Source organism: Malania oleifera, chromosome 8 (assembly GCF_029873635.1).
Source record: "Malania oleifera isolate guangnan ecotype guangnan chromosome 8, ASM2987363v1, whole genome shotgun sequence".
In the NCBI taxonomy this organism is placed as follows: Eukaryota; Viridiplantae; Streptophyta; class Magnoliopsida; order Santalales; family Ximeniaceae; genus Malania; species Malania oleifera.
The window spans coordinates 9,679,293-9,751,381 of NC_080424.1; the positions used below are offsets into that span (position 1 = coordinate 9,679,293).

Consider the following 72,089-nt stretch of genomic DNA (forward strand, 5'->3'; position numbering starts at 1 on the left):
CCTTTCAGCCGTGGTCGGCATCTTTTCAGCCGTGATTGGTTAGCTTCGGCATCCTTTCAACCGTGGTCGACATCTTTTCAATCGTGATTGGTTAGCTTCGGCATCCTTTCAGCCGTGGTCGACATCTTTTCAGTCGTGATTATTTCCATAATTGTATTAACACTCACATGCAACATATTTCATATATCATTTTCATACTCATTTCATTTTATGTATATCTTGTATCTCGTATATATAACATAATTCTACAAAAAATTCTATTTTACTCATGCCACACAATTTAGTAGTAAAATTCATACACATATATTTCTTATTAAATAAGCCAACCTACATTTAACATTTATATTCTGAAAATATATCTTTCATTTTTTACATAATTATCCTGAAAATATTTTTTCACTTTCATCAGTTCATTTTCACATATACGTGTCTAATAAATAGCAACTCGAAAAAACATAATTTAAACTGTTGGCATTTTAAACCCATACCGAAATATATACACGTACATATAACACAATTTATTTTTCATTAAATTTATAAAAATTCTTATTTAATATATATTTTTCCCCTTACATAGTTTCTTGAACTACGCCAACAAGGACCCCAAAAAGATGCCTGCAGCGCTCACCTGGGCCTTGAAATTAAAAATTCTAATTCCATGTAATTAATCCTAAATAAAATATTATTTTAATATTTTTTAGGCCCATAAATTCTAAATAAATAAATATACCCTTAAATATAGCCAAATTACCAAATTTCCCAAATCCCACTCTCGTTTTGGAGTAGGGTTTAGAAAATCCCAATTGAAAAATTACCTACGCCAAAATTACGACGATCACAACTAGGACCCCATGGTGGTGCCTGATTGTCGATTTAATAGAAAATTTAACAAAAAATTGAGAAATTATGGAAAAACTGCCTTACCCCAGGAATAGTGCATACGCTGCTCCCACGACAAATACACTATAGTAGAAATGTAGGTGGCGGAGTTAGGAATCCAACGGTACCTTCCGTTTCTTGATCAACGTTCGTTAGGCTGACGAAATTGAGAGAGAGAGAGTGGAGAGAGACGAAGACGGAGCAAGCTGGACGACCAGAAGAATTTCAAGGGGGGGGGGGGAGAGGCGGTTCTGTTTTGAAGATTAGATTTCAATCTGGATGAATCATCCAGATTGATTTTATGACATATAATATAATATAATACATATATATCTTATTTCAATTAGTTTTTTTTCCTTCATATTATTTCTCTTTATTTATTTATTTAATTCATCAATTTAATAATATTTAACTAATAAAATGATTAATAATTTTAATTAATTAATTAATTATATTTATTATTTTATTTATTTTTTCTAATTATTTTAAATATTTTATTTTTTTCGGGTCTTTACATTCTCTCCTGCTTAAGAAATTTTGTCCTCGAAATTTGTCACCCGATCTTTCATTTCCATAATTTTACAATTTACTATATCTCATATCATAATCTCAACAACAATTATATACTTTAAATCCAATACACATCCATGTTCTCCATATAAGGACCAGTCTCACGACTAAGAAACATCACCATCTATGGATTTACCGTTGTTTTTTAAGACCGTCGATTGAATCAGAAAATCATAGAAGTCTGCCAAGGGATTTCTGCCTCCAAGTTATAAGACAAAATCCTATACTTCCCTACACCATATCTATTTCTCAACGCCTAATCTAACCTATCCATCTAACATCCTTATACTAACTGTTTCCTATACTCTGGTATAAATCATCACTAACCTAATACTCTAACATTTCCATATCCAAGTGATGTGAAATTAATCACACTTCCGGTTGGACACTGCTCTAATACCATAATGTAACGCCCTGAACCCTTAAACCTGGGTCTGACGCGTTATACCTGATAAAATCCATAATCAACATATATGCAACAAAAAACATAAATATAATATCCATATAATATAAAAACCATAATCACTAATACCAGAGTTTACTACCCCTCTATAACATCCATATTATCCATCCAACACCTGCATTACCATAAATACATACCTCTCCAAACATTTCAGTATTTTCACAATCATTCTTTTCATAACTGACTAAAAACGTAAGGACATAAAACATAAATTTTATACAACCCAAAATTAACATTGAAATAAACCCTTTTGTTTATATCTCCCAAAAAATGTTATAAAATCTCGAGCTCTCAAAGTTAGATCCCGAGGAAATTCTGAAAAAGATGAATTCATATTCGGGTGAGACACATCTCAGTAAGGAAAGAAACAATATATTAAAACAGTGTGTGACCAATATGAGTTTTTATATGACATATTATTTAACATTTGAAAATCATTAACATAATTTCTGAAATCATTCCCTGAACCTAATCAAACACATGCAAATGTTTAACCCACGAGATTACCCGAGGATAGGGGTGATTACCCGCCCATACAAGTAGCACCCCTCTGCTTTGATATTTAGGCAACCCAAAGGTCGCAACTAAAACATACCAGGGCACTCACCTTACTCAGTAAGTCCTCAAGTGGTAAATTGATCTCGTACTCACACAGTTCATACAAAAGTTTATTGGCGAAGGCCCTAAGGATAGGAAAATCTATCCGCCCATACAAGTAGGTTCCCTTTGCCCTAGTACGTTATGCGGCTACTGCCACATCTGTAGCCACTAGTGCACTCGCCTTACTTAGCAAGCCCTCAGAAGAAAGGTACCCTCGCCCAATCGTAACATGTTCTACGTACATACATACATCTAATATCATAACACATCATTCTTCCTATCATTATTCAATCATACACATCTGTTCATATTCATGGTTTAACATTGCATTGCATTTCACTTTAAGTGACTCTTTCCTATTTTACATTGTTCACATTTCACATTTCATTCATTTCCCTTTTCATTTCATTTCATTTCATACTCAATTTTATTTTAATTCATAAAAACTCGGTATCTTTTCAGCAGTGGTTGGTTAGCTCGACATCCTTTCAGCCGTGGTTGGCATCTTTTCAGTCGTGATTGGTTAGCTTCGGCATCCTTTCAATCGTGGTTGGTATCTTTTTATCCATGATTGGTTAGCTTCGGCATCCTTTCAGCCGTGGTCGGCATCTTTTCAGCCGTGATTGGTTAGTTTCGGCATCCTTTCAGCCATGGTCGACATCTTTTCTGCCGTGACTGTTTCCATGATTGTATTAACACTCACATGCAGCATATTTCATATATCATTTTCATACTTATTTGATTTTCTATATATCTTGCATCTCGTATATATAACATAATTCCACACAAAATTCTATTTTACTCATGCCACACAATTTAGCAGTAAAATTCATATACATATATTTCTTATTAAATAAGCCAACCTACATTTAACATTTATATTCTGAAAATATACCTTTCATTTCTTACATAACTATCCTGAAAATATTTTTCCACTTTCATCAGTTCATTTTCACATATACGTATCTAATAAACAGCCATAAACTCGAAAAAGTATAATTTAAACTGTTGGCATTTTAAACCCATACCGAAACATATACACGTACGTATAGCACCATTTATTTTTCATTAAATTTATAAAAATTCTTATTTAATATATATTTTCCCCCTTACCTGGTTTCTTGAATTACGCCAACAGGGACCTCAAAAAGATGCCAGCGGCGCTCACCCGGACTCTGAAATTAAAAATTCTAATTCCATGTAATTAATCCTGAATAAAATATTATTTTAATATTTTCTAGGCCCATAAATTCTAAATAAATAAATATATCCTTAAATATAGCCAAATTACCAAATTTCCCAAATCCCACTCTTACTTTGGAGTAGGGCTTAGAAACCCCAATTGAAAAATTACCTACACCAAAATGACGACGATCATGACTAGGACTCCATGGTGGTGCCTGATCGTCGATTTAACAGGAAATTTAACAAGAAATTGATAAATTATGGAAAAAACTGCCTTACCCTAGGAATGGTGCCTACGCTGCTCCCACGACAAATCCACTCCAGTAGAAATGTCGGTGGTGGAGTTAGGAATCCAATAGTACCTTCTGTTTTTCGATCAGCGCTCATTAAACCGACGAAATTGAGAGAGAGAGAGAGAGAGAGAGAGAGAGAGAGAGAGAGAGAGAGAGAGAGAGAGACGGAGATGGAGCAAGCTGGATGGCCAGAAGAATTTCAAGGGGGGGGGGGGAGGCGGTTCTGTTTTGAAGATTAGATTTCAATCTGGATGAATCATCCAGATTGATTTTATGACATATAATGTAATATATTATATTATAACATTATAATATTATATCTTTTCTTTATAAACATATATATAATAATAATAATAATAATAATAATAACTTACATGTATATATACATATATATCTTATTTCAATTAGTTTTTTTTTTCATTCATATTATTTCTCTTTATTTATTTATTTAATTTATCAATATAATAATATTTAACTAATTAATTGATTAATAATTTTAATTAATTAATTAATTATATTTATTATTTTATTTATTTATTTTTAATTATTTTAATTTTTTCAGGTCTTTACATGGTGTACTAATATCCATAATTTTCAGACTGACATCCTCGGTTCACTTTACGATTTTGGAAAAGTTTTCAGGAGGCTATGGGTACATAGTTAGCATTTTACACAACTTTTCACCCCCAGATAGATGGTCAGATTGAGAGAACGATCCATACATTAGAAGATATGCTTCGTGTATGTGTGCTAGATTTTGGGGGTAGCTGGACTCAGTTTATGTCGTTGGTTTAATTTGCTTATAATAATAGCTATCCGACTAGTACAGCATGACACCATACGAGGCATTATATGGTAGGAGATGTCGTTCTCCTCTTTTCTGGGATGAAGTAGGCGAGAGGTGAGTTTTGGGTCCTGAGATTGTACAACAGGCATATGAAAAGGTCTGATTAATTAAAGAAAGAATCAGCGCAACTCAAAGTCGGCAGAAAAGATACGCAGACACTCGCCGTCGGGAGTTGATGTGGGAGATTGAGTATTCCTAAAAGTAGCTCATTTGAGAGGGGTTATGAGGTTTGGAAAGAAGGGCAAGTTGAACCCTAGGTATATTGGCCCTTTTGAGACACTAGAAAGAGTAGGGTCAATTGCCTACAAGCTAACTTTACTACTAGTTTTATCCAGAATACACGACGTATTCCATATAGCCATGCTAAGAAAATACGTCCTAGATCCATCCCACATAATCAGTGATGTAGAAATAGAGTTTAAGGATTCATTAGCTTATGAAGAAGTACCAGTACAGATCTTGGACAGAAAGACATAGGCAGTGCGCACTAAAGAAATTCAGCTAGTAAAAGTTTTGTGGAGTAATCATGCTATAGAGGAAGCTTCTTGGGAGCTCGAGGAGCAAATAAGACAGAGATACCCCCAATTGTTCCAAGAGGTTTAGTGGTAATCAAGTGAAGTATAATAGTTTGATAGTGTTTCTTTTGCACGTACATGTAATGATTTAGTTAGTAAGTAGTCTTTTAGTTTTATATGTGTAATCTCCTAGAACTTAGAATGTAACCACGGTATTCATCTGCCATAAGTGAGAATAAGTAATAAAATAAGCAGACTGTTTGCCTCTATAAGATGGTAGATTGTATGGATGATGTTCAACATAGATGGTAAATTTCGAGGATGAAATTTTATAAGGAAGGGAGAATGTAATAACCCAAGAAATCAATCAGGGTCTCATCAACAAACATAGGGGATTCGGCGTCCAAAATACATGAGGGTCTCGTCGACGAGGAAACGTTTCATCGATGAGAGGATACCGAGAGGGGGGATTTGACAGTCTGAAAATCGTCGACGAGGGGTTCAAGCTTGTCGATGAACTTCTTCAGGAACTCTTCGACGAGATGACGTGTCTTGTCGATGAATTTGGGGTTATAAATAGCTGAAACCTGGATTTTTGGCGTAATTCTAGCGCAGGAAAACCGTTATCTCTCTCTAAAATGTTCCCCTCCCCTTCTCTCTTCGATCCCAACTCCATTTCTCACCGGATCAACGATCTGAGGCCACCATGACGCTTCTACGAAAGTTCTCTACAAGTTTGCCAGAGCGGATCATTGGTGGGAGTGATTCGAATTTCATCCCAATCTCAGGGTGAGACATTTTATTTAGCATTTACCTTTACCACAGTTATAAGAAATGTGGTATACGAAGAAATGCTAATAATTTGTTCTAAGAGATGTTGTTTTTTAGGGTGTTGAGTGGGGAACCCTGCGGTTGTAGGGTCAAACATAGAAGAGGCTTTTCAGAAACTAGGTAAGGGAAATATGCTATGCTAGGGTATTTTTAGAATGATTATCAATAGATTATGTATATATATATATTTACAAGCATGATGATTAGTTTATTTTCCAAAATATTATGAGTATTATTATTTCAGTGAAATTACAAGATATGAAGCATGAGATTTTAATTACACACTTGTGTGGCCTGAGTTTACTATAGTAAATATGTTGATTATGAAACGTTACAAATATCCAGTTATACAAGTACATTAGCAGAAAGTAAGATTTATAGCATTTTCAGAGTATCATGATTTCTAAATTATAACACTCAGATAGATATCTAAGATATTATAGACAGATATTACAGATATCTTAGACAGATATCACAGATATTACAGATATCTTAGACAGATATCACAGATATTATAGATATTACAGATAAATATTACAGATATCACAAATAGATAATACAGATATTACAGACAGATATTACAAATATTATAGATAGATATTATAAGTATTTCAATCAGATATTTCAGATATTATAGTTCAGATTATAGTGTTATGGTTGTTTTGAAATCATGTTAAAAGCAGCAAGATAAATATATATTTAGATATGTATACAGTATTACACGATATCAGATCCCTATGAAAATTATAGACAGATATATATACAGCAGAGCACGGTACCGTTGCTATTATAGATAGAGTGCAACCACATTAGTCAACTAGTATGTGGATTCTGTCTAACCGTGTCAGGAGAGATTGCAGTCTCCCCAGCGAGTTGGGTTGAGGTGGCTGGTTAGATGATGTTAGATTTGGAGATTGCCCAGAGAGATTGCAGTGGGCTAGATTGGCGGATGTTATAGATATAGATTGACTTGCCTGGTAGGCCAACCAAGGTAAGTCTAGCCTACCAGCCACACAACCCTATCATGAGTAGTTATATTATGATATATAGATCCCAGGGTATAGCAGAAGTTCCTATGTACAGATATATCACACAACAACAGTTTATATTGTTATATTAGCAGTATGTACAGATAGTAAGTTCAGATACACAGTTATATTTTCAACTACATTACATGTGTTTTATATAGTATATCAATTTATTCATTTTACAGTATCAGTATTATCTCAGTATGTTAAATGTGTAACTCAGCCACCACACACTAGTAATAACATATTTTCTTTTTCTTAGCGTTGTCTCATCTCAGTGACTTACTATTTTTCAGGAGATCCAGTTAGGCGAGCAGATCAGGCTCGCGGGTAGAGATTATCTTGCACTTCCTATACTGGAAGGGTAGGTGTTTTTGTTATGATACTAGTGGTTTGGGGTAGATTCTAGGTGTGGAGATGTCACTGGGTATTTTGTAATATTTTCATGCCCTATGAGATTTATAGTTTTCTAGTGTTGTATATGTCAGTTTACAGTATTACAGTTACCGTTGCTTAGATATGTATGATGTAGAGAGTTTCCTTAGTGCTCCTTTGAGTCTGGGATGTTATCAGTAGTATTTCAGAGAGATGATAATTATTTTATATATGTATAGATGGAAAAAAAATGTTATATAAGTAGCAGGTCATTACAAACTACCCCCAAAGTCCAGCACGCATGCTCGAAGTATATCTTCTAATATTTGAATCGTCTTCTCAATTTGCCCATATGACTGAGGATGGAATGCCATGCTAAAAGAAAACTGAGACCGCAGAGCTTCCTACAAACTCCTCCAAAATCGTGACATGAAACATGGGTCCTTATCTGACACTATAGACACCGACACACCGTGAGAACGGACTATCTCCTGAATATAAATCTCTACCAGCCTGTTGATGGAGTAGCTGATCTTAATGGGAAGGAAATGGGAAGTCTTAGTCAAACGATCTACAATCACCCAAATGACATTCTAGTCATGCAATGCGAACGGTAGCCCTGAAACAAAATCTATAGATATATGATCCCATTCCCATTCTGGGATAAAAAGTGGCTACAACTAACCTGCTGGCATCTGGTGCTCAGCCTTTACCTGCTAGCATGTCAAACACTATGCTACATACTCGACATTCTCCTTCTTCATACCACTCCATCAATAATACTCTCCCTATGCATTTTCGTGATGTCGGGATGGACTGTGTACAAAGATTTGTAAGCCTCTTCTAGGATGGTCTTTCTGATATCAGCATCAGTAGGAATACACAATCGAAAAAGGAACCGCAGAGCCCGTCATCTGTAATACAAAATTCCTCTCCCTAACCACTCTATACTCTGACCATTACCTTCTCTAATTTCGGATCCTCCTTTTGAGCAGCTTTAATCCTTTCCTGCAGAGTAGGCTGCACCACTAAACTGAAAATACATATCTAAGGATCACTCTCAACTAACTTTATGCCGAGTCTCTCTAAATCCATCATGATCGGATACTAAATCTCCATAGTTGCCAACGCTAGTCCCACATACTTCCTGCTCAGTGCATCAACTACCACATTGGCTTTTCCTGGGTGATAACTGATTGTACAATCAAAATCTTTGATAAGCTCCAACCACCTTCTCTGCCTTATGTTCAGTTCATTCTAAGTGAAAAAGTACTTTAAACTCTTATGGTCGGAGAAAATTTCGCATCGCTCGCCATACAGGTAATGCCTCCAAATCTTCAATGCATGTACTACTGCAGCCAATTCAAGATTATGGGTAGGGTAGTTCTTTTCATACTCTTTCAACTGCCTAGAAGCATACGTTACCACCCTATAATGCTGCATCAATATACAGCTTAGTCCCTTCAAGGACGCATCACTATAGATAACATAACCCTCACCCCTTGACGGGATGATCAACACTGGTGCCGTGACAAGCTTTTGCTTCAATTCTTGAAAGCTCTGCTCACAACTGTCGTCCCATTCAAACCTGACGTTCTTCCTAGTTAGTCATGTCAAAGGCTCTATTAACGCTGAGAATCCCTTAACAAAACAACGGTAATATTCAACTAGCCCCAAGAAACCCCTAATCAGCTGGACGACGTTCCTTGGTCTAACCCAATTCATTACCACATTAATTTTACTAGGATCCACAGAAATTTCATCCCCTGAGATGACATGTCTAAAAAACACAACCTTCTCGAGATAGAATTCACATTTGCTGAACTTGGTATACAACTTCTTTTCTTTGACCATCTGTAAAACCTGCCTCAAATGCATCCCATGCTCCTCATAGCTTCTCGAATATACCAGTTTATCATCAATAAAAACAACAACAAACTGGTCTAAATATTGGTGGAAGATTGTATTCATCAAATTCATGAATATTGCAGAAGCATTCATCAAACCAAAAGGTATAACATGAAACTCATAATACCCATATATGATCTTGAAGGCCGTCTTCGAAACATCCTCTGCCTTTACCTTTACTTGATGATAACCTGATCTAAGATCAATCTTAGAATACACCCGTGTACCTTGGAGCTGGTCAAATAAATCATCTATATGGGGTAGAGGATGCTTATTCTTGATTGTCACCTTATTAATTTCCCTATAATCTATACACATTCTCATGGACCTGTCTTTCTTCTTCACAAATAACACTGGAGCTCCCTATGGAGATACATTGGGCCGGCTAAATCCCTTATCAAGAAAATCTTGCTACTGATTCTTTAATTTTGCCAATTCTGTTGGTGCCATTCGGTAAGGTGCTTTAGAGATTGGCACTGTACCTGCGAGTAGATCAATAGGAAAATCTACCTCCCGATCAGGTGGCAAGCTCGGTAACTCATCTGGAAAGACATTTGTAGACTCTTTTACTATTGGCGTACTAGTGAGTTTCAATTCATTTCCTGCCACTTCCTTCACAAATTCCACGAATACCTGACAACCACTCAGGAGTAGTCTCCTCACCTGAATAGATGAAACTAATTGAGGCAGTGATTGCACTCGTGACCCTATAAACCTAAATTCTAGTCTTCCCAGAGGTCTAAATATTACTTCTTTCAAACGAAAGTCTATGCTGGCATAATTGGTTGCCAACTAGTCCATACCAAAAATTACATTGAACCCATGCATGTCTAATACTATCAAATCAGCTGGCAAAATTTTTCCCTGAATATCAACTAGACAGTCTAGGAGCACTCTACTACACCTCACTACTGACTCTGTCGGTGTAGTTACTAACAGTTCAGTGTCTAACAACTGTGTTTCTGATCCATGTAATCTAATACACTCCAGAGACACGAACGAATGTGTGGCTCCTGAATCAAACAATACAATAACTCTAAATGAAAACATGTTAATCATACCTGTTACCACATTGCCGGTTGTCTCAGCATCCCCAGGCGTAAAAGCATAGACCCTCGCTGGAGTTACATTCCTCTGTTGGCCAGCACGAGGCGCTTAATAGCCTCCTCGGTACGGTATGGGAGTAAGAGCGATATCTGGTGCTGTAGGGCAATCTCGTACCAAATGTCCCTATCTACCGCAGCGATAACAGACAGCTCTCCCCACTTGACATTCTCCCCAGTGTCTCTTCCCACAAGTTTGAAAGACAGGAAAATTTTGCACCGCCTGAACCTCACGACCTCCAGTCTTCTGCCTCTGTCCTCTGCCATAGTTTCCTCTCCTCCACTAATCCTGCCTAGATCCTTGCTGGAAACCTGAAGGCATAGATCTCTTCTTCTGTCCCTACTCCTTTGCGTCCATATGCTCACTAACCTCGGCCAAGGATGCTCTGTCGACTAACTCAACAAAGTCTTGTATCTTCAGTACTACGACTTGCTTGTATATGCCTTCCCTCAAACCTCTTTCAAACTGTCTCGCCTTCTTTACTTTATCAAGAATAATATATGGAGTAAAGCGGGAAAGCTCTATAAACTGCACCGCATACTGCTGGACCGACTATTGTCCCTGCTTTAGATTCAGGAACTTTTCTACCTTAGTTTCCCTGACAGTGGCTGGGAAATATCTGTCAAGGAATAATTCTTTAAGTCGGTCCCGTGTCATAATTATCAGTGTCGTCCTCTACTGCTCCAAAAGTCTCACAGCAGTCCACCACCTCTCGGCCTCTCCTGTTAGTTTATAAGTGGTTAAGAGGACCCTCTGTTCCTCCGTACATTGTAATACGGTCAAGACTTTCTTGATCTCCTGCATCCAATTCTTGGCGGCTGTATGATCAGCTCCTTCTGAAAATGTCGGAGGATTCATCTTGGTAAATTTCTTTATCGTGCAACCATGACCTGCACACAGGCCTCCTTGCTCTCTGAAGCTCCTAGCGATCTTAGCCATAACCTGCTAAACCAAACTGCATAATAACACATCAGAATTAGTCCCGCCTACACTCAAGGGCCCTGCACCATCACCTCCGTTCCCATGGCCATTACCTCCTCTCGGGTCCATCATGAAAAACAATAAATGTGATTTAGAGACCCTATCCTTATAGTTTACTCACCTAATATAGTCCCCTATCTTAACATCCTCATTTTATTTTTTAGATCCAATCCTACATTCTAGGAACACAACCCGACAATAGTTCACTATGATTTTCCTGAAATCGTCACCCCAGGAAAAACATAGAAACCACCACGGAAGTCCTGCCTGTAGACTATAGAACAAAACCTTAAATCATTTTCCTATACTCTGGTATCGTTTCTGCTGCACTCTAAAGTCTACAAAAGCTAGCAACCTAGGCTCTGATACCAAACTATAATGACCTGCTTATTTTACCATATTTCTTTTCATAATAATATCTAATATAATAATGCTAGCAAATCATAATCAACCTGGACCCATAAGTACTAGGGAAATACCTGAAACACAACACATATTCCTAAGTAGTAGGAAACATAAAATCATATACATATCAAATTGTCCAACCAGCACAATACCAGAGTCTTACTATAATTGTCATATACATACACATATCCCAAAACATCCAAAAGTGGCCTAAGGTTACCACCTAAAAATCTGTTAGACTCTAGCAACAAGACTTACCCTTTAGACTGGGTAAAACAACTGAACTCTAACACTGTGGAGTTTTATCCGCTCTTCTATCTGGGGCTCTTGAAATGTTTAGATAACTGGGGTGAAACACATTTCAGTAAGGGAAATAAACTAATATCAGTGTGTGACAAAATGAGTAATTCCGTGATATACATATAACAGTATAAAAATCATACTTAGTAAATCTACCTGTATCATATATGTGGAAAACATATTTTATTGTATCATGATATAACATACTGGATTTCTATACATATAAATTATCTCATATAACTGTACATAGAAAACACCCTAGATGGATAGCTAGCTGGTGTCATGTCTTATCCCCACATGATTGAGTTGTGCGGCTCAAAGGCGGGACCTAGTAATGGCTAGCCGACCACGCTAGATTAAACAAAAGTTTGTAAGTACGATGGGTCTGCCCCTCTTGGTCCGGACACTAGAGGGATGCCTGCGCTATAATAAACCACATCAACTGCCGATCTCCCACTGTCCCGTACGACAAGCGGTAGCACTAACATAATCATTATCGTGATCTTATAACTATGGTACCATGCTTCGTGAAAGCCTAAATCAAGCTAACCAGGTTCTGATAACATATAATATATTTCCAAATAATGATACATGACTATTTCATAATAATAATTGGCAAGTTAATGTCTTCATATAATTTTGCATAATAAAAATATTCGGCTCTTATGCCGGTATTTCATATAAAATCCTCAGTCTGTACGCCGCCATATCATATAAAAACCTCGACCCGTATGTCGACATATCATATAAAAACCTTGGCCCATACGCCGACATATCATATAAAAACCTCGGCCTGTACGCCGACATATAATATAAAACCTCAGTTTGAAAAATCCCTGTATCATTTCACATTTTCTTAGTAGCAGTACAAACATACTTATTTTGTAAATATAATATTCTATCATCATAATTTTCCATGGTAAATTCTACTAATGCCACACAAATTAGGTATTAATCATATTGCTGATCAACAACATTATTTCCAACATAATTCTACAACATACATATTTATCTGAAATTAAATGCTGTAAAATAATAAATAAATTTTCATGAAATCTTGACTTAGTTTATCCCCTTACCTAACTTCTGGAAAGCCCCTAAAATAACCAGTCCTGCACCCGCAAGATTCCCCGTTCAACACCCTGTAAACAACATCGCCCCAAACAAAATTTCAATATTTCTTCGAGTACTACTTATTCTATAATTATAGGAAAGCCAAATACTAAATAAAAAGCCTTACCCTGAACTTGGAATGGAGTCCAAGTTAGCGCCACCAACGATCCACTCCAGCAAACTTGAAGAGAACTTCCTTAGGAGTGTCGTGGCGGCTTCGGATTGTCGATTCGGTGAAGAATGGACCCAGAATCTTAGAGAGAAGGGAGAGGGGACGAACAAGAGAGAGAGAGAGAGAGAGAGAGAGAGAGAGAGAGAGAGAGAGAGAGAGAGAGAGAGAGAGAGAGAGAGAAACTCCACATGAAAATTCTACGCTGAAAACCGAGTTTGAACTATTTATACACCTGCACTCGTTGACGAGGCCACGAAGGAAGTTCATCGTCGAATGCTTATTCCTCGTCGACGAAATTCAGTATTGAAAATAGTCTCTCGGTAACTTCTCGTCAATGAGACATGTGTCCCCGTCGATGATCACTAAGATGAATATTTAATTGGTTCAATTTCTTATTACCGATTTTGATTTGCTTGGAATATGATATGCCTTGTGGTTTGATATCATATATAGGATTGTTCATTAATATAGTCGTTTGCTGATTAGAATTTTGTGTTGATTTAAGTATTTAGAGTACATGGTAAATACGTTTCAAAATTAAACAAGCTTCCTCGTGTTAAAATTTTAAAATACTAAATTCACCCCCCTCTTGGGACTACACCATCACTTTCATCAAGATCAATAAAAATATGCTTAGCCACAAGATGGTTTATGCTATGACTTGAATAAGGGATAAACTAATACAGTAAAATTCCCAGATGATGAAATCAATGTCAGTGTGCTTAAAAATATGACAAAGATAAGATTTCAATAATTAATCCAACTATGTAATAACAATAGAAATATTCACAAAATTCACAACATATAAAAATCAAAATAAATATGCTTAGAGAATTGAAAGAGTTTAGGGAAGAGAATGGCACCAGGTTTTTTACAAGGTTTGGCTAGCGTGCGTATGTTCTTGCCTCAAGTAACCCACTATAAGGATTTCACTATCCTTCCTTCAATAGGAGGAGAAGCCTCAATCCTTTAGTAGGCAGAGAAGCCTCTCAAGGGAAAAACCTCTTTTGTTTTTTCAACGGTTTAATCCCAAAACCATTAGTTTACAATAAGAAATCAAGAACAAATTTGTATAATGATAAGCTTCTAACCAGAGTAGATTCGTACACAATAAGCACTCTAAAACACTCTCAAAAGATATTTTCTACAAAGCTCAAAGAGTTAGGCTAGCTTTTTAGGGTTTTGAAAGCCATGCACTTGAAAGAACAACTCAGAAAAGGTTTTCAGCAAGAACGGTTTAAGACACCATTGATCAGTGTAAAATTGTTATGTTTAGTGTTTGAAATACGATTAGAGTTAGCTATTTTTATGTAGGTTTGAATTATAGCTGTTTGTGCATGTTTTGGTAACATTATATTTGAGAATCGAAAAGATTTTCTGCCATTTGCGAAACTTATCGCAGTACTTTGGTCGATTGAGCTAACAGTTCAGTCGCTCGAACCAATTAATATTGGAATTTCAAAAATTACAGTAACCATTCGATCGAAAAAACTCTAAATTCGATTGCTCGAATCAACTCTGTTTGGAACTTTAACAATGGCAGTAGTCATTCAGTTGATTAAACCTATGGTTCAGTCACCCGAACTCTCTGATGCTAGACCAGTTGTTCAGAACTATGCATTCGGTCGACTAAGCACTTGCCTCGGGTGCCCGAACAACTTGAAATTCAAATTCCTTTATATTTTTTATTCCAAAAATGATTTTAATCTTTTGAAATAGCATTTGGACTTTGTAAAAAATATTTTCCAAAAATTGAAAAGGTTTCTTGGTCCAAGTAATTAACCTAAGAGTTTTGTAAAAAAAATCAACATGAGATGTACTTACATGAATTCCTATTGTATAATACACATAACAATCTATCTAGGTCTTTATGTCCTTAAACTAGCCTTCATCCAAAATTTTCTTCAACAACCAACTTTCATTTACTTGTGCACTTCATGGAATTCCAATTTAAATCTTTCATTGTGCTTGTATACTGTAATACTTGTATACACACTTAATGACATAATTAGATGCCTTGTTTTGTCATTATAAAACAAAATTAAGCCTTGTTAGGCCAACATTGAGGTCACTGGATGTGATCCTCTGAGAGATATATTGCACACAAACAATACTTGATTTTATTGGAATTAATCAATCTAAAAAAAAAAAACAACAATGGAAGTTTTTCTTCCTTTACAATCTCTCTTACTCTCTCTAGATTTCTTATTCTTCACTCCATAATTTCATTACTAACTTACAACCTATTTATAGGCTTACAAAGATGGTAGGTGGCACACATATTTTGACATAACACAAAGAAAAAATAAAATTTCCATTGTTGAAAAATCCAAGCTTTAGACCACATGGGCTGCTGGTTGAATATCTAGAAGCACACCTAAATTGATTTTGTCAAGTTTATCTTTTCAACAGCCTCATGTTCTTTTTCCCCATTTGACAACATTATCTCAAAGTGTTAGAAGGATCATCTGGAACTAACCTACCACCATAGAGGAATCCCGTTTGAATGTCCTTCAATGATAATATAATGTGTTATACCATTTCTACTAGGTGCAAGTTATACCATCTGTTAGCATTTTTTTTTTCAATACTATTCAATATAGTTTATTGACAATAAAACATCTCATTTTTTTTTTTTTTTTTATGTATAAGCTTGAATGTAAGCCATTCCAATAGAAAATTTAAAAATTCCTACTATTTCTCATGTGCATTTTGCATCAATTATTAGAGCTTTAGGGATGCTTGGACATGGGTCCCCTCCAAACTTTTGATTAGCGAGAGGAATAGTGCATCTCTTTTTTCCCTTGCAATCCTGGAAAATTATAAACAAAAAATAATTTAATTCAATATTAAACAAAAATAAACTTGGGCTAACTATATTTAAAAAGAAGGAAAATTAACATTTGATCATTGTCACCATGACACTTCTTTTGCTGCACTTTAGGGTAGGGGGTTAGGTGTGGGATGTGGGGTGCAAGTGTGGTTGTTATAGCTGGAAGCTATTTAAACTAGGAATAATTGTGAGGGCGGGTCTTGGATCAACGGAAAGGTTGCTCCTTTGTGATCGATCAATTGGTCATAAGTTTGAATCCAAGAAAATAGCCACTTTAAATAAAAAGGTAGGGGTTAGGTTGAGTACACTGGGACAACCCTCCCCTGCCATCGCAAAATGGGAAGCCCTGTGGCCTAGGGATGCTCCCTCCCTTATAGGAGAGAATAATTGTGTGATCATTTTGCTTTTAGCCATGTAAATATTCAAGTTGTGGATTACTAAATATTTACAGTGGCATATCATGGTTTCATTGATTTTTATTTAATATCTTCATGAGAGTTGTCCCTTGAAATTATATTTCCTCTTCAATGAAAAAGTTCATTCATGTGAAGACTTGTCTTTGGATTTGTCAAATTGATAGCCACAGTACTATATTTATTTTCTTATAAGATAAGTTATATCTTACCTTAGGCGTCAAATAATGACAAGTTTTCTTGTTTGGTCTTGGGTCTTCTATTGTTTTTATTGTTTCCTCCCTTTACCAATGGTCGTCTTGACGCACCTTATGAGAATATGTTCTTTTGAATTTCTAGTGGGATTTATAGAGATAATTATTTTATTTTATTCTCTCAATTTTTTTTTTTTTGAGTTATGACTCATACCCAAAGGGATTATCCACTTGAAGTCTATTACAAGTGGGAGGTTTCACGTGTAGGGTGAGGACCTTGCAGGGCTTTTAAGCCTTCCATTCGCGTAACCTCCCTGTTTGTTGGGCTTTTTGTGGAGCCTTGTTGCGTTCGATCTAGATGATGACCTGACTTTTCTTTAATGAGAGATTTCTATCCTAAGACTTAGTCTATGGAGTGAAAGATTGGGCCTAAGTTGTAGTTGTGGGGGTCCAGGGGCAACAGCCCTGGGAAAATTTTTTGGGCCCTTTTTGTTGCCCATTCAGAACCCTGTGCACAATATATAAAACGATTGTTTTTTGGGTGATTAGGTTAAGTCGTCACACTTTGCGAGAGAGAGAGAGAGAGAGAGAGAGAGAGAGAGAGAGAGAGAGAGAGAGAGAGAGAGAGTATTGTACTGTCGCACTCTTTATATTTTCTTCCTGGTAATAGTAAAATACCTGCAACTTCGTGAACGTAGGAAAAATTACCGAACCACGTAAATACTGTCTCGTGCGTGTGATTTATTTTTATTTGGCACGTATTCTTTCTCTATTTTGTTTGTCACAAGTTTCAGGAATTTTTTGTTAATTCCCAAGAACTGGTATCAGAGCCTAGGGTTAGGTTCGAGTGGGAACAATGGCAGAGGAAGCAGGAAAGGCATCTAGAATAGAAACGTTTGATGTCACGGACTTTGGACTTCGGAGAATGTAGATCGAGGATTATCTTTATGGGAAGAAGTTGCATCTGCCACTTCTAGGAGAAAAACCTGCTACTATGAAGGACGAGGAATGGACTCTCCTTGACAGACAGGTACTGGGAGTTATTAGATTAACTCTGTCTAGGTCTATTGCATACAACGTTGTGAAGGAGAAGACTACAATAGATCTGATGAAGGTTTTGTCTGATATGTATGAAAAAAACATTAGCAAATAATAAGGTACATCTGATGATGAAATTGTTTAATTTGAAGATGGTAGAGAATGCATTAGCAGCACAACATTTGAATGAGTTAACACTATCACAAATCAATTTTCATCTGTAGAAATTGATTTGATGATGAGATTCATGCACTGATCGTTTTGGCTTCATTGCCAAACAGTAGGGAGGCAATGAGGATGGCAGTAAGCAACTCTATTGGAAAAGAAAAAATGAAGTACAATGATATACGCAATTTAATTCTGGCTGAGGAGGTTCACAAAAGAGATGCGGGTGAAACCTCAAGATCTGGTTTTGTCCTATACCTTGAGACAAAAGGCAGAGGTAATGACCGAAATTCAGATCGGGGTAGATCAAAATCTAGAAATTATAATCGGAACAGAAGTAAATCTAGATCTGGCCAAAAAGGACAATGTTAGAACTGTGGGAAAATATGTCACTTTAGGAGACAATGCAACAATCTTAAGAAGAAGAATGAGGATGATTCTACTAATGCTGTAACAAAAGAGGTACATGATGTATTACTTCTTGCAGTAGATAGTCCACTTGATGATTGGGTTTTGGACTTAGGAGCTTCGTTTCATACCACTTCACACCATGAAATCATACAGAACTATGTAGCAGGAGATTTTGGTAAGGTGCATTTGGTTGATGGTACAACCTTGGATGTTGTGGGTATGGGAAATGTCCGGATGTCATTGCCCAATGGGTCTGTTTGGTTACTAGAGAAGGTAGGACATATTCCTGACCTGAGAAGGAATCTTAATCCTGTCGGACAACTTGATGATGAAGGGCATGCAATGTTGCTTGCTGGTGGCACTTGAAAGGTTACAAAGGGAGCCAAAGTATTGGCTCATGAAAAGAAATCTGGTACTCTATACATGACCTCAAGTCCAAGAGACATAATTGTAATTGTTGAAGCAAGTATTGATAGAAGCTTATGACACTGCAGACTTGGTCATATGAGTGAGAAAGGGACGAAGATGCTGTTGTCAAAAGGGAAACTACCAGAATTGAAGTTTGTTAATTTTGACTTGTGTGAAAGCTACATCTTAGGAAAGAAAAAAAGAGTGAGTTTCTTGAAAACTAGTAGGACACTGAAGGTTGGAAAATTGGAGTTAGTGCACACAGATTTGTGGGGGCCTTCTCCCGTTGCATCCCTTGGAGGTTCAAGGTACTAAGTTACTTTCATTGATGATTCAACCAGAAAGGTATGAGTTTATTTTCTGAAAAATAAATTTGATGTATTTGAAACTTTTAAGAAGTGGAAGACTATGGTTGAGACAGAGACAGGTTTGACAGTAAAGTGTTTGAGGTCTGACAATGGAGGAAAGTACATAGATGGAGGGTTCAGAGAGTATTGTGCTGCACATGAAATCAGAATAGAAAAGACCATTCCTAGGACACCACAGCAAAATGGTGTGGTTGAGCGCATGAACAGAACTCTCAATGAGCGTGCTAGGAGTGGTTGCGTGCTGGACTACCAAAAACTTTATGGGCTGATGCTGTTTGTACTATAGTTTACCTGATAAATTGAGGACCTTCAGTTCCCATAGAGTTCAAACTTCCTGAAGAGGTTTGGAGCGATAAATAGGTAAAGTTCTTTCACTTAAAAGTTTTTGGTTGTGTTTCTTATGTTCATATTGATTCTGATGCTCATAATAAACTTGATGCAAGGTATAAAATATGTTATTTCATTGGCTATGGTGATGAGAAATTTGGATATCGGTTTTGGGATGAACAAAATAGGAAAATCATCAGAAGTATAAATTTGATATTTAATGAACATGATATGTACAAGGACAGGTCAACTATAGTGTCGGATGTCACAGAGATAGATAAGAAGAAATCTGAGTTTGTTAACTTAGATGAGTTGACTGAAAGTACTATCTAGGAAATGGGTGAAGAGGATAAGGAGAATGTAGAATCACAGGTAAATAAGAGTACACCTGTAGTTGCGGTTCGTAGATCTTCCAGGACCATTAGACCTCCACAGCGTTATTCACCTGCTCTAAATTATCTCCTGTGAACTGATGGTGGTGAGACAGAGTGTTATGATGAAGCTTTGCAGGATGAAAATTCAAGCAAGTAAGAGTTAGCTATGAAGGATGAGATGGATTCCTTGTTGGGAAATCAGACATGGGAACTGATTGAATTGCCAGTAGGGAAGAAGGCTTTGCACAACAAGTTGATATACAGAATAAAGAATGAACATGATGGCAATAAGCATTACAAAGCCGGATTAGTTGTCAAAGGGTTCCAGCAGAAGAAGGGCATTGACTTCATAGAAATATTTTCTCCAATTATGAAGATGTCGACAATTAGACTAGTACTGGGGATGGTGGCTGCAGAAAATCTATATCTTGAGCAGCTAGATGTGAAAACGACATTCCTTCATGGTGACTTGGAGGAAGACATTTACATGGTTTAGCTAGAAGGGTTCATTGTCCACAAGAGAATTTAGTTTGAAAACTGAGAAAGAGCTTGTATGGTCTAAACAAGATCCAAGACAGTGGTATAAGAAATTTAATAGTTTTATGCATAAAATTGGGTTCAAGAGATGTGAAGCTGATCATTGTTGTTATGTTAAGTTTTTTCATAATTCTTACATCATTTTACTGTTATATGTAGATGATATGCTCATTGCAGGGTTTAGCATTGAGGAGATTAATAATCCGAAAAAGCAATTGTCAAAAGAGTTTGCAATGAAGGATTTGGGAGCTGCAAAGCAAATCCTTGGAATGAGAATCATTAGAGACAAGGCTAATGGTACATTGAAGCTTTCATAGTCAGAGTATGTGAAGAAAATTCTCAACAGGTTCAACATGAATGAAGCTAAACCAGTGAGCACACTCTTTGGTAGTCATTTCAAACTAAGCAAAGAACTGTCACCAAAGACAGAAGAAGAAAGGGACCATGTGAGCAAGGTGCCCTATGCCTCAGCTATTGGCAGCTTGATGTATGCTATGGTGTGTACAAGGCTAGACATTGCACATGCAATGAGAGTTGTGAGTAGATTCATGAGTAGATCAGGAAAGCAACATTGGTATGCAGTCAAGTGGATTCTGAGATATCTGAGGGGTTCCTTAGATACATGTATTTACTTCATAGGTGCAAGTTTGAAACTGCAGGGTTATGTAGACGTTGATTTTGTTGGGGATAATGATAGTAGAAAGAGTATTACTGAGTTTGTATTTACTTTGGGTGGTACAACTATATCTTGAGCTTCAAATCTGTAAAAAATTGTTACTTTGTTTACTACAGAAGCTGATTATGTTGTAGCAACTGAAGTTAGAAAGAAGATGATTTGGCTACATGGACGAATTGGGTAAGAAGCAGAAGATGGGCATTCTATACAGTGACAGTTAGAGTGCAATTTTTCTTGCTAAAAATTTGGCTTTTCATTCAAAGTGGAAGCATATACAGACAAAATACCACTTTATCCATTACCTTGTTGAAGATAAGCTGGTAATACTTGAGAAGATCTATGGATTTAAGAACCCGATAGATATGTTGACTAAGGGTGTCACTATTGAAAAGTTGAAGCTTTGGGTAGCTTCAGTTGGCCTTCTAGCTTGAGGACAAGAGGATGAGTTGCAAGGATGAGGGATTGTTCATTTGGAGGATTGCGGTTAATATTGGTGATTGAACTAGTTTCCAAGTGGGAGATTTGTTGGGCTTTGTGGAGTCTAGTTGCATTCGATCTGGATGATGACCCAACTTTTCTTTAATGAGAGATTTCCATCCTAAGGCTTAGTCCATGGAGCAAAGGATTGGGCCCAAGCCGTACTCATGGCCCTTGGGAAAGTTTTTTGGGCCCATTTTGTAGCCCATTCGGAACCCTATGCGCAACATATAAAATGATTATTTTTTGGGTGATTAGGTTAAGCCGTCACACTTCGCGAGAGAGAGAGAGAGAGAGAGAGAGAGAGAGAGAGAGAGAGAGAGTATTGTACCGCTGCACTCTTTATATTTTCTTTTTGATAATAGTGAAATCCCTGCGACTCCGTGGATGTAGGTAAAATTTCCGAACTTGCGTGTGATTGATTTTTTTTTTTGGCGTGTATTCTTTCTCTATTTTGTTTCTCATAGGTTTTGGAAATTTATTGTTAATTCCCAACACTATCTACTTAAGCCAAACCTAACGGGGATTTGAGCCAGGACGTAGTGTAATTGTATTGTAATATAAAGATATTTTGAGATTTCACACGGAGCTATATATACCTATTGAAGGCGAGGATTGAAACATGAAGCAGTTTTTGTTTGATGATATAATGAAAATTGCATAGGGACTCCAAGGATAGGGGCATAGTGCCTAACCATGTAAATTTGTTGTTATTTTAGTTTCCCTTTTCATGTTATTATATGTGCATATTCTTAAGGCACAATTTAACAATAATTGGTAGTAGATTACTAGGTTCATGCTATATTTTATAGGGTTTGCATCTTGATCACATTAAGGATGAGTAAAGTGACGACTAGGTTTGAAAAGTTTGATGCTAAAGGGAACTTAAACTTGTGGCAGACACAGGTAATTGATTTGTTGATCCAATTGAAGGCTTATAGGGCTTTATAAGAGAGAAATCAAAGAATATGGACAAATATGATTAGATGGAACTAGAACAGATTGCTTTTAGTACTATTTGATCTCGTTTGATAAATTTGGTTGTATTTGATATGATGGAGGAGAAATATGCCAAGAGTTTATGAACAAAATTGGAGAGCCTATATATGTCAAAGAGCAATACTAACAATTTTTTTTTTTTGAAGAAGTCATATTAATGTTTCTTTGAATGCTTTAGGATAAGGATCTAAATCAACATAGGAATAAGTTCAATTAGATTTTTAGTGATTTGCTCAAAGTGGATGTGAGGATTGAAGATGAAGATAAAGTGTTGATGTTGTTATTTTTCATTTGAACACTTGGATACAACATCATTCTATAGGAAATCCACTTTATGCTATGGAGAGGTTTCTGGGGTTCTTAGGTGAAACAAGACTAAAAGGAGACTTAACAAAGGGGACCATGAACTAGAGGGCTTTTTTGCCAAGGTCGAGTAGAGGAAAGTGAGATCTAAAGAGAAGCATAAGCAAAGAGGCATATTGAAGTATAGATTAAGGGCCAAAAACTTTGAGTGCTTCAAGTGCAAATGAAAGGGGCATTATAAATGAGATTGCCTTCTTTGGAAGAAAGAGGGAGACAAGAAAGACCAATCATCAAGCTCTACAAGTGTGGTGGTAGATAATGATGAAGAGCTCTTGTTGATTGCTTTAGGTAATAGTTCTTTTTAAGATACTTGGACTATGGATTCTGGTTTCTCTTTTTACTATTGTTCATATAGGGACTGGTTTGATACTTTCAGGGAATGTGATGGTGGGTCAGTAGTTCTAGGAATGATTGTTGTTGTCCTATAATTTGCATTGGTACATTAAAAGTTAAAATAATTGATGACATTGTTAGAACATTACAAAATGGTAAACATGTTCCATAATTAAAGAAAAAACTTTCTTTCTCTAGGTTACTTATAAAATACTTTGCATGGACTCTCGACAAATCCTGAAAGTAAAATCCTAAAGGTGTCAAAAGAGTCTATGATTGTTGTGAAGGGCAAACGAGTTGTTAATAGTCTATAATGACTAATAGATAGTACAATCATGGGTAGTGCAACAGTTGCTTCATAGATTCCGACATAGTTGACATTATGCTCTAGCATATATGCCTGGGACATATGAGTGAGTAGGGTATGATGGAACTCTAAGAGGAAATTGTTGAAACAATTCAAAAAGTGTAGAGTTGATTTTTGTAGGTATTATGTTTTAGGTAAATAATGTAGTATGAAATTCAAGTTGCCTTCCTAAAAGGGTAAAATCATTCTAGATTATGTTCATGGTGATGTTTGGGGGCTTGAAAAGATACTCGCTAAGAATGAAGCTTGGTATTTTGTCTGCTTCATTGATGATTACCCTAGGAAGTTTTGGGTTTACTTAATAAAGCAAAACTTAGAGGTATTCTCCGAATTTTCAAGTAGTGGAAGGCACAGGTTGAAAAACAAATTGGAAAGTTAGTGAAGTGTCTTAAGAAGAAAGATGATATTTTAAAAAGATATGGTAAACAATTCAAGGCTAGACTAGTGGTAAAAGGGTACTTTAAAGGGAAGGGATAGACTATGATAAGGTATTCTCTATGGTTGTTGAACATTCCTCGATTTAGGTTTTATTAGCTATGGCAACTTAATTTGATTTGGAGTCAGAAAAGTTGGATGTTTAAACAACATTTCTTCATGGCGACTTAGAGGAGAAAATTTATACATAATAGTAAAGGTTTCAAGGAACTTGGGGAGGAGAATTACATTTGTATGCTGAGGAAATCGTTGTATGATCTGAAACAATTGCCAAGGCAGTGGTACAAAAGCTTTGATTCATACATGATGAGTATATGATATACCTATTGTGAGCATGATTGTTGTGTTTAGAAGTCTATCTGGTGGTTTATTTAGCTTTTTTCTATTATATGCTAATGATATGTTGGAGATGAAGGATTTGGGTGCTACGAAGAAGATACTTAGGAGAGATAAGAAAAATTAAAAACTTTGGGTCTCTTAAAAGGCTTACATAGAGAAGGAGTTGGAGAGATTTAGTATGAGCAATGCTAGTGTTTACTATATTGGAAAAATTGGAAAATAATTTCAATTGATCTTCAACACAATGTCCATAATTAGAGGAGGATGTGGAGGAGATGTCAAGTGCATCATATGCCAATGCATGGATTTCCTGATGTAAGCCATGATTTGAACTCGTCCAGATCTTGCATATGCAGACAGTATGGTGAGTAAGTTTATGGAAAATCTAAGCAAAGAGCATTGGAGTTCTTTGAAGTGGGTCCTTAGGTATTTGAAAGGCATTGAAGGTTTTGGTATGAAGTTTGGTATAAAGACAGGATTTAGCTTTAGTAGATTCATTGATACGAATTACATAGGAGATTTGGATAACAAAAGGTTTACCATAAATTATATATGCACTATGGCAAGTGGACCTATTTGTTACAAATCCATGTTATAGTGAATTCTTGCATTATCCACCACTGAGGCAACATGAATGATAGTGACAGGGGTTGAAAAGGAGGCTATGTGGTTGAAATGATTGGTAACTGAACATGACATGGAGTAGCAAACCACATATTTGCATTTTGAGAGTTAGAGTGCCACTGACTTTGTAATGAATCAATTTTATCATGTCATAACAAAATACATTGCAGTTAGATATCACAAGATATGAGAGTTGATTGGTACTGATGAGATTCAGTTGCTTAAGTTGGCTACACAAGAAATGCAGTTGGCATAATGACAAATATTGTTACTAAGGAGAAGTTCTTGCATTATTTGAACTTACTCCATATTGCTACTTGCTAAATCAACGATGTGCAACTTTGGGTGGATGCACATGTCTAAGAGTTCAAAGGGGTGAATATTTACCAAGGTGGAGATCGTTAAGTCATAGCTTATATTCTGAGGGGTTATTCACTTGAAGTCTGTTACAAGTGGGAGGTTTTGCATGGAGGGGCAAGGGGACCCATAGGGCCCTTGAGGTCTCCATATGTGTGAAATCTCTGTATTTATTTAAACCAAGCCCAATGGGGGTTTGAGTTAGGACGTAGTGTAATTGTATTGTCATATTGATGGTATTTTGGGGTTTACATATTAAGCTATATGTACATTATTATAGCTAGGGTTGAAATCCTAAGGAGAGTTTTCATTTAATGATATAAGTGAAAATTGCATAGGGCGTGAACATAAGCACAATGCCAAACCACATAAATTCGTTGTGTTCTTGTTACTCTCTTTTGATTTCTCTTTTTGTATTGCTGTGTGTGCATAATCTAGCTCAAGGCCCTATTTCACAATATGGTTTCTATTTCATCTTAGAAGGATTTATTATTCTCCTTATATTCTTCCTCCTTAAACAAAATTTTATCCTTTTGTTTTAAAAAACAAAACCTTCCCATCCTAACTCGCAATCTTGAGCAATTCTAGCCTTCTAGTTTTCTTATATTTTCCTTCGTAAACAGCAAAACACAGTCATAAAAAAATAAAGACGAAAGCTCACCTTCTCCACAATGGCCTTGGTATTAGATGAGTGACAGCTTCCGAGTGCATAACTTTGGCAGTTGCCAGAAGGGGTTCCAAAGCTTGCAAACAAAATACTAGAAATGTTCCTTTTTGAAGGACATTGAAGCTTGACTTGGGGTCTCTTCCCATACTTCTCTAGTGGTGGCATATGAGAATCAGACACTTGCCCACATACTTTTGTAATTGAAATGGTGTCTATGGAGACCCCAAGAGGGGATGCATTCTTCTCTTCTTCCAGTAAAACTAGTACATTCTTTGTAGGCTTTAGGAAAGACCTTGGGATATGGTACCTAAAGAGAAAAACGGTAAACCATAAGAATTACAATGTTTAACGTATATTTTGTTCTATTGAGTTAATAAAACATTGCATATTGTGTTTTTGTTCTAGAATTATTTGAGCTCACTTAAGGCATTCTGTATTCATTTTAAAAATTATTTCTTCTGAAAATTATTAATAAGCATGGTAATTTGCTTCATCATCAGTTGGTAGAAAGTTGCATGCTCGTTATTACTAAATGCTTGGCTTTAATTAGTATCTGATGTATAAGTCGCATACCATCTTTGTGAAGGATTTCCCTTGGGGGTAAGAAAGGAGACCCAATACCGACCAATGCTCTGTCCATTAACCCAAGCTTCTCCTTTTCCCATGGAACCAAGGTTTATTGCAACAGGGGCAGTTCCAGCTGGTGCATCAAATGATGTCTGCTTAGCAGGCAACAATTTAGTACAAAATCATTTGCCGAAATGCTATGTAAAACACAATGAAACAAGTTTAGAGAGCATGGTTCCTAAGCAGACTAGGGAATACAAATGCAATTTTGTTCATTTTTAATACTTCATACCTTATACCACGTTAATGGTTGAGGAGGAGAGCTCTGAAACGGACTCCATGGAACTTTATTTGATCCACGGTTAGTGTAAATTTGTAGATTCTCCCCCAACAAGCCAATCTTCATCAAATTATTTGGCAGACTTTGTTAATAATTATTATACGGATCTCATTTTTATGTTGTTGGGAAGAAAAAGTGTATAAAAAAATTCCACAAAATTCTGACTTAGTCTAGAAAATTGTGGATGATCGGCAATGAAATTTAAAAGGAAAGAAAAATGGCGAGTGAACTAGCAGCTTAAACAAAACCAAGAATCTCAAGAGTAATAACAAAATAAGTTTTTTGAAAGCATGATTAAAAGCTCTATTACAGAATGTTCAGTTTTGGTAAAGGACTAAAAACCTGATAACCCCATTGGTTCTTTCCGAAATCTTGAGATCCACTTTGGTCTTGAATCTGCACCTGACGTATCCCGACAGCCCTATGCTCAAGATATGCTCCTGAGTCCTATTTATGGATAAGTAAATTTACGAGCATTATATCAAAAGTTGGGGAAATGTTCTCTATCTAAATGCCTGTATGCATTACATGTTCTGAGTTTATTCAGAGAAGCAATTATTTCATTGTTGAAATTGTTCATGTAGTTTATCAATGTAACAAAAGGTCATCAAAAATCAGTTGTGGCTAGCTAGAAATTGTTCCTGCTTGAAGTTGTTTCCCTTAATAATGCTTTGAAATCAGTAAAATAATGGGAGAATCAAGATCGACTTGTACCGGAAATCCGACCATTACACTGAGTAAGGAGACTTGGTTTGTCCCGTTTTTCAAAGTAATTGAGCTCCGCAGTTTGGACCCTTGGTCCTTGTGGCTTCCATGTGCTGATCCTAATGACCAAAATTGACAAGGTAAAGAGACCAAAATAGTACTCATTGTGAGTTCTCGTTGAGGAGAAAAGAAATTTTGTGAGGTATGCATCATTTTCTTTCAACTATCAAAAATCCAACAATAGATTAAGCATAAAAAAAGGCAGTTGATCCTATGGAAACACTCTTAATAATGTTTTATCCCATGTTAGAAAAATTGAGTGGATGATGGGTGCTTATATACATGGTTAGGCCCAAGACCTAATAGGCTTAAGCTTTTGGGTTAAGTTGGTGTTTACTTATGTGTATTAAGTCCACCCATTGGCTCCTTGGATGATAACAAGTGGTATCAGAGAGGCAATGAGAAGCTGAAATGATATTATGAAAACACACTCTTCCAAGGCTAAATCTGATTAACAAGTTTGCTAAATAATAACAGTTTGAAAATTTATGTGACTTTTTCACTCTTTAGAAAATTTTGTGAGTGCATACTTATTTGATCAGGTGGTGTCAAATCATATGCTAATTTTTAATACTTCTCATTTTGATCACTCTAAACACTCTGTAGATTATGTATTGCTTACCTGCTAATACTTTGTTGACAAATGCATGCACAACATGTGCAAGTGATTGCACGCTTAGTTGTGAACTGGAGGGAGCGTGCTGAAACCTACAATTACATATAGAAAACATTTTTAATATACAAGAGTCATGTGAACAACACATCAGCATTTAGTATGGTTCAGAAAAATTAAGCAGCTTTGGGCCAAGTTGAGGTTTGGTACATAATAACTATAGTTTACCTGAAAGTGTACCAGAGGTAATCAGATGAATCTTTTGTCGTGCTCATTTGCTCCAACAATGTGTTTGCCCTCAGTGAAGTATTGTCAAAGTCTGGAATAGCTTCTGTATATTTTTGCCATTGTTGAGCTGAACCCAACTTCTGCGCTGGTTTGGCTGATCTTGTACTGTATTGCGCGCTCACCTTTTTCAAATGAGCAGAATATATGTCAAATTCTGAGATATATGACTTACTTCTGGTTTTAATGCATAAAGGATGAAGTGCTTTGCTTGAAAACAAAATACATAGAAATTTCAAACTTACTAAAAATTCAATTGATAACAAAAGCTTTGTACTCGAATGGGAAAAAAAAAAAAAAAAAAAAAATCAGAAAACGAAGGTTGTATGGATTTGAAAGTTGCCTTTTGAGTGTTGAAGGCTACATTCTTGCAGTCTGGTAGGATAGTAAAAGACTTTGGAGCTAAATTATAGGCAATGTTTTGAAATAGCACGGTGACAGATTTTCTAACATCATTGTTAAGAAGAAAGGCAGCACATTTTCCTGAGCTTGCATTGAAGACATAGGCCTGCAATTAAGCAAAGTTGCAAGTGTTATTACTTTTTCATGACATCCTGCTAGAAAAAAAATTGGAAGAAGAAATATTAAGAATGAAAATAACTAGGAGCTACTCTCTGAGCTCTTACAGTTTGGAATAGTCCCAATGAGATTGTCGTATTTGTTCCAGAAAGTAAAGCCTCTGCACATTGTTTTATTGCAGCATGCAATTCCTTAAGATGGCCCCATAGTGGTTGGTTAGTCTGGCCTGAAGTCGGGAGAAAGTTAGGCTTCTATTTAGGAATTTGCAATGATATGTGATGAGGGAAAAATGAGTAGAGCATACCATACTCATCAAGAGGAGCTTCGTTATAATAACTTGTCATTATGTACGAAGATGCTGTTCTTCCAAAATTGGTTCCTCCATGATACTAGGTGAAAATAATTTCATTAGTTATAAATCTAATTTTTGCGTGTTTTATACTAAATATTTGATACTCCCCACCCTATGGAAAATAAATAAATAAAAATCTCTGCTGTGTATAGAATTTTAAGGGCCTACTTGTCATTCTTTTTTTTTGTGCATCAAATTTTCACTTGAAATGCATGTGAAAAGATATGCTATTAAGTTAAAATAGAAAGAAAAAAAAAAATGATTTGAACTTTGTATACAGAAAACAAGATATTCTTAGTAGAGTTCTCATACCATATAATAATCTATGTAGCATCCCTTCATCTGAATGATGAACAATACAACATGAAATGCAATATCTTGTGGAGATCTGGGTTTTGGTTCTTCACCATATGCTTGATAGCTTCAAGAGAATAAAAAAAATATAATGCAATATACTGATATATATAAGGCTACTTGGATGTGTCGTTAAAAAATAATTGTCTTTGTTCAAACGCCAGCCATGTACTAGTTATAATCACATTACTCTAGCTTATAGAAAAAGACACCTGGAATGTTTGAATATCAATAAGAACGTACGTAAGTGTCCAGTTTTCTGTCCATATCGCTGGCTTAGTTGGTGAGTTTGGTCCGCTCCATGTAATCCCGCACCGCAGCCCGTTGCATGTATTGATCTGAAAATTGTAAAATTTAATTTAGAATTTCAATAGAACTAAACTTTAATCATAGGACATGACAAAATGTATATTTGTTCCAAAAAATGTTTACAGTAGATTAGGTTAAACACGGATGTCTTTTAAGTATTTCAAACAAGATGAGTATCGGAGTTGTATGCGAGTTCTTGGTCACTAAGAAATTTGCCTTATCACGGAAGAGGTGACAGACTCTGACCCCCACACAAACCCTCTTTAAATCAACATATGAAGGGGATCATAAGGAATTAGTCATACCAGTTTTTCACGAATATGTGTTTAGGAGCATGAATCTCTAAACTTGAATTTGGATTAATTTTGTGAATTTAAATGAACCTTGATACAATTTTGTATTGCAAATGGTCAAAATACATAATAATCCAAATCCAAGGTCTAAATTCCAATCTTCCAAGTTATGGGGTTAGAAATTTCCATTGAGGTTCTTAAATACACATGAATCCACACTTCCCCGCAGGGTAGTCAAAACCTGATACCTGCTTTGGATGGGAGTAGGAAATAAGCCACTCAACCACTAGTCCATGCTCCTCCGTTTTTTAAGGATTAAGCAAGTTATAATCAAACTTAGATGGAGCAGAAGGAACTAATTATTACTACTCAATGCTCTCAGAAATTTCCATTCTGGCGCTGGTTAGTGCCGTGCACACAAAAATGCACAGATAATAATATTATTATTATAATAATAATAATAATAATATTTGTTGGAGGAGGAGGAGTACTAACAATTGGGCCAGGGGCATCGTCTTGCTTGCACATCACCCACGGTACACCAGTTTGAAGACCAACAGCCATTGCTGCTGCCCAAGTAACATAAGATTGCCCTTTTTCGTGGAAAGCTGCTTCTACTAATCCATACTCATTCTCTATCTGCAAGTGTTACAATTGTTAGAAGTAGAGGGCAAGAATATTCTGCACTTTTTTTTTTTTGGTTAAGGACTTAACCTGTGATAGTATGATTGGACCTCCTTGCGAAGCAAACAAATTTGCTGACTTCATCATGTTTACTATTTTAGTAGTGAAATTTTGCATGTAGAACTGCCAAAACGAAATGAGAAAAGCATTAGTTGCATGCAGTTACTGAGCAATCTTCTGTTTTATCCATGAATCACAGCATGACTTGTTTGCTACTTTTCATTGAATTTTGCTTCATGTACTAAATCACTACATGAGCTCTTTTTTCGGGAACAATTTTTTGCAGGGACAATCTGCTGCCCATAAAATAATATCTGTAGCAGCCATATATATATTTGACTGGGTTTGCTGAACTCTTCTAAGCCGTTCATGCAATGCCTGCATTATTATTTCATTTTCCACCAAAAAAAAAAAAAAAAAAGCCTGCATTGTTTTCTGTAATGGTTTAACCGAAGAGGATTCACTCAGATGGTGTGAACTAGATCCAAGTTGGTACCTTGAATGGTTCGTTATCAGATCGGAAAATAATGTTGGGGATGTCATGCAACCAAAACGGTAATCCTCTGCAAATTATGCACTGTAAATTATGAAATGCATCAAGACCTTAATGCTATGTTGCAATGCCCTAAACTTCTCATGTGATGAATAACTATTGCAGTTAAGAGTGGTTTTACCCATAAGACCATTCACTCTCAATGAAAGGCCCAATCCTAAGGCATGCATATAGGCCTTGTGCTTGGATTAGCCGCATGAACTTCACTATGTCTCTGTTCCCACCAAAGTTATACTACAAAACACAAATAACATTAAGGGTATGTGTGGTTTGGGAAATAAGACCTTTCATTATGAAAAGAGAGAGAGAGAGAGAGAGAGAGAGAGAGAGAGAGAGAGAGAGAGAGAGAGAGAGAGAGAGTAGAATGTTACCATCCCAGGATTTGGCTCATGAATGTTCCAAAACACGTAGGTTTGGATCACGTCTATTCCTCCTGCTTTGGCTAGTGAGATCAAAGACGGCCACATCTGCTCCCATACACCAAGACAATTTTATTGATTAGTGTTATAAAATGTCTATCTAAAGCAAAACAATTTTAGAAGATTGATTGAGCTAATTGTTATAATTTATTTTTCATAAATAAAAAATTTTTTAAAAAAATGTGGAAAAGTGGGAGACAAACTGAAGAATTTAGTCAGAGAAGCACATGCACTATAGGCGAAAGTTTTTATGTTTGAAAGCTATATAGGAGACCAACCATGTTGGAAACGCACCAAACACTTAAACCAACCAAATGAATGTAAAGTAAGTAACGGCTAATATCCTCTCATATATATGTGTGTGTGTGTATATATATATATATATTATATATATATATATATATATATTCACAAATATTATATATGAGATTTTCAAGTTCTATGAGGCCCTGTTTGGAGTTAAAAAAAAATTAGCGAAAAAAAAAAAAAAATTAAAGAATCCACATTTTCATATTTGCTTACGAAGGAAAGTAAGAAAAAAATAAAAAATATATCAAATGTGTAATAAGAGTTACATGTATAATAATAAGATTTCTTTAGGATTGAATTTTTTGTATTATATTATAAGTTTGATGTGATTACGATAAAGTTAATGAATTTTTGACCATGAGTGCAATTTATTGATTAAAACCATGTCTCTCCTATCTTGAAATTAATAACATGAATTTGAGAAGATCATTCAAAAATATTAAAAAATGGCACATTTTTTTTTTTTTTTTCTGAACCTTCTCTTGTGTTGATTCCCATAAAATGTTAGGCTAAAGCACAACGGGTTTAGAAGATTGATTGCGTTAATTATTATAATTCATTTTTTATAAAATAAAAATTGAAAAATGAGGGAAAACAACAGTTAGAAGGAAGCAAATTGAGAGAACATAAAGCGAAAATTACCTAGTGAGTTAATTGTCGAAGGGATTGTTATGGATGCAAGAAAAGATATGTACTTATTGAAATGATTTATTTTTTTTTTTGACCAATATTGATCGATATGGAAAATGGAAATTGATTGAGAGAAGTTAATTCAACATTTGTTTTTGTTTTACCAAACTAAAAGAGAGATTATTATATATTTAAAGTACGCCTGTATGTAATACATTTTTCAAATTAAGCTATATAAACCCAACAAAAATAGAATACTATTTCAAATGGAGACTACTTAAAAGTAATAACAATTGCACGTGTTTTTCTCTTTCTTAGCAAAAAAAAAAAAAAAAACAAATACATGTGTTTGAAATTAATTAATAGTAAATTTTCTTTCAAATCTAACCCTCTTGTATTGATATGAAAATGTCTACTTAAAGTGCAGCAATTTTAGAAGATTGACTGGGTTAATTGTCTTAATTTTTTTTATAAATAAAAAAAATTGAAAAAGGAAGAAAAATGGCAGTCAAAAGGAAACAAATTGTGAAGATACAAATGCAAAAATCACTTGTAAATTTCTTTTCAAAAGGGATTGTTATGGGAGCAAAATACATAATCTCATTGAGGTGATTTAGGCTAATTAGTTTAGTCCCTTTATAAATTTTAAAAAGGAACTTATGAAAATGAGTTGATTGAAATTGTTTGGTCGTCTGTAAAAAAAGAAAAAAAAAAAAAAAAGAGATAGAAAGAAAAAGTTGAATTTGAATGCTTGGTAAAAAAAAAAAAAAATTAGAATGCATGTAAAAGTATTTTAAATTACTTGAATCGATATGTATTTTAAGAAAATGTAATTAATGCTTTGATAATTTTTTAATTTTTTTAAAAAAACAAGGATAGCAATGAAGTTAGATATTTTATTGGGAAAAAAGTTAAATTTTAGTTTTTTAAAGTTTCAATTTCAAGACTCTCCCAAACAAAAAGTTGACTTCTAAAAGTTGAAAAAAAATTATTACCTAATACATTAAACCCAATTTTTATTTTTTTAAAAGACAAGTTGAGGCAAAATAGATTGGAGAGGGGCGGCGGCTCACCATTAGTATTAGCTTGGCGAATATATATTGATGAGCATAGAATAGGGAAATTGAAGAAGTTGATTTAATCTTTTGTTTCGGAGATTGTTTAAAAGTAAAAGCACTCATGTGCATGTCTTTGTGTATTGAGTATTTTGTAAATCAAGATAAACAGATTGCAAATTATAATTAATTGAGTTAGATTGCTTACAACTTCGCATTTTTGTTCTAGGCCCGTTTAGTCTTGTTTCTTAGTTAGCATTGTTTGAATTTGGCGTATTGGTTTGGTTGGTTGTTTGTGTTATTTTTGGAGAGGGTTTTATTTCTTTATCTGCTTTCTCCTTTTTGCTTATCTTGTAACCACGGTTTTTCTCTACCAAAAGTAAGGGCATATCAATAAATTAATGGAGGTGCCGCCCTCCTTTAATAAAAAAAAAATCGCATTTTAGTATTTTTTTTTTTTGTTAATTTTGAAAAGTTTAAGATAAATCGATATACCATTAATTGAAAATCATTTAAAACCTAAAGATATGATTGACCATCTAAAACATGATATACTTAACGAGGAGCCAAACTTAATAATTTCTAATTAACAATATATACCTAAAATAGTAAAAGAAAAAAGGATCTCTTAAGGACTTTTTAGAATTCATAAAAAACATTAAGGAAACATGGAAAACATAAAAATTTTCTATTCGGATCGATCGACCTTTAACTTTTAAAAGCCTTAAATCTCTGGCTTTAACGGACTAATAAGCATCACCAATTGACTTTTAAAAGACTCAAAATTTTCAGTATGAAAAAAGTTTTACATCAACGGCAGTGGGGGTGTATCCAATCCTTAAGAGAATACACATTTAATTCCATTTGGGGCAAAAATTAAATTCCGTAAGCACTGTTAAGTTTTTTCTTCTTCTTCTTTTATGAAAAATTCAAGCTAGCTTTTGTATGCGAAAAAATCAAAAGCAGCTTATATTAATTCAATCAATTATATATAGTGTGAAAGATGGAATTACCCAGCGGATGCAATACAGAAAGACATAAATGCATCTATAAAATCTTGCTATATATATATATATATATATATATATAAATATATATATTTATATATATATATATATATATCAGATAGAGAGACAAAGAATATACATCGAGAGTGCTGCGCGGATAGTGAATAGAACCGGAGAAGAGAAGTTTTCGTTGGCCGTGGATGATGAGCGATCTACCGTCGTAGGTAACTCCTCCACCACTGCTGTTAACACCGGGAGCAGCTGCACAACCGCCGCTGCCGCCGGCCACCGCACTCACCACCATAAGTATTCCTGTAACTGCGAAAAGCCAACTGTACGAAACCCCCTGCATGCACATCGCCATTTCTCTCTCTCACTCTCTCTCTCTCTCTCTCTCTTTCCCCACCTTGTTGATAATATGACCATATACCAGTGTTTATATGCGTTGGTCTATATATATATATATATATATATATAAAGCTCATGCAACACCTGTAGCTCTCTTTTATATATGAATTACACACGTGCGTGTATCTGTTCATATATAATTTCTTATTATGCCATCTCTGTTTTCTCTTTTCCTGGCTGTGTAGCAGCTTTGGGGTTTAATTATCTCTGCATGCGTGTGCGTGCCAAGTAAATGTGATGTTTGAAATTTAATTGGACCATTGTTTTATGCGACGATCTATGTTTTGATTAAAATTGATGAAAAAAAATTGTAAAATATTCATTATAGTAACAGGTATTATTTTAAAAGGGCAGTCCCTCTCCACATTTTTTTAAAATTTATAATTTATAATTTATAATTTTTAAAAGACATGATAGGGTTAGAAGAACAAAGAACAAGTATGTTGTGCTGCGTATTGTCCTATTTAGTTACCCCAAATAAAAGAAAAACTTAATTTGCCTAGCTAGCTAGCAAGTAAAATGTTATATTATTTTAATTATAAGGTGAACTGAATTTTATATATATATATATATATATATATATATATATATATATATTGTTGTAGTATGTGGCTCTTATGATTAAGTGGAAGGCATGTCTAAAGAGAAAACACGGAAAAAATAGGAATGCTGACTTGCTGGAGGAAATCATCGACAATTTCCCTGTAATCTTCGATGGTTTGGGTCAGATTCAGTGAAACAGTAGATTGTTTGCTCTCGATATCTAACCATCGACCATATCTCTACAAAGCATCGACGATTTGACTTGAGAACTCGATGTTTGTTTTCAAATTTTGAATTGGAACATTTGAGAGGTTGGGTTTTGGAGGGAACGCCTTTAGGAACTTTATATATATGTTGTATATGTTGTAACTATGATGTAGTTGGTGTCTTTGGACACAAGATAGTGAAAATCACATTACTGGTTGCTCTCGTGGATGCAGGCATTGCTGAATAACGTAATTCCTTGTGTCATTATTATTGCTTTCATTATAATCTATATGATTGTTGTTCTATATATTTCATCGTTAAGTGCTACGTTGTATGATAGTTTTGTTCCATTGTATATTTGTTTTTTACAACAAATTACTATCAGAGCATTGTTGTAATGGCTTCTGAAACTTTTTATGCAACGTTCGGTGTCGTTAAATTCGATGGAATAAAAACTTCGGTTTATGGCAAATAATGGTTGAGGATCTGTTAGTGCAATAAGGTATGGTGAAGGCTTTATACGGAGTTCAATGGGAAGGCATATATAATATCCCAAGAAAAGTAATTAGGTCATCGTCGACGAACACAAGAGATTCGTCAACGAGGGTACAAGAGGGTCTCGTCGATGAGGACATGTTTCATCGACGAGAAGAAACCGAGGGGCTGTGTTTCAAGTTCTGAATTTCGTCGACGAGGAGATGATGTTCATCGATGAACCTTCTTCTTTGCCTCGTCGACGAGATGACGTGACTCGTCGACGATGCCCATAGTCAAGTTCCTTTTCAACTACCTGGGCGCTTGAACGATCATATTCAAAATGGGCTCAGGAAATCGAATTGGCTGGTTTAGTTAACCGAACTTGGAACCGGGCACTCAAACCTACGAACAAAATGCTACTGACTTTGGTTCAGCCAAACGGTCCTCAATTCGGGCACCCGAACCATTAAATAATGGTTTTGTGACAAAGTTTGTTTGGGCACCCGAACCTTAGGTCGGGCACCCAAACCTCTCTGGTTAAAACACTTTTACTGATTTTTTAAAAGGGGTAAAATGGTTTAATTTCATTAAACTTGTTTTAAATTTTTCTAATTATCCCCATTGAGTCCCCAACGGTCAAAAAATCCTCCTTCCCTATAAATACCTATTCATTTGTCACAGTTAGCAAGGATTAGCAAAATCATTGAGGCCAAATTCTCTCAAAATTTCAAAATCTTATTTTAACCTATACTACTCCCAAACACTCATACACTCCATTTTCCTTGATCCTTCAAGTGTTGTGAGTATTTCTAAAGTACGTGTGTCTAATCTAGCCTGCTCATACTCTCATTAGATTATATTGATTATTTGATTTTATTGAGAGTAGAAGCATCAAGTTCTTCCACTGATTTAACTTGATAAATCTTGTGTGGGAAGGCTTGAAAGGTTGTGGTTCTTGCATTGTTATTGCAAGACACCTAAGCCTACATTTTTGTGTGCAAAATTATTTTCAAAATTTGCGTTCAAACACTCTTTGTGCTTAGTACATTGAGAATATCTTTTTGAGTTTGTTTGAATCAACTAGTTTGTGATATTCACATACTGTGTTTCAAATCTTACTTTGATATACACTCTTGATCTAGATCGATTATCTATACCTATTTGAGTGTTTAGCACACATTAGAGTACTGAACATATTTACATATCATACATGCTTGCAATATTGCTTGAGCTATACTGGTGTACATATTTGCTTGTGAAGAAGCGTATTTTCATGTAAAAAAATTTCAAATAATTTGTTGTATTCCAGACATGGGCCTGAAGAGGGAGACTAGCCTTGTTGAATAGTCTTGGACTAGTTTAGACTCGGTTAGGAAAGTTAGGTGTGCCATCCAAGTAAGGCGTGTTGGTTGAGGTCTGCCTCTTAAATTGACCTGATTGTAACCAGTGCTGCTCCACTTGTTAAGTGAGCATTAGTGGAATCCTTGTGCAGGTGTAGCCAAGGTGGGGACGTAGGAAGTATTGGTCGAACCCTGATAACATATCGTGTGTGCACCGTTTATCTTTCTGCAATTTACATTCTTACACGTGTATGTTATAGTTGGTGAATGATGCACATGATTTTAAATTTCGCACGTTATATTTATCTGCACATTCAGAACTGCATAGGCAGACCCTAGGTTGTGAATGTACTACTACTATTTAGGTCAAACCTAGGAAAAAGTTTTTAAATTCCAATTCACCCCCCCTCTTGAGAATGCACCAAAGTTAACAATTTGTATGCCCTAATGAGTTTAGTCGACTGTACCATTGACTTTGACCTGTTTGGTCGACCATTGAGTTTATACTCAACGTATTCGGTCGACCAAACCCACTTCGATTTACCAACAGCCGACCATATCCAAAATCGAATGTCACTCAATCGACCATCCACTTGAAGAACAAAATTATTTAGTCGACCAAACCATGGGAACTGAAACGTAACATCAAGTTTTGGTCACCCATTCTATGCCATGGCTGACCGACTAGAAACAATCAGTACTGGATTTATTGCGTTTCAGTTGACCGAACCCTCTTTGGGTCAATCCAACCTCATGAGTTTATATATGCTCTTTGCGCTGATAGTTCGTTTTCACTTCCAAACTGAGAGCCTTCATATGTTTTTCCTCTATTTTCCATCTTTCCCCATAAACCCACCTTCCTGCCTACTAAAATCCTTTCCATCTTCCTTCATGGCTAGGCCAAATGAACGCATTGATGCCTAGGAAGTCAGATATGCGCAAGACAGTTGGTTCATCTCAGAGCAAGCAAGGATGAGATACGTAAGGGACTTCCGTCCCCAGGATGTCATTGTAGGTAAGATCCTTGATATGAATTTTATGGAAGAACATTTTAGAAATATCTTGGATATGTTTAGGCATCAGGGCTGGGACTTGGTCATGTCCTACCAGCCCAGAGGGCATTATCCTACCCTTGTTAGACTATTCTATACCAATTTGGGTAATGATGAGGATGGGTGTTACTCTAGAGTTTTGGATACTGAAATTAAATTTGAAGATGAGTACCTGTGTGATACCCTTAATATTGGGTGGGGGGATTTTGAATGTCCTGATGCAGTATCTTCCTGGATAAATGAATAGGAGTTTTCTGTTGAAAGGTTTGCAAACCTTGTTATCACTGTCCCAGATACAAACCCCAATTATCCTCCAAACTATAGGTTTTTCAATTTAGAGGCTAAAGTATTTCATCATTTGATCACATATAATATTCTACCTAATGCCGAGTCCATGGTACATGTGTCCTATCTGGGTTACTTTGTCATGTGGTGTCTTTTCACTAGAAAGAAACTAGACCTACCGAGCTTGATGATGAAATGGGTGCTTGCAAAGACCACTGGCCGTAGGATTTTTTTTTTAACTAAAGGAGGGCGACACCTCCAATTATTTATTGATATACCTTCACTTTTGGCAGAGGAATACCGTGCTTACAAGACAAGCATTGGGAGATTACAAACAAAAACCTTAAAGGCCTCCCAAAAACAACACCAACAACTTACCAAAATAGGACTACAAATTCAAACAAAGCTAAATAAGAAACAAATTTAAGCAGGTCTATCAAAGCAAAAATAAAAAAAATAAACTAAAATCTGAACCACCAAACAAAAACCGAGAGGATGAACTAATGACGAAAGGAAGTGAGACCCAACCTGTTGACTCTACGAGTCCAATCCGGTTTTGATAATTACAAATCACTTGGTATTTGATCTATGAATTGAGTTGGTGAATAGGAACTATATTAAGCATACACAAAAGGATCACGAGTCATGGAAGTCACAAAGTAAAGCTAACAAAATTGGCAAGATCCATGGAACTCAAAGAGTACAAGAATCAAGATGCAAGCGGCAAAGTTCAAGAACATCTTGGGAATGGGTATTTAGAACTCATGTACTTATATTTTTGTATGATTTAATTTAAGGCTCAACATAACTTAGAATGATTTTAGGACTCATGCATTTCATGTACATCATTAGGGAACTTCCATGGACTTAGAAATGTTTTTAAAATCATGGAAAATTTGTTTTATAAAAGACCCAAGAAAAGGAGTAAAGTAGAATTTTAAACCAAAAAAGAAAAATTGAGAAAAAGGGGACTTCGATAGCCTGAACTCCACCTCAGTCACCTGAAAAATTTCTTCAGGAGCTTGAAGATTAAGTTCGGTAGCCTGAAGAATTAATAAGAAACACAGCAAGTTGGTCGAGGCACTTCGGTTGCCTGACCTTGGGACCTCAGGCGTCTGAACTCACCACTTCAGGAACTTGACCCTATCTTTAGGTGCCTGACCCTGCATCCTAAGTTAAATTTTCAAAGGGTTATGGAACTTCGGTCGCCTGTGCCTTCGACCTCAGGCGCTTGAACCTTCGGGAAACTTAAAATTGTGAATTTTATTAAACGAACTCGCGAGCTATTTCTTTGATCCAACGATTGAGATCAATCCTATGGGTAAGACACTATATATACTGAATATCTAAACCCTAGAACGAAGCTAAGACACACAAAAAGAGAAGAACATATCTCATTGCAAGAATATAGAGAAACTTGTGTTGATTGTTATACAATTGCCTACTCTTCATTCTTCATTCATCTTCTTTGGGCAAATCTACTTCAGAAATCAAAGGGCATTCATTCACTCAATTGATTTTCAGTCTAGTACTGAGGTTTGATCTTTCAAGTCATTATTTTTCAATAACTTCTCATCTCATTCCTTGTTCTTGATTATCATTAGAAAATTTTTGATCTTGAGTGTGCACATACGTATAAAAATTGGTTTTTGAAAAGATCATTACTTGAGAAAGTTTGTTAGCGTTTGGTTGATTGGTTTTTGATTCAAGTATATATATATTGTGCATAGAGCTTATTATTGAAAAATCTATTTTGATTAAAAGGTTGATCTTGAAAGTGCACATACATATACATATTTATTTTAAACAAAATCATTACTAGATTAAAGGTTGTGTTGTGATTGAATACTTGAGAGAAAACTTTGTATTGTTGATTGACTTAATATTCAATACCAAGTTTTTAATAATAAGTTCACATCAAATATATTTGTGTATTTTTGCAAAGTGAACTAAGAACGCTAATATACTCCAAAGTGTTTCAAATATATCTTTACTTGGGAGTTTTTTATTAAAGAGGGATTTGTGTGTTGAAGCATATCATACATAAACGATTGCATCGTTTCATACATTCAAAGCTTCAAGTTATATCATATGTTAATGTATTAGGAATTTAATTTATACTCATACGCTTTTGTTAGAAGCATTTTTGAGTGTTATTTTTCAAATTCTATTGTATACACGGTTCGGTGTGTGAACCTGTGTGTAAGAAGAGAGTTGTATCTCTTGTAAGCAGCGGAGAAAGAGGGAGCTGTGCCTCTTGTAAGCTGCAGATTGTAAGGGAAGCTCCATCCCAATTTAAGGAGCAGTGATTTAGTGAATCCTTGAGTGGTTGCTCAAGGTGAGGACGTAGGCCAAGTCGGCTGAACTTCGTAAAACCGTGTTTGCCCTCTCTCTTCCCTTTAGTCTTTATTTTCAGTACTGCATTTAAATTGTGTATATTGCATGTATAGGTTGGATAGCCTTACACATAAGTAATTGAGTAACAAGAATTCATTGGTAAATATATAAGAAGGGTTTAAGCGGTAAATAAGTGTCAAAGAATTTTTTAAATACCCAATTCACCCCCTCCCCCTCTTGGGATTACACTTGATTCAACATTTAATATTAGAGTGGGTTTACATAGACTTGATAGTTAATTTGTAAAATGATCACATGGCACACATTGGTGTAACTCCATTAGGTAAGGGACACTCATCCACTGGACCACCCATTTTTTGTGGTGTAAATTACACGTATTGAAAGCGTAGGATGAGCATATATCTACTAAACGTAGATTGGAAGGTTTGGAAAATTGTGACTAAGGGAAATCACATTCCCATGAAAGTAATTGACAAGATTAATGCACCTAAAAATAAAGATGAATATACTAAAGAGGATTGGAAGTCAGTACAAATCAATGCCACTGCCATGAACTTACTTTTCTGTGCATTAGATGTCAATGAATTTAATAAGGTAATGGCATGTAACTCAACTAAAGAAATTTGGGAAAAATTAGAAGTTACATATGAAGGCACTAAGGAAGTCAAGGATAGTAGAATAGACATGCTCACTAGTGAATATGAAGCATTTAAAATGACGACTAATGAATCCATACAATCCATGTACACTGGATTCACACACATCATTAACTCTTTAAATGCTATTGGAAAAACTTACCCTACTTATGAGTTGATCAGGAAAATATTTAGGGGATTACCTCTAATGTGGGAAGCGAAAGCTTGGGCAATAGCAGAAGGGAGAAATCTCAAGGAGATGTCGGTGGACGAACTCATTGGATCTCTCATCACCTATGAGCTGGCAATAAACGAGAGGAAAAATTAGCAAAGCAAAGTTAAGAAGGTCACTGCACTTAAGGCATCATCAAGCTATTCAAGTGAAGGAAGTGATTCCGAAACAGATGATGACATGGCCTTGCTAACAAAGAAGTTCGGGAAGTTCTTGAAGAAGAACAAGAAGTTCAACGGAAAATTTCGGAACTCTAAATCGAAAAAAGGAGAGCAAAGCATGAAGAAAAAGAAGGAGGATCCACCAACATACTACAACTGCCAAGAAGTTGGACACATCAAGCCTGAGTGCCCCAAGCTCATGAAAACCTCAAAGAAAAAGAAGAAGGCACTGAAAGTCGGTTGGGATACACACTGCACTAGCGATTCAAAATCTGAATCCAGCGACGACGAGGTTGCCAATTTGTGTCTAATGGCACATGATGACTTTGAGGTACAATCATCTTTTTCATCATCTTCATATTAGTTTAGTGATTCTGAAAATAAATATGATATGATTTCATATGATAAACTGAAACAAGAATACATGTACACTATTAAAATGCTTGAGAAGAAAACAAAGAAAATTTTTGAGTTGAGAAGTAAAGTCAAAGAACTTTCAAGCTTACTTGAACGTCAAAATGAATCTCATGCATCTTTCATAAGAAATAAAGATTTGAAAATTGAGGAGTTAGCAAAGGATTTGAAAGATAAATATGAAATTATTTGTAAATTTACTGAAGGACAAAAAATTTTTGAAAAGCTCCTAGGATCTCAAAGAAATTCCCTAGAAAAGTAAGGATTCGGTTTTAATGGTAAAGAAAATCTAAAGAAAAGACATTTTACATGTGTTATTTTACAAAAGAGTCAAAGTCATATGCTCAAACTAAGAATTATTATAGAAATACTATATGCTTAAAATGTAGAAGGTTGGGTCACATACAATTCGAACGTCCTTTCAAAAATAAAGATGTAAAAATAAAGAAAGTATGGAAGGTCAAAAGTCAATCTAGCACTAACCCTTCTGGACCCAAGACAATCTGGGTACCAAAGCTAGTTATTTAATTGTGTCTTGTAAATATGCTTAAGATCAGTATCCTCAAAAGATAGATGGTATATGGATAGTGGATGCTCACGTCACATGACCGGGGATAAAGAAAAGTTCACATCCATCATACCCAACGATGAAGGGTTTGTTACTTTTGGAGATAATGCTGAGGGAAGGATCACAGGTGTAGGTAAAGTCGATAATGATTCCTCACTCATTATAGATGATGTTTTATTAGTTGAAGGTTTAAAGCACAATTTATTGAGCATAAGTCAACTATGTGATAAAGGAAACAAAGTATCATTTGAACATGACAAGTGCATAGTTGAACACAAAGCTGATAATAAGATATTGTTCATTGCTAAGCGTCATGAAAACGTATATACCACAAGCTTTGATAACTTAACTTCACAGAGTGTGACATGTTTATTTGTTAAAAATGAAATAAGCTGGATTTGGCATAGGAGACTAGGACACGCAAACATGGATTTAATCTCAAAACTAGTTAAGAAAGAATTAGTTAAGGGACTGCCTAAGACGAAATTTGTGAAAGATAAAATTTTTGATGCATGCCAACTAGAAAAACAAGCAAGAACAAGCTTTAAGAAGAAGAAAAAGATCTCCACTACTAGGCCACTCCAAATGCTACACTTAGACTTATTTGGACCAAACCCAATTCAGAGTTTAGGAGGAAAATCATACGCTTTTGTCATAGTTGATGATTTTTCAAGATACACATCGGTACTATTCTTAGGTCACAATGATGAAGCATGTGAACAAATTATAAACCTGTGCAAGAAAGTCCAAAATGAAAAGGGATATACAATTACTAAAATTCAAAGTGATAGGGGTAGAGAATTTAAAAATCAAGGCATGGAAGACTATTGTAATTCATTAGGAATTGCCCATAATTTTTCAGCTCCTAGAACACCGCAACAGAATGGTATAGTTGAAAGAAAGAATAGGTCTATACAAGAAATGACCAGAACTATGCTTAACGAACATAAATTACCTAAATACTTCTGGGCCGAGGCAGTGAATACCGCTTGCTATGTGCTAAATAGAGTTCTGATTAGACCATCACTTAATAAGACTCCTTACGAATTATGGAATGGCCATAGACCAAACATATCATATTTTCATGTCTTTGGCTGTAAGTGTTTTGTGCTTAGAGACAATGAGCATCTAGGAAAATTTGATGTGAAATCAAATAAAAGTATCTTCCTAGGGTATGCCTTAGATAGTAAAGCCGATAGAGTATATAACAAACGAACATTGATGGTCATAGAATCTATTCATGTACTGTTCGATGAGTCAAATTCCTTCTCCAAAAGAACTGATGAAGATGAAATTGAATTAAAACAAGGAACTAGAAGAACAATCAATTGAGAATGATTCAGAAAAAAAAAATGAACTTAAAGAACCATCCATTGAAATTGATCAAACTAAAAATGAGGTTAATGAACCACCTAGAGAATGGAAATATGTAAAGAATCATTCCATAGATCAAATAATAGGTGAACCATTACATGGAGTAGCCACTCGCTCCTCTCTTAGGAACATGGTTAATCATTTTGCATTTCTATCTCAAGAAGAACCTAAGAATGTAAGTGAAGCTATAGAGGATGAATCTTGGGTGCTGTCCATGCAAGAAGAATTAAATCAATTTGAGAGAAACAAAGTATGGACAGTAGTTCCCAGACCTGAGGATAAGTCAATCATATGGACCAAATGGATATATAAGAATAAGAAATATGAACATGGAGTAGTTGTGAGAAATAAGGCTAGATTAGTAGTTCAGGGATATAATCAAGAAGAAGGTATAGATTTTGAAGAAACATTAGCCCCTGTAGCTAGTAGCTAGGATAGAAGTCATACGAATGCTTTTAGCATATGTAGCGTTTAAGGATTTCAAGCTATATCAAATGGATGTCAAAAGCGCATTTTTAAATGGCTACATAAATGAAGAAGTGTATGTAGAACAACCCCCAGGCTTTGAAAACCATAAGAATCCAGATCATGATTATAGACTGACAAAAGCCTTGTACGGTTTAAAGTAAGCTCCTAGAGCTTGGTGTGAAAGGTTAAGCGGTTTTCTATTAGAAAATGGATTTATAAGAGGAAAGATAGATACAACCCTGTTCATAAAGTCTAAGAAAGATGATATTCTCCTAGTGCAAGTATATGTAGATGACATCATATTTGGCGCTATAGATAAAGAATTGTGTAATGAATTTGCCAATACCATGCAAAATGAATTTGAGATGAGCATGATGGGTGAACTAAATTTCTTCCTAGGACTTCAGATCAAACAAGAAAATCATGGAATATTCATAAATCAATCAAAGTATATTAGAGACTTACTCAAAAAGTTTAATATGGAAGATGGAAAAATACAAGGTACATCTACGAGTGCTTCATTGAAATTAGACAAAGATGAATAAGGTATACCAGTAGACGTCAAGCTATATCGTGGAATGATAGGTAGCTTGCTATACCTGACTGCCAGTAGACCGGATATAATGTTTAGCATATGTTTGTGTGCAAGATTTCAGTCTGCACCAAAAGAGTCTCATTTGCTAGCTGTTAAATGGATACTTAGATATCTAATAGGAACCGTGGACATTGGGTTATGGTATCCTAAGTACACATCCTTTGAGATTCTTAGTTATTCAGATGCTGATTTTGCGGGTAGCAAAGTGGATAGGAAGAGCACTAGTGTTACTTGTCATTTCTTAGGACACTCCTTGGTCTCTTGGTTTTCCAAGAAACAAAATTCAGTTGCTCTTTCCACAGCTGAGGCTGAATACATAGCGGTAGGTAGTTGTTGTGTTCGAACGGTTTACATGAAGCAACAACTGAAGGATTTTGGATTAAGTTATGAAACAATCCCTATAAGATGCGATAATACGAGTGCAATAAATATCTCAAAGAATCCCATATTACATTCACGAACTAAGCACATAGAAATACGACATTACTTTCTTCGTGATCATGTACAAAAAGGGGATGTAACACTAGAGTTTATATGCACGGATGAACAATGAGCAGATATATTCATGAAACCACTTGCGGAGGATAGGTTTATCCTAATTAGGCATGAATTAGGTCTCATGCATAGTCGAGAGGTTGTTTAGAATCATGTTAGATGATATAATTCAGGGGGAGCAAAATCACTTACGATATAATCACTTGGTATTGCATTAATCAACAATTGGACACATTCAAAACCTTAAGATCTCTAAGGGGAGAAGAACATAAGGGTATGTCTACTCATGCTTTATTAGTTTACACCTTTTTGTTGATGTCAAAAAGGAGAGAAAATTTGGAAGCAAAAATAATAGAAAGGAAGCAAAGAATGTTGGTAAAACTAATTGCAAGAGGGAGATATGCAAAGGGGGAAAAACAGTTGTTTGATGTCATGGTTGAAACATCATGAGCATATTTATTATGAGCATATTTCATATTTCATTTGGATTTATGCTAAACACTTTATGTATGAACATGAGCATATTGTCATTCATTGAATATTTGATGCATTAATTGAGGGGGAGCCTTGTTAGGCGTAACCCATTATATATATATATATATATATATATATATATATATATATATATTTGCTTGTGTATTTGTCATCATAAAAAAGGGGGAGATTATTGACTCTACGAGTCCAATCTGGTTTTGATAATGACAAATCACTTGGTATTTGATCTGTGCATTGAGTTTGTGAACAGTAACTATATTAAGCATGCATGGAAGGATAATGAGTCATGGAAGTCACAAAGTAAAGCTAACAAATCTTGGCAAGATCCATGGAACTCAAAGAGTACGAGAATCAAGATGCAAGCGGTAAAGTTCAAGAACATCTTGGGAATGGGTATTTAGAACTTATGTATTTACATTTTCGTATGATTTAATTTGAGGGCTCAATGTAACTTAGAATGATTTTAGGATTCATGCATTTCATGTACATCATTAGAGAACTTCCATGGACTTAGAAATGTTTTTAAAATCATGGAAAATTTGCTTTATAAAAGACCCAAGAAAAGGAGCAAAGCAGAATTTTAAACTAGAAAAGAAAATTTGAGAAAAAGGGGACTTCGGTAGCCTGAACTCCACCTCAGTCACCTGAAGAATTTCTTCAGGAGCCTGAAGATTAAGTTCAGTAGCCTGAAGAATTAATGAGAAACACAACAAGTTGGCCGAGGCACTTCGGTCGCCTGACCTTGGGACCTCAGGCGTCTGAACTCACCACTTCAGGAGCCTGACCCTATCTTTAGGCATCTGACCCTACATCCTAAGTTAAATTTTCAAAGGGTTATGGAACTTCGGTTGCTTGGGCCTTCGACCTCAGGCACCTGAACTTGCGGGAAACTTAAAATTATGATTTTTATTAAACGAACTCGCGAGCTATTTCTTTGATCCAAGGGTTAAGATCAATCCTAAGGGTAAGACACTATATATATGGAATATCTAAACCCTAGAACGAAGCTAAGACACACAACAATAGAAGAACATATCTCATTGCAAGAATATAGAGAAACTTGTGCTGCTTGTTATACAATTGCCTACTTTTCATTCTTCATTCATCTTCTTTGGGCAAATCTACTTCAGAAATCAAAGGGCATTCATTCACTCAATTGATTTTCATTCTAGTACTGAGGTTTGATCTTTTAAGTTATTATTTTTCAATAACTTCTCATCTCATTCCTTGTTCTTGATTATCATTAGAAAAGTTTTGATCTTGAGTGTGCACATATGTATAAAAATTGGTTTTTGAAAAGATCATTACTTGAGAAAGTTTGTTAGCGTTTGGTTGATTGATTTTTTATTCAAGTATATATATATTGTTCATAGAGCTTATTATTGAAAAATCTATTTTGATTAAAAGGTTGATCTTGAAAGTGCACATACCTATACATATTTATTATATACAAGATCATTACTTGATTAAAGGTTGTGTTGTGATTGAATACTTGAAAGAAAACTTTGTATTGTTGATTGACTTAATATTCAAGACAAAGTTTTTATTAATAAGTTCACATAAAATATATTTGTGTATTTTTGCAAAGTGAACTAAGAACCCTAATATACTACAAAGAGTTTCAAATATATCTTTACTTGCGAGTTTTTGATTAAAGAGGGATTTTTGTGTTGAAGCATATCATACATAAACGATTGCATCATTTCATACATTCAGAGCTTCAAGTTATGTCATATGTTAATGAATTAGGAATTTGATTTGTACTCACATACTTTTGTTAGAAGCATTTTTGAGTGTTATTTTTCAGATTCTATTGTATACACGGTTTGGTATGTGAACCAGTGCGTGAGGAGAGAGCTGTATCTCTTGTAAGCAGCGGAGAAGGAGTGAGTTGTGCCTCTTGTAAGCACCGGATTGTAAGGGAAGCTCCATCCCAATTTAAGGAGCAGGGATTTAGTGAATCCTTGAGTGGTTGCTCAAGGTGAGGACATAGGCCAAGTCGGCTGAACCTTGTAAAACCGTATGTGTCTTCTCTCTTCCCTTTAGTCTTTATTTTCAGCACTGCATTTAAATTGTGTATATTGCATGTATAGGTTGCATAGCCTTACACATAAGTAATTGAGTAACAAGAATTCATTGGTAACTATATAAGAAGGGTTTAAGCGGTAAATAAGTGTCAAAGAATTTTTTAAATACCCAATTCACCCCCACTTTTGGGATTACACCCAATTCAACACAACCTATCCATCCAATGGATACCTTTTAGAGAATGTGATAAAAGATGTTATTCTTCGTAGATGATATTGTTTCCCATTTCTCCTTCTCTAGCAAGAAAATCAGCCGCACTATTGTCTTCCCTATATTGATGGATCATCATGAAATTCACTTCTTCAAGCTCCGGGACGAGGTCCTCCCAAAAATCCCAAAGTTACCACAATGCACATCTACCTTTCTGAAACCAATCAACAACAATTCAAGAGTCACTTTTAATAATCACATTAAAATAATGAAGTCATTTGCATAAACGAATTCCTTCCAGAATTGCTTTTAATTATGCACTATTGTTCGTACCATTGCCAAAATAGTTTGAAAAATCCACTTTTACCATGTCATGGTAATCCCTAATGATTCCTCCACCTCCTGAAGTACCTAGATTGCCCCTACAGCTCCCATCACAATTAATTTTTATCCACCCTACTGAGGGTTTAACCCACGAAATAATTTTTCCAGGCCTGGCGCAAACTCCCTGATACTGAATTTGAAACTCTCTTAAAATCATAATGTCTGATATCTTCAATTTTCAAAAAGAATTAGAGCTCTCAGCTAAAGAACTAACACAGTATCAAACACTTCTTCACGTCTTATCCATACTTTGATAAACTCCTTCCATTCTCGCTTTGCATCTTCGATTCCAAAGGCATCACGTAATCAAACATGGAATCATACCGATTAAAATACCTTTAATAGATGATTTTTGAGCATCGCAAACAATTCTGTTTTTTCAAGGAATTGACCATTGGAAAGGAATTCCTAACTGAAATTAGGAATAGCTTTCCAAGAGGGAGGGGGGGTGAATTGGCTTTTAAAACTTTCTTTTAACTTCTTTTAAGAATCCTTAACTTCTTTAAACACTTAACCAATTCTTTAACTTATTTGTTTAATGTCACCAATCACACAACAACTTAATTAAACAACCAATCAATTAAACACAATCTTCAAACCAAACAGTTAATTTATTTGCCAAGTACAAATTAAACAACAAACAACCAAACCAAGATATAAAGTATTTAGCACTTTGGTAATATAAGATCTTGAGATAGTTTGTTTGTTTATATAAGCCTTGTGATTATGAATTTGTAAGCCCTGTAGTTTATAATTTATACTTAGCTGATATAGTATTTACTTCTTCAATATGTTTTTCAACAACACATTCACACTCTTCTCAATATTCAGAACTCAATTAAACTCTCAGTTAATTTATCCTTGAGTTGTTAACCAAGTAACGTACTCCTGTATGGTTTCCGCAAAATATGGTATAACCAACGTACTCCCTTTCGGTTTCCGCAACCCAAATCAAAATTCAACTTTAGTTTACTTGATTTCTATATTACGTAGTATATATGATTGTCAAATTAAACCAACCATGCAATTTAAATATGCTCTGAAAATAAAGAATAGAAAAAGAGAGAGTGAGACCGAGATTTTTACGAGGTTCGGCTTATACCAAGCCTAAGTCCTCGCCTTTGGCAAATCACCAAAGGATTCACTAAACTTGTTCCTTTAACGGGTGGAACAATACCTTTACAGCACTCCTTGGTTAAGGCTAGAGCCCGCCTTCTCCAAACGATATTCCCTCGTTCGGTCACTCCTTACATAGGTTAGAGCCCGCCTCTCTAAGCAATGTCCCCTTACTTAGTCAACGATCCAAACAACCCTTGGAATCATCAATCTACAAGAAACAAATCAAATATTTGTGTACAAATAATTTGCTCCTAAAAAAGATGATTAGTACAATAATTCAGAACTATTACTTCAAAGTAAATAACAATATGAATATTCAAATTGAAGCTCAAGAAAGTATATCACCAATTTAATTCTTTCAATGAATGAAAGATTTCAAAATTGTAGCACAAACTTGGTGAGTAAAATCAACAAGAACTCAGTAAACTTCGTGCATGTTGAGAGCAAGAGAGAGCCTTGAGAATTTGAGAGCAATTTGAGAGAAATTTTGAATTTTTGCTGAATTTGAATTCTTGGTTGTATTGATTCAATGATCTTTAGGCTTATTTATAGACTTTAAAAGGAAATTAACTTGGTCCCCAAGTGTGTTGAAATATCCCCCAAGATTCCATTAATTTTGAGCCATAAATAACCCCATTTAAAAATTTGACCGTTATGAGAAAAATCAGAACAGTCGCGTGGCAGTCGCCTGCCTCAAACCTCCAGTCGTCTGTCATGTTTATTTTAAAGGAATAGTAGGGGCAGTAGCCTACCAGAACAAAGCTAGTCACCTTCCACAACCACCTAGGCGCCTGTCCTAGTTTAGGCAGTCTACTGGTTGCATACATGCTGCTGTCAGCTTCGCGCACCCTTCTATTTTGTGGTCATAACTTTTTCTTTATAACTCTAAATTTTATGATATTGGTATCAAATGAAATATAAGAGAAAATCCTATAACTTTCATGTTGAACAATTTTTAAAATAAAGAGTTTTTGATAGAGGAAAATGCACCTCAATGTAGATGTAGAAAAATTATCAGCATTTTGAAAATCCTCTTTTTGATGTTTTTCATTCCAAAAATGATTCTAACCTTTTTGAAATAATTTTTAATCTTATAAAAATAATTTCAAAGTATGTTTAAAGGTATCTAGGTCCAATAAATTAACCTAAGAGCTTCATGTATTCATATTGAAATTATTTGAAGTACTTGCATGAAATTTCCTATAAACTACTTCAAATTTCCAATTCTTGAATTCCTTGAGATCTTTATGCTTGCTTCATCATTATTTGAGCTTTCATAAAGTTCTATTTAATCCTCATGCTCTCATGATCTTCAAGATTTATTTTTAAATCCAGTTTTGAATCCATGCTTTAAGCTTCATATTGAATTCATTCTTTGTAGTACAAGCTTTCATCAATTCTTTAACGCTCTATCCTTGAGTTCTGAAAATATATCACTTAAACAAAACATGTTAAGCCTTGTAAGGCCAAAACTAACACCATACTAGCCCGACACCAAACCTTTGAAGCCACCTCGCCTAAAGAAAGAATGTGATCAGCATTTTCTTGACTTCTCTGCACGCAGCAATCACAAGCCGAAACTATCGATATTCCTTTGACCTGAATTTTATTTTCTACTGCCAAGCATCTAAACCAAGCTTTCCATAAACACATTTAGATTCTTCTAGGCAATAGAGAATGCCAAAACCAGTCATTCCACTCCACATTATCACTTCTACTCCTCACTACCTCCCATGCCGTTTTTGTAGAGAAATTGCTGTCATGGGCCCGCTTCCATATGAATTATCCTAACAACTTCTTATTTGAAATATCCTCAATATGCACCGCTAATGGTCTTGATGTAGGCCACCTATCAAACCAAAAAGAAGAGTTCCCACTTCTCACCAAAATTTTAACATTATCCATAACTTTCGCAATAGAGGCCATCACTGATTTCTAGAACCGAGAGTCATTTGGTCTCCCTTTCCTTAATAATAAATTATCATTTCTACAACATTTAGCCTTGAAAAAACCTGATCATAGATTGTTTGAACTGACTATAGGATTATCATGCCTTATGGGGGGATATTGAACCAATTATTTAGGAGGATGGAAGTAACCAAATCAAATTATGTTCTACTTAAGAGAAGGAGGAATGCAGATGTGTTCTCCTCGGTCACCTTGAGGCTCATGGGATATGATTTGGTTGGTAATATGTGGATGTCCACAGCTGGTAGGAGATAGGCATACCAGCAGGAAGTTCCACAAGAGCTACCACCACAGCTTACACAGCCATCAAATGCTGATTTAATGGCAGCCATCACAGGGCTTACTAGTTCCTTTGCTGAGTATAGGGATTCCCAATTCTAGATCACACAATCCATACAGACAGATATAAGGGAGCTGGCCTCGTCATCTAATGCTCGGTACACAACTCTTCAAAATGAGTTCAGAGAACTTTCGATCACTTCAGAGCACATAAACAGGGAGTTGGAGAGGCTCATGGCCATTAATTTCAATGAGCTGAATGATCATATTCATGAGTTGCACAATGATGGAGAAGAGGAGCATATGGACATTGCCAGAGATGGGGGAGATTTTTCTGATGATGGGGGCGGCGCAGAGTCCTAGAGAGAGCAAATTGAAGAAACTACTTTTATTTTTATCTGCTTACCTACCTTTCTTTTGGGTCTATAACTCTAAACATCATACATTATTTTTTTTCTTTTCTTTTATTGACTGCACTGCACATTCACCCACTATTCATTTTGTATCCTACTGATAGTTGGGTTTTCACTTTTACTTGCTTTTATCGGTAGCTATTTCCTGAGGGGGAGCATTTATCCTTCATGACTTTTAAACTAAAATGCTCTCATGATTTTATTACATAACTATTCTCTGCTCTTTCTATGTATATTCGACGATGGATAGTTTATTTTTTATAAGTTGTTGACTACTACCTGATTGCATACTTAATTTAGAATACCTCTTGCATGGAGAATGCAGTGGATGTGAACTGCGTGCTGGTAGTTGACTTTAGGTTGTTGCACGACTTATATGAATAATTTTTTGAAAGCAACCGATTATCAAGTACATATTTTATGGGAAATGCTCTTATTACAGACGACATGCTACCGAAATTTCGGGTAGAAATTTCCCATAATGAAGCAATGTGTAAAGATGATTATGATAAAATTAGTGATAAAATCTTTTTGAAAGGATGAGTGAAAAACAAAATGAATATCAAGTTTCATCCTTACATAATCATCAAATATTTAGGGGAGCAAAGATAATTGCTTATACTACTTGGCTTGTTAAATGAATTTAATCTTTACCTAGTATAAGCGGGTTACTTCATCTAAACTAGATTTCAAATTGATAGGGGGAGCTCTAGAAATAAACTTTCTATCTTGTTCGTGCTCACCAATATTCTTTGGCTTAGATGTGCATTGAAAAGTATTGTGGCACGTGCTTGGTTGTTATGTTTTTTATTTAATATCTTAAGCGAAAATATTATACTTGCCACATAGTCTTTGAATTTCTCATATGATCTTTCATGTGATTGCTAAATCTTTAGGATCATTATGATTGTGTTTTTCTTGTCATATTTTGTGTGCCTAAATGAGATAGTAGAAAAATTGTGCTTGTATGATTCTTCCTTTTTCAGCAAGCACGCCCCTAATACCTATTGACAATACCATAAGGGGGCTATACATATATTTCTATACATATATTTTATATACATATATTTTATCTTGCAAGAAATGGTTGTACGTTAAATATATTCTTGTTTCTTGCTTGTGTGCCAAATTTCTATACCTAATCTTTTAAAATAAAAGGGGGAGTTTTTTTAAAGGAGGAGAATTCATTTAAGAAAAATGAATATTTTTAGAAAAGGGGACTGCTATTCTCAAGCTAAGACTTCTTTTAAATTCATCACATATTTTTCTTAGCTTAACCCTTTTTGCTGATGCCAAAAAGGGGAGAGGTTTTATTGAGCAAAATGCATGAGTGCTTGTATCTTACTGCCAAAACTAAATGCAAATGATTTTGAAATGTCTTATGTCTTCTTTTCTGAATATGCCTGAACTACATCATTGATTATTTTTTCACGATATGCATATTCTTAGGGGGAGCCTTTTCAAGCTTGACCCACTTTGCTCATGCATGTTTGGCATCATCAAAAAGGGGGAGATTGTTGACTTTTTGACTCCGATCTCTATTTTGAGGTTGACAAAATACAGTGAACTTATGTGCGTATTTAGCATATGAGCAGGTCCATAATTGAGATCACACATAAGGGACGGTGAGAATAGAAGCCAGGATGAATACACATACACCTGACATACTTCATAAAGTGAAGAGCAAGAAGATCGAAGATATTTATTTTTATTGTAATTGCATTTAGTTTTCGGGTCTGTAATAATGGTCTGTAACATTTGCATATCATGCATGATGGGATGTATATGCTCAAGAGGCCTTAGAATGACCATATGAATAATCACCCACATAGCCTAAAATTCCTTATGCTTATTTACACTGGGTTGATAAAACACGGAGACCAAAACAGGACTTAAATGCACATTGTAAGAGGTCTCTATCTATCGAACCCTAAGCAGTATAAAAGCCTCGGTCGACCGAACTAACCAGAAGTCAACATATTGACTTCCTCGGTCGACTGTTCATAAATGAACGTGCCTTGCACTGTCGATCGAATTGACAAGTTTCTGACACCTAATTGTTCAGCCGACCAAACTAATAGTTCATTTTTGCCACGGTTGACCGAACTGCATGAAAGGTCAATCGAACCCTTCCTTCGGTTGATCGAACCTACAAAGGGTTCAAAATCGCCTTGAGACGGTTGACCATATCTCCAGTTCAAAATGACCATGGTCGATCGAGCTCAATAATTAGGTCGGTCGAACCATGAATACGGTCGACTGAACCTCTTCGGTTGGTAAAATTTTCGCCACAGTAAATCAAATTTAATTTTCTTAAAACATAATAAAACAATTTCCAAAATACCCTGTATGTCTCCAATGGTTATATTTTTTCCCAACTCTATATATACCCCCCTCATTTGTCATAATTAGCAAGAGATTAGCATATACATTAGCAAAATTTTTCTATGAAAATTTATTGTGCTAAATCTTTCATACTCCCATTTTTCACAAGGAGATTGCTAAAATCTCTTTCTCATACTCATTCAATCACATATTTTTGAGAGAGATCATTTTGTTGTTCACATTCATTTCTGCAAGCTAAACTTTCTCCCACTCTTGTATATGTTGTGTATTGATTTTTGGAGAGTAGCTTAAAGTTTTTTCCATTATATTTTACTTATAAATATTGGATTAGGAAAAACTTTTCATTGGCTTAAGAACTTGCATCCTTATTGCAAGTCTCATAAGCTTGCTTTGTGTTTTTTTTGATAAAATCATTTTCAGCAAGCTTAAACCCTAACATCCATTATGCTTGATATTTGAAAAATATTTTTGAGATATTTTCTTGGGGTTCTAGAGATGTTTCGAATATTCATATTGCAAATACATTATCTTGAAATCAAAGGTCTCACTCTCACATATACATATTGACACACATATTGTTGAGAGTTAACACATTGGTTAACAAAATCTCACTTGAGCTTAATATCTCTATTTAATTTCCGCACTTTCAAATTCCGCATATGTTTGCTAGTACTTAAACTGTTGTGATTGTTTTATTTGTTTTTAATATTTGCATACTTATTTATTTAGGGAATACTGAACTTGTTATATTTGTCTTGATCATTTGCTCAATTTTATATTAGTGGGTAATTGGAATTTTCTTAGAAAGAACTTAGGTTGCTAAATATTGATTGTTTGATTAAACCTAAGAAGAATTTTTTAAAATATCCAATTCACCCCCGTCTTGAGAATACACCAATTTCAACATCTCTACAAATCATTGACAGTTTGGCTCGGAAACTCGGTGGTTGTTTTCAAATTTTGAATTGGGACATTGGTGAGGTTGAGTTTTGAAGGAAAATCCTTTGGAAACTTTATACATACGTTGTATATGTTGTAACTATGATGTAGTTGGTGTCTTTGGACATAAGATAGTTAATATCACATTGCTGATTGCTTCCGTGAATGTAGACATTGCTGAATCACATAATTTCTTATGTCATTGTTGGTTTCATTATAATCTGTATGATTGTTGTTTTAAATTTTTTATCTGCGTTGTATGATCGTTTTATTCCACTGTGCATTCGTTTTTCACAACAAATATATATATATATATATATATATATATATATATATATATATATGATATATCATATACCTAAGTACTACCATAGAATAAAAAAGCAAATGAATTATGTATTCAAAAAACGTAGGTTAAAACTAGCGGTGACATTTACTTTAAAGAATCTTAAATAAATATATTTGATTTATTTAAGTACTACCATAGAATAAGGAACAAATGAATCTTGTATTTAAAAAGTGTAGGTTCTACATTAGTGTAGACACCCCATTTTGTTTTCTTTCAAAGAAATGATACTTTTGAATCTAATTTTGAAATCCAGATTGATTGGGGAAAATATTTTTCATGAATAAAAAAAGTTGAAAAAGGATGAAAAATGGTAGTTAGAAGCAATCAATTTGTAAAGGATATAAATAGAAAATCACTTGTCCACTAATTCATTACAAAAGAGATTGTGATATATGTAAGGAATGATAATATATTTATAGAGGTGATTTACTCCTTGTTTGATCAAATTGGTCAACATAAAAAGCGATTTGATGGAAATTAATGAATCGTGATTGGGGAGACTAACTTAATTTTTATTGAGTGATAGGAAGATAATTTCTTTAAAATTTATTTCTTAGGAGACAAACTTAACAATTTAGTCACAGAAGCACACGCATTATAGGCGAAGTTTTATATTTGAAAGCCACATAGCAGACCAACCATGTTTGAGAGGCAGCGAACATTTAAACCAAATGAATGTGAGGTAAGCAACAGATATATATATATATATATCAAGGAAAGTAAGAAAGAAAATAAAAAAATATACCAAATTTATGAAGAGAATTTTGATTTTACATATCATTAATATTTAATTATATTAAAATATTTTTTTATTTTTTATAATATTTAATAGAGAAGAAAAATACAAGGAAGAAATAGTTTTTCCTTATTTTCCTTTCCTTTCCTTTTCCAAAGTAAAATCCTTGATTCAAACATGCCACGAGTGAATGGCATTTTGAAAGGGTTTTAGAAGGGTTGCTATCATGGGGTCTTTTGAAGGCCAACATGTCCATTAAAAAAATCGATACGTTTGTATGCAGAACTCTCTTTATTGCATATATAATTAATTTAAAAGTACACAAAAATTTTACTCAATGTGAGTTGAGGGTGAAGTTAAAATCAGAAAAGCTTATATAATAATAATAATAATAATAATAATAAGAGTTTTTTAAGGACTGACTTATTTGTATTATATTATAAGTTAGATGTGATTGCGATAAAAATTGATAATTTATACTATTCTTAGTACGATTAAATGCTAAAAATTGAATTTTTGACCATGTGTGCAATTTATTGGTCAAAATCATGACTCTCTTATCTTGAAATTGATAACAAAATTTCGAGAAGATCATTCAAAAATATGAAAAAAGTAGCTTTTTCTCCTAAACCTTCACGTGTTGATTCCTATAAAATGTTCGGCTAAAGTGCAATAGGTTTAGAAGATTGATTGCGCTAATTATTATAATTTCTTCTTTATAAAATAAAAACTAAACAATGAGGGAAATGACAGTTACAAGGAAGCAGATTGAGAGGACATGAAGTGAAAATTACACACCCACTTAATTGTCAAAAGAATTGTTATGGATGCAAGAAAAGATAATATATTGATTTATTTTTTGCCTGATCAATATGAAAAATGGAAATTGACTGAGAGAAGTTGATTCAACATTTTTTTTTTTTTTTTTTGTTTTAAGAAACTAAAAGAGACTTTATGTAAAGTATGCCTCTGTAATGTATTTTTCAAATTAAACTATATAAACCCAACAAAAATATAATAGTAATTCAAATGGAGTAGTTAAATGTAATAACAAGTGCATGTGTTTTTCTCTTTCTTAGAAAAAACAATTACACGTGTTTGAAATTAATTAATAGCAAATTTTCTTTCAAATCCTCCAAAACAAAAGTACGAAAAAAAGACACTTCTTTATTCAGTTCTAACCCTCTTTATACTGATACATCGACAAGTGCCATAAAAATGTCTACCTAAAGTGCAGCAATTTTAGAAGATTGATTGGGTTAATTGTTTTAACTTTTTTATAAATAAAAAAATTGAAAAAGGAAGAAAAATGGCAGTCAAAAGAAAAAAAAATTGTGAAGATACAAATGCAAAATCACATGTAAATTTCTTTCCAAAAGCAATTGTTATAGGAGCAAAAAACATAACCTCTGAAACGCTCTGAACCCTTAAACTCGAGTCCGGTGCATTATACCTGATAATATCCTAATAATCATGATCCATAACATACGCAACGGAAAACATGAACAAAATCTCCATATAACATATTACCAGAGTTTACTAATTCTAACTATAATCCATAATAAATTATCAATCACCTGCATTTCCATAATTACATATATCTCCAAAACATTTCAGTAATTTCACAATCATTCCTTACTCAATAGCCTTAAAACATAAGAGCATAAAACTTAAATATGTACATTCCTTAAAATTAACATAGAAATATACCATTTTCTTTTTCTATTTCCCAATAATGCTATAAAAACCTCGAGCTCTCAAAGCTCGATCTCGAGGAAATCCTGAAAAAAAAATAAATTCATATTCGGGTGAGACACATCTAAATAAGGGAAGAAACCATATATTAAAACAGTGTGTGGCCAACATGAGTTTATAGATAACATAATATTTAACATTTGAAAATCCTTAACATAATTTACGAAATCATTCCCTGATCCTAATCAAACACATGCAAATGTTTAACCCATGAGATTACCCGGGGATAGGGGTGATTACCCGCCTATACAAGTAGCACCCCTCTGCTATGATATTTTTGACAACCCAAAGGTTGCAGTTAAAGCATATCAGGGCACTCACCTTACTCAGTAAACACTCAAGTGATAAATTAATCTTGTACTCACACTATTCAATAATAGCTTACCGGAAAAGGCCCTAAGGATAGGAAAATCTACTCGCCCATACAAGTAGGTTCCCTCTGCCCTAGTACGTTATGCAGCTACTACCACATCTGTAGCTAGTAGTGTACTCGCCTTACTCAGCAAGCCCTCAGGCGAAAGGTACGCCTCGCCCAATCGTAACATGTTCTACGTACATACATACTTCTAATATCATAATTCATTATTCTTTTCTGTCATTATACATTCATGCACATTCATTCCTGTTCATAACTTAACTTTGCATTTCGTTTCACTTTAAATGACTCTTTCCCATTTACATCATTTACCTTTGTCATTTCATTGCATAACATTTCATTTCATTACTTCGTACTACAGCTGGCCTTTAGCCATCATCAGTTAGTCTACATAGAAACGTGCTAGATCTGCTAACACAACTCCTTTTAGCTGTCATCAGTTAGTCTACACAGAAGTGTGCTAGATCTGCTAACATGACTGTCTTTCAGCTGTCTTACATTTACATGGTTGCATTTAACATACACAGGCAACATTGTCCATATCATATTTTATTTTCATTATTTTACTTACTTAGCCTGCATCTCATACATTTAACATATATTTGAATAGAATCTCATGCCACACAATTTAACAATAAAATTCATATACTGCCTGTAAAATAAGCCAACCGACATTTAATGTTTATATACTGAAAATACCTTTCATTTCTTACTTAATTATCCTGAAAATATTTCCCACTTTCATCAGTTCATTTTCGCATATACATATCTAATAAACAACCCTAAACTCGAAGGAAATATAATTTAAACAGTTGACATTTTACCCATACTGAAACATATAAACGCACATATAACACAATTTATTTTTTCATTAAATTCATAAAAATTCTGATTTAATATATATTTTTTCCCTTACCTAATTTCTTGAACTACGCCAATAGGGACTCCGAAAAATACCTGCGTCGCTCACCCGGACCCTGAAATTAAATTCCTAATTCCAATAAATTATTCCTGAATAAAATATTATTTAATACTTCTTAGGCCCTTAAGTACCCAATAAATAATTATCTCCTTAAATTTATCCAAATTCTCAAATCACACTCTCGCTTTGGAGTAGGATTTAGAAAACCTCAATTGAAAAATTACATACCCCAAAATGACGATGACGACGACTAGGACCCCGTGGTGGTGTCTGTTTGTCGATTTAACCACATATTAACGGCAAAATTGAGAAAATAGAAAAAAATACCTTTCCTCTGGAGTAGTGTCTAAGTTGTTCTCATGAAAAATATGCTCCAGTAGCAATGTCAGCAGCGGAACCAGGATTCTAACGGTACCTTCCGTTTCCCAATCCGTCATAAACTCGCCAAGTAATTGAGAGAGAGAGAGAGAGAGACGGAGACGGAGGTGGCTGCACGCTGCACGTAGAAAGTTTCCCCCGAGGGGGGGGGGTTGCGCCTGCTCTGACATTTTCTTCCTGCCTCTTCTTTCTCCTTCTTTCTTCTTTCTTCCTTTATCTTCTGTGAGATACTTTATATATATTATAATAACTTTTATATATATATATATATATATATATATATATATATATCATTCTAATTAGTTTTTTTTCTTTTTTTAAATTCAATGCAAAAATATTTAATTTAATAACTAATTATTTAATTATTTAATTTATCCTAATTTAATTTAATTTCTTTAATTATTATAATAATAATTATTATTATTATTTTTCCCACGCCATTCTTTTTATTTATTTATTTGTTATTTTATTTATTTATTTTTAAATTATTTTAATCCTTTTAAATTTTCAGGTCTTTACAACCTTATTGAGGTAATTTAGGCTAACTAGTTTGGTCCCTTTTTAGATTTTGAAAAGGAACTTTTAAAAAAGAATTTATGAAAATAAGTTGATTGAGATTGTTTAAAAATTGATTGCCCTTCGTAAAAAAAAGAGATCTTAGAAAGAAAAAATTAATTTTGAATGCTTGGTAAAAAAAAATTTTAATGTATCTAAAATTATTTTAAATGACTTAAATGGGTCTGTATTTTCAGAAAATGTAATTAATACTTTGATAATTTTGTAATATTTGAAAAAAGCAGAGATAACAATGAAGTTAAATATTTTGTTGGGAAAAAGTTAGTTTTTAGTTTTTAAAAGTTTTAAATTTGCAACTCTCCCAAAAGCAAAAAGTTGACTTTCAAAAGTTGGAAAAAAAATATATTACCAAATACATTATACCCAATTTTTGTTTTAGAAAAGAGAAGTTTAGGCAAAATTGATTAGGGGGAGGGGGGTGTCACCATTAGTATTAGCTTGACCAGTATATATTGATGAACATAGAATAGGGAAATTGAAGAAGTTGATTTAACCTTTTGTTTCACTTATTAAACTAAAAGGAAGACTGTTTAAAGTAAAAAGGACTTGTGTGCGTGTCTTTGTGTAATGAATATTTTGTTGATCAAGATTGTTGCTACTCAGATGTGATTTTAGGTGTAATCCTAAGAGGGGGGTGAATTGGATATTTTAAAATTTCTAGGTCAAACTAAATTCAAGATTCGTATTACTCAACCTAGAGTTTTTCTGATCCAAATATGAATCTAGCAGATATATGAATATTTAAACAATTTATACAAGTATCACTGTTTCAGTATTTTCCAATCAATCGTCATGTAATATTTAAGTACTCAGGCAGTTATATCAATAGATAAATATAAGCATGCAAATACAGGAATGTAAAGAGAATAGGGAAAGAGTGACACAAGGTTTTTATCGAGGTTCGGCCAATACGGCCTACGTCCTCGCCTCAAACTAACCCACTTGAGGATTTCATTAAATGCTCACTTAACTGGGAAAAGCAACGCTGTTTACAAACTCTCCTTACGGGCGGAGACTCCCTAACTCAATTACGAATTTGTGCCACAACTAGTACTCCTTACGAGGCAAAGTCCCCTCAGTTCACTTATTGGGCAGAACCAAACCAATTCTCCTTACGAGGCGGAGTTACCTCAGCTGAATTACGAGGCTGAGCCAAATTGGTAAACCTTACAGGACGACGATTTCCTCTTCCAACCACATGCCAAGAATACAAAAATAATAGTAAATTTTTGTGTACAACAAGATGCTTCTCAAGATAAACTAGTGTGTACAATGTAAAGCACTAATATGCACTCTTAGATGATTTACAAATGAAGCTCTGTTGAGTATGAATTTTTCTCTCAAATATATATTTCAAATAAAGAATGATAGTTTTGGAAAAAGCTTTTCCTCAAGATTGACCTTGTGTAGAACTCAAATGCACGAGGCTCTTCAAGCAAAGAATATTTGAATATATTGCTCAAACACTCTTGATTTTCTCAAAGATTATCTCCACAAACAATTTTCAATGATGAAGTGTGTAAGAGATTTAGATCTTTGAGATTGAACAAAAAAAGTAATAAAGACTTTCAAGCTAAATATATAGAGTTGAATACAAGCTCAAGTCTTTTTCAGGACTCTAAAAGAAATTTTCTCCAAGAGAGTATTTTCAAAACAGAGAAAGTTTGGAGAAATGATTTGTTCTTTGAAATCTCAAGAGCAAGAGACCTTTCAAGAAAAATATATTAAATGAATAATTGCTCAAAGCTAACTTGTATGAACCTTAAGATTTCCCAAAAAATATTTTTCAAAGAGATAGTATGGGAGAAATGGATTTAATCTTTCGATATGGAGTAGAAAATGAGAAAGAATTAAAGAATGAGCAATATAACTTTCAATCTATTTTACAAACATTCAAAAGATGTTTTGGCCAAGTATTTATAGGCCTTTTCATAATATGGTCTTTATCTGACCGTTAGACATTAAAATAATATTAAAATTTAAATTTTTCACACAATTAAATGCCCAGAATTTTGAACTTCCACGAGATTCGGTCGACTAACCAAAAGGGTCGATCGACTGACCCTTAGACGATTTCAACATTTGCGATAGTTAGTTGGCTGAGCAAAAGTGATGGACAACCGAGTGAACAGTGAAAGTTGACTGAGCCATTTATGCTTTAAAGTGGTCAGTCATCTGTCCTTGTGGTAATTTACTAATTTAGCATTAAGCACTTATCGGTTGACTGTCCAAATATAATTGGAAAGAGGCCGGTCAATTGACCTAATATGAAGAACATTATTTTGGCCTTTAAGGACATGTTGGTCGACTGAGCTTTACTGGCCAATTGACTGACCTTAGTAAAAATGAATTTTTAGCCAAGTTTTTTATTTCAAAAATAGTTTAAACCTTTTGAGAAAGTGTTTAGTTTTAAGTAAACAAGGTTTTAGTCTAGTTTAGGGTTCCTATGGTCAATCTATGGTCATAGTATAGTTTCAGTGTAACTCAAATGCATGCCCAAGTTAATGTGATATTTAAGTTCTGTTTTGGCTTCCACAATGCAACATCAACTGTGCTTTCTAAGATTTAACATGTTCATTCACTAAGCACACATATGAGATGTTGTATTTTTCATAATCAAAAAAGGGATTGAACTCAAAAAGTCAATACAAGAATCGTATGACTTTTGTTAAATCATCCTTTGATCACAACCACCTGAAAGGAATCAAACAAGAATGGCTTGGAGGACCTGGGTGTACACTGGGGGATCACTTTGATGCCTAGATTAGGAAATGGAAGGTTCAGATTGCAATAGTAAGTGAAGAGTAAGTGAGAATGAGGTGCTCACCTCCTCCCGGGATTCCCATTTTATACTGGTGGAGGTAGACCCTCCTTTAGCTTGGCATTTTGTGAGTGTGTCATCCATTATGCTTAGGGTCGTTATGGCTAACTTAAGGACAGTTATGCATGAAATCAATAGTGGCTCATGTAACCGTACCGGGGGTTATAGATAACCTAAGAGCAGTTATGTTAGGCATCAAATGGTGGATGGTGGTCTCATGTTGAGGATGTGGCTCATATTCAGAGCAGATCATGTAAATTCAAATCGGAGGCTTGTAGATTGGGCTTATCTAGAGAATTTTTCTCCGAAAATCGAAACAGATGTAGTTTTAGATATACTAGAACTCTTCTGTATGCATTAGATTGTTATATAAACATCATTATGTAATTCTAGATGGGATTAAGCTTCAAGTAAACTTTAAAGTTGTGAGCTTTGACATTGATCATAGTGAAAGCTCAAGTGTTGCTCCCGTGGACGTAGGCTATTGCCGAATGATGTAAATCTTGTGTGTTCTAGTTGTGTTTTTTTATTCTTCTCATCATTGTTTGATTGCTAACTTCTTGAGTATATTTCATTGTCAAGTGCTTGAATTGGGTTTTTGATTGATTCATGTGTGATTGTGTGCTTCCGTTGCACGTGTTCAAGTTGAACGAACATCAACATATCATAACTGTTTGACCCTATGAACATGCCTATCAATTTTGGCTGTATTAGTTCCCCTCCCCCCCCATTCACTCTCAATATTTGAAATAAAATTTGTTTTAGTCAAGAGTTGTAATTCAAACTGCACATTGGTTCTCCCAATAGCACTGCCTGCACGCCTGCATAGCTGCTCAAAGGAAATTGGTTAAAATTAAATGGGCGGGTGGGAGATTAGTAATTAGTAGATAGTTAAGTGTTTAAAATTAAAGGCATCCCTAGGCCTATAAATTGAGGTTCACAGGGAAAGATAGAGAGGAACAACAATAGTAGTATAGAGCAAAAACCATATGCAGTAAGAACCAATAGAGAGATTCATATTCAGTGAGTAACAATACAAGTAGCGCAGAGCAATTCACAGAGGCAGAGAAATTCACAAGCAGAGAGGTTCATACTAAGAGAGAATCTAATATTCAAAAGCATACACTAAAAGGGAAGCACAAGAGCATCATATATTTGAGAGGGTCATTAACATTATGTTCAAAATTTGTAGGAGTAGAAGACAGCAAGTAGGTTTTTTTTTTTTTTTGGAATTATTCTTATATATTTTTTGTCATTTATGCTATATTTATTCAAAAATAGAAAAAAAAAAATGCATTGAAATTAGTTGGATCTGACCCATGTGTCTGGATCCAACCCATTGACCCAGATCCATTAACTGGATCTAGTGAATCTGGGTCGACCTAACTTGTTGACCCAAACTCCCAGAACCCAAGTCCACCTAGATGTGGGTTTGTTGACCCATTGAATTGTTGCCCAGCCCACTGCTTATTTTAAAATATAAATAATAAAAGGCCTTGAGCCCATTTTTTAAAAAAACCCACTATTTCTTTTTAAATAATGGGCTCTTATCCCATTCGTTTTAAACAAGCCCATTGCACATTTTTAACATAAAAGGCCCCAAGCCCAATTTTGAAACTCAAATTCCAAGCCCATTTTTGAAGCGTCATGCCCAATTTTTAAACCAAACGACTCTGACCCAATTTTTAAACCCCAAGCCCCATGCCCAATTTTTAAACCTAAACAACTTGGGCCCAATTTTTTAAACGCAAATCCCCTAAGCCCTGCAAAGGCTGAGGATCAATAGCCCCTATACCAAACCAGTGGGTTGACTCACTCACCAAGTCAACCAAAACTTAACCTAGTGGGTCAACTCACTCAAGTAAACCTAAACCCAACTTAGTGGGTTGATTCAAATACCAGACCAAATGCGAAACCAAATTTCAAATCCAAGAACATATCATTCAAATTTTTTGAAATCTTTCGAAAATAATGAAAATAATAAATATTTGGGAAAAGAAGCTTATCTGTTGGGGATTTGAAAGATTTTAGGATCTGTAGAGATGGTACATAACCTACAAAACAACAACAAAAATAAATCAGAGAACAAAACATACATAGAAAGGAAGAAAGGAAAGAGAAGAGAGGAGAGGAGAGGAGAGAGAAAATGTTCGAAAGGAAGAAGAAGAAAAAAAGAAAGAGTGAGAAAGGGAGAACATGTGAGATAGAGAGCAGAATGCAAAGCAAAGAAGGAGAGAGAGAAAGAGAGAGACCACACAAAAGAAGAGAGAGAGAGAAGAGAGAAAGAATACGAGCAAAATGAAAGGAGGAGAGAGAAAAATCACTTTTATATCGGGGGTTAGTGGGACACATGTCACCACCACAGGGTGACACGTGGCGCATTCGGGTCCAAGTATTTTGAGGGCGACATGGCCTTATCTAGACCGTGTGATCTATGTTTCTTTGGACATTTGGACTGCTGCCACGTTAGCAATCCTTATCACTTGTTTCGGACCACTCAGAAGTTGACACGTGGTAGGGCGACGTCAGCATGATGTCACCCTTTAACAAAAAGTAAAAGTAAAATAATAAAGTGGGACACGTGTCACAATCTCAGCCGTCAGATTTCTATTTTCTCTAGACAGCTGGATTGCTACCACATCAACAATCCTTGTTATCCATCCAGAGTCACTCAGGGAATGCCTACAGTAAATTAAAAAATAATAATAAAATAAAGTTGTCACGTGTCACCACTGTGGGTTCATACATGGCCCCCATTTCCTAAACCGGTTGATCGGATTTAGACCAGTCGAACCGATATGTTTCCGAACTGTTATTTTTTTATTTATATATTTATTTTATTAATTTAAATTTTAATTAGTTTTCTAATCAAAATAATAAAAAATCCTAAAAATAAGGAAAAATACTTTGAAGGTCAGAAAATAGAAAAAAAAAAAAATTTTGGTTATTCCAAGGTGGAAAAAAAAGTCTTTAAAAATCGTAGAAAAGTTTAAAAAAATGTTCAAAATTTTCAGAAAATTTCTACAAAAATTTTGAAAGACCTGGGGATGTATTTAAAGATTCTTTTACTTATAATTTGAAAATTTTTCCCATTTTGCCTATGTGTGTCCCTATGATTTTAAAAAAAGACAATGAGGTATTTTAGATTTCACCTATATTAGCTCTGAGAGGGCTTTATCTAACAAGATCCCCTCATTTGGTGATCTTATTAGACATTCTTAAATCGCATTGAGATTTTTTTTTTAATCTCTTGTTAATTTTATTTATTTATCTATTTTTTAAAAAAGGAGTTAATTAAGGGTTATTAAATTCAATTTGAGGATAATTCATAATTAATTAGGAATCGTTTGTCGAACAGGTGTGTAGGGGGTTTTGATACCTTCCCCTCGCATAACTGACTTTCTGTTCTCGATCAATTTTGGTAAAAGCATACTGAGACTACTGATTCTATGAATTAGGATTGGTCTAGAGACCAATCAAATAAATAGTAATTAGGTGTTCGATCTAACTACAGCTAGGTAAATAATAGGTTAGTGGCGACTCCAAATCAAATTTTCAATATAATTATTTCTTTGCCATCTTGAGACCTTTTTCGGGGACTTTGCGATAGTTATTATTCCTTAAATAAAATATAAAAGAAATATATATATATATATATAGAGAGAGAGAAATGTAATGCGGTGTCTTATCAATAAAAAAAAATATATTGGTTAGTTATAAATATATATATATATATATATATATATATATGTGTGTGTGTGTGTGTGTGTGTGTGTGTGTGTGTGCGCGCGTGTGTGTGAGTATCAGTACATTAATGTGCCTTTATTATTCTTATCATGATAGGAACAACCCTAAAAAATAAAAATAAAAATGGTAGAAAAATCCCGAAACATTAATAAATTTAAAAAATACCACAAGTTTCTCAAAATAACCAAATTGGAGCTGGAAATTTTTTGAAAATTTTTAGAAAATTCATAAATTTTTTTTAAAAATTAGGTGAATATTTATTGGCCCATTGAGCTCACATTGGTGTATTTCATGCTCATCTTTATATGATTTGCATCTATGTGTTATACACTTCCATATGTATGAGTGCGTGTTAGCTCGATGACAAAACAAAGGGTAAAAGAGATATTTATACCTTGCCTAAATAAATTTTAAGGGCGATTATTCTAACAAGACTTCCTCTTATGGGAACTTATTAGATAGTCTTAAATTGCATAACATTTTACTTCTTTTTTTTTTTTCGAAATTTTCATCAAATGACAACTTGGAAGTTAATTAAGGGTCATTTGAATGAATTTATGCTAATCCATAGTTAATTATGTATCGTTTATAAAATGACTGAGTAGGGGGTGTTGAACCTTCCTCTTGCATAGGTGTACTCCAAATTTTGGTTTTGAAAAAAGTAGACTGAGACTACTAATGTCTTGGTCTTGGGATAACCTAAAGATCAATTGATGAGTAGTAATTAGATGAACTAACTACAACTAGAAAATAACATATTTGTGAAATCCCGAGTCGAGGTGTTGGACCTCTTCGTTTGCACGTTGCGACAACATGTTGAAAGTTCTTTTACAAACTAATCATCAAGTTACTTAATTATTCTCTTTTTTTTTTTTTTTATTACATAGGAACTCCAGCCATCAACGGGCCCTTTAGACCCCCTGGTGTAGCACCAAACTTACGGATCAGCGTCCTCCACCCCTAGGTCTCGCTTATTCCTATGCTAAGTATGTAGTTACAAATGAGCCCCTAATACTTGAAGAATATTAATAACTCTAACAACAAAATTTGAGGAGTCATATTTATAACACCATTATTTATTGTTGTTATAATTATTATATTTATCTTTACGTAAATAGTATTATAGTAATATTAATATATGTAATAATAGTCTGTTGGTTTTGGTGTATTCCCAAGAGGGGGGGGGGTAAATTGAAATTTTAAAACTTATTCCTAAGTTAAACCAAATGTTAGCAAAATATCACAACCTAGGGTATTTCTATGCAATCCCAAATGCGTAGATAAATATAATATTCGGTAATTTAGATCGTGTGCATCATTCACACTATAACATACATGTGCGGTAAATATAAAGTGCGAAAATATAAAAAGACACACAATATGTTATCAGGGTTCAGCCAATACTGCTTACGTCCCCAGCACTAACTCGCAAGCTCGAGAATTCCACTAAAGCTCACTTAATGGGTGGAGCGACACCAATTACAACTAAGTTAATTAGCGGGGTTGACCTCAACTTACACCTTACTAGGATAGTGCACCTAACTTTCCTAACTGGGTCTAAACCAATCCGAGACTATTCAACAGAGCTAATCTCTCTCTTGAGGCCCACACATGGAATACAATCAATACGAAATTTTCGTACAAATAAACGCTTCTTACACAAGCAGATAAGTACCATTACGCACAATATAAGCAATGCACCTCAAGAATGTATAAACTATAAGTTCGATGCTCTACGTGTGCAATCAACACTCAAGGTTATGTCTATAAACAATCAAGCACAAGAATGTATCAATAAGTTAATCTTTGAAACTTTGTATAAAAATATTTCTCAATAACAATCTAGGGTCTCAAATATTTTTAGCAAGTATAATCAAACAATCTCGACCAATATTTTCTCAAGATGCTAGCACAAGAGATGTTTGAAAGTATGCTTGTGAAAATATTTTTGCACACAAAAATATAAGCTCAATGAGTCTTACAATAACAATGTAAAGACTCACTTAACTATAATATTTTTCCCACACCCAGATTTATTAAATGAAATCGGAGGAAAAATCTTTGTTTTACTCTCACTTTGAAAAACAAACAAAAATAAATATACTGAGAGTATCTAACAATAACAAACAATAAATAAACACTTACAAAGTAAGCTTTCTCAAAAGAATGAAGATATTTGAGTGTTATGAGGTTAGAATGAACAAAGAGGGTTTAGGAAATTTGAGAAAATTTTTGGTTAATCCTATTTGCTAATCTCCACTAATTTTTACAAATGAGCCCCTCTATATAGAGAATGGGAAAATTATGACCATTAGGGACATATAGGGTATTATTAGATTTATTTCAAAACCAATTAAGAAAATTAACTCAATTTGCTTAATTTTAACCCCGATAAAATTTAACCCAAGAGATTCGGGTGCCCGGTTTGAGGTTTGAGTGCCCAAATAGACTCAGTCCAAAAATCAATTTTTAAAGGTTTGGGTGCCCGAAGTTAGGGCTAGTTGGCTAAACAAAAGTCAGAAACATTATGTTCGAGGGTCAGGTGCCCGAAACTAAGTTCGGTTAACCAAACAGTCCACTTCGGTCGCCCGAGGCCTTTTTGAACACGAACGTTCGAGTGCTCAGGTTGGTGAAAAGCACTTTGACATGGGTTTGGGTGACCGAGGAAGATACGTTCAAATTGGTTCGGTCGCCTGAACACAAGTCAACATGTTGACCTGTTCAGGGTTCGGTCGCCCGAGGAGTTTTAAACGCCACAGGTTCAATTGCTTGAGCTCTCTCAAGTTTTTAAATTAAAGTCCAATTTTGCCTTATTTAGTTCCCCTGATATCATGAGTGATGTTGGGGACAATGAGCACTAAGTGTTGGGACTTAGGGTCTTTTCTAAGGTCATTTTATCTTATCGGAAAAATACGGCGTTGGTAAACTAAAAGGTGTTCCCTAAGGTCATTCGATCTTGGTGAGCTTATAGATCCTACATGCATGATATGCAAATTATTATAAATCTTTTCTTAATTAAAATTACAGACCCAAATAGAAAATATAATGAATAAATATGTCGGGTCTTCACTTTTCTTCAAGTGACTGCATGCCATTAATATGATCCAGTTAGTATGAACCTACACACAAACTTGAAGATCATCAAATACAAAGAGTATTTGTCATTATCAAAACCGGAAATGACCTATAAGGTCAACATAATCATTATTTATGATATAATATACAAAATAATGGAATACTATTGGATAGTAAAATAAAATGATATTTTTATGGTATGATTATTGATCCATTATATTATTTTTTTTTTC

General features: G+C 34.7%; 1 protein-coding gene across 1 annotated transcript; it reads right to left on the reverse strand.

Moving 5' to 3' along the window:
• Positions 1–16,270: 16,270 nt before the first annotated feature.
• LOC131162296 (beta-galactosidase 16-like) lies at positions 16,271–45,295 on the reverse strand (the record flags this gene model as incomplete). Its single annotated transcript, XM_058118610.1, has 20 exons — positions 16,271–16,381; positions 26,269–26,581; positions 26,848–26,993; positions 27,134–27,241; positions 27,524–27,628; positions 27,896–28,005; positions 28,569–28,654; positions 28,788–28,969; positions 29,188–29,352; positions 29,471–29,589; positions 29,668–29,752; positions 30,028–30,136; positions 30,313–30,407; positions 31,167–31,310; positions 31,386–31,478; positions 31,852–31,918; positions 32,030–32,142; positions 32,280–32,375; positions 35,468–35,582; positions 45,279–45,295. Coding segments are annotated over 20 exons (2,379 nt in total), but the record flags the coding sequence as incomplete, so codon positions are not given.
• Positions 45,296–72,089: the final 26,794 nt, after the last annotated feature.